The sequence below is a fragment of the Camellia sinensis genome, chromosome 11 (genome assembly GCF_055761805.1).
Source record: "Camellia sinensis isolate YWXY chromosome 11, ASM5576180v1, whole genome shotgun sequence".
NCBI lineage: Eukaryota > Viridiplantae > Streptophyta > Magnoliopsida > Ericales > Theaceae > Camellia > Camellia sinensis.
Genome location: NC_138971.1, coordinates 12,107,939 through 12,180,027, shown reverse-complemented (window position 1 = coordinate 12,180,027; position 72,089 = coordinate 12,107,939). Strand labels below are relative to the sequence as shown.

Sequence of the window (72,089 nt, the reverse complement as noted above, 5' to 3'; positions counted from 1 at the left end):
TTTAGCCTAAGACTTTTTTGTTTGTTTGGTATTCTTGATTGGATTTTTGGCTTTTTAGCTTTGGAATAGTGGATTTTTTTTTTGTCTTTTTGTGATTTTTGGCTTTCTGTGATTTTTTGAATTTTTTTTTGTCTTTTTGTGATTATTTAGCCAAATATGATAGCCAAACATCACCTAACTATCATGTTGACAATGCAGGAATGCTGATGGAATGCTCACAACAATTTAAATTTTAGTTATTTTTTTTGTTTTACTTATTCAGTGAATTTCGAACAAATGTAATAAATTCTTATTTTTATTACTTTAATTATGCAATGTCAACATTTTCATTTAAAATTACATATATTTTATGCTAACAATTTATAAATATGTTTGACATAATATAAATAGTTTTTTTTTTTTTAAAAAAAGTTTAATCCCGTGCATAGCACGGGTGATATGCTAGTATTATATAAGTAAAAGGGTTTTTTAACCACAACTCTTATGGGAGTTCTAATATTTCAAACTAAAATTTCTAATTTTTTGATTTTAAATAATTAAAAAAATCCTCTATAACTCTCATTCAAGCAAGATTTTTTTTTTTTCCCCTTTCAATATCCCTAGATTTATGACTTTCAAATGGAAAATATATCAAATATATAAAATAAAAAATAGAAAGTATACTAATTCATTCAAAAATTCAAATTTGAGGGGTACAAAATATGAAAAGTATTCTATTAATTTAAATTTAAAATTATAATGATTTATCCCATAATATATAAGTTTTAAATAATGATTTATTCTATGATTTATCTATTTATCTATATATCTATATATTATTATAATTGCAAAATACTGTTTGAGTTTTGGAACTTTAGTTCCAGTCATTGGTTTTCACGTAGTGTTTGTTTGTAACTTTTAAAAATTAATTTTACGCTCACTTTTGAAAACTCGGCCAAAGGTAGGAAAATTTAGACTAACCGGTCGTCCTACCGGTTGACCAAAACAGTGCAATTTTTTTCTTTTTTTCAATTGACACATGTTAATTTTTATATATTAAAAAAAAAGAATTTTTTAATTTTTTTTATGAGTTTTAATAGAATTTTGAGTTGTGTGTTTGGTTATGAGTTGTAAGTTTTTGTATCAAATATCATATATCACATCAAAAATTCCTCACTTAATTCAAAACTCATTCACCAAACAAATTTTTCACACTTAAATCATAATTCCAAAAGGCAGTGGCTTTGGTCCAGTCTAATATCAGACTGGACCGTGCTGTTGGGCCCGTAGGGCCCATAACGGATCCCGTTTTGATAATCCGAACCGTTCAATATGTAGAAATCGTCGAGTACTATATGCCTGTAAAAAATCACGTTGATCGGATATCGATAGCTATATGAACAAAAGAGTTTTTTATCAACCGTTAATTGTTTTACCGTCCTTTTTTTTATACAAACTGATTTGATCACATAGCTATTGATATCCAATCAACGTGATTTTTTACAACCATGTAGTACTCGACGAGTTCTACACATTGAACGGTTCGGGATTATCAAAACGGGCCCAAAATGGGCCCCATGGCCCAAACTGGACGGGTCCAGTCTTGATTTCAACTTGAGACAAGCTGGACCCATTCCAAACCTCACAAACTCAAAATACAATTCTTATTCTCAAATCATATTTAGAAAGTTCTACCAAACGCTATCATAATTCTTTTTTATTTTGTTTAATTTTTTATTAATACATGTTACAATATGAGTCTTTTATAAATTAATTTTGTATTCTGAAAATAAAATTTCAAATGGGATCAATATTTATTTCTTAAATTTTGCATCATTCATTAAATTATAAAATAAAATTTCAAATTTAAATTATTATTCAAAATATATTACTACAATTAGAATGAGATCAATATTCACATGTGTCATAATATTATTTGTCTAAATATAATTTTTTTTTAAATACATTTGCTCAAATTATTAATCGCTATCATTTTTTTTTTCTTTATTTGTTTTAAATTTTATAAAAAAAATTATATATTTCAAAACTATAAGGACTTCAACAATAATATTTTTTAATATATATATATATATATATATATTTTTGACAAAAGAACAAAACATAGTAACTTTTTTAGTACTTACCAAACATGGTGGATTTTGTTAGTTTTTTTAAAATAAAAAAAAAATTCAATTGTCAATTAAAGAAATTAAAATAAAGAATAAAGATATCTTTCGGTTAAATTGTTAAAAAGTTACTTTTGCTAAAATAAATTAGAAACAAACGTTTTTTTTTAATGTATAAAAAGTGATAGATCATTAAACTTTTTTTTTAATTTAAAAAAAAGAGAATTATAGGTGATAATTTATTATTCATCTAAAATTATTTTCTGATTGAATGAAAATACCATATTAAATTTTCTTCTTACATTTTTTTTTATTCAAATACTTTTATTTTGTAAGAAATTTGTTTTTATTCTATTTAATATTTTATTGTAATTTTTAAATTAAAAAGAATTTCTAAAAAATCATATTGAAATTATTTATGCCATTATAAAAGGTTTTTTTTTTTAATATCAACTTAGTGGTAGTTTGAGAAGTGTAAAATAAATATATATATTTTTTTACTCTTTACAAAAATATATTCAAAAAAATAAATATGTGATGTGACTCAAAAATTTTATTAGAAATTTTAAGTATATTACTTTTTCTTTTAATCATTAATATTAAATTTTTAATTAATTTTATTTATTATTTAAAAATAATTTATATATGTAATTTTGTTTTGGTTTCTCAAGTTATTTGGTATTTCTACCTAAGTCTACTCAAATTTAGGGGTCATTTGGCAATAACTTTTTTAGTTAATTTTTTTGGCTATTTTGACTTTTTTAGACCGGGACTTTTGTAGTCGTTTGGTGTTTTTGTTTGACTTTTTTAACTTTTTGGCTTTGGAATGACAAAATTGCCCTTAGTATAGAATGATGCTTTTTTGACTCTTTGTTTGTATATGAGGAAGTTTGGTACTTTTGTAATTTTTTTTGTCTTTTTGTGATTTTGTAGCTTTTTTTTTTGTCTTTTGTGATTATATAGCCTACCAAGAATGCCAAACCAAGGCTTAATTTGAATTTTTGAATTTTTACATAGATCCTCACTTAATTAAAAATTATATTGTTCAATCTTTAAAAAAATTTAAGCTCGACTAAAGTTACTCGGGTTGAGCTCACCTAAATTTACAATTGTAGCAAGGATAATTGAAAGTTACATGATTAAAATTTGTGACAAATTAAAAAATAGTAAATAAATTATGATAAAATTATGAGACTTAAATTGTAAATTTAAATCTTCTTTATTTTCATAATTTGCATACAAAAAATTAATTATTTATATTATTTTATATAAAAATATATTTTTTTTGCATGCCGGTCACCACTAGTTAAAAACAAAAACAAAAACCATAAACTCGTGTTTATATTTATTTGTAAATTGATATAAATCCCAGAAGAAAGCGGAAGGAAATGTGGAAGAACAGCTAAAGGAGTGTGACGCGGGGCGCATGGCCAGGAATTCAAACCCCAAGAGCTTCATTCTGGAAAGCAAAAACAAAAAAAACTAGTTTCTTTTTTCTTTTTTTCTTTTTCAAACAAAACGTATTTACAATTTTTGTTTTTTTAAAAATAAATAAAAACTAATTTACAATTTTTTTTAATTATAAATGAAAAACATAAACGTTTCCACACACCACCTGCTTAATATATGATCGGGCAAATTACAAACACCCTCTCGAGATTTGGTAAAAATACAGATTCTTCTCTGAGATTTGAGAAATTACAAATTACCCCTGAAGGTCAAATTTGCATAACAAATTAGGGGAGAATCTGTATGAAAATAAAAACCTCAGGGGGTAATTTGTTATGAAAATATAAACCTCAGGGAATGGGATGTAATTTTTCAAACCTCATGAGGGAATCTATATTTTTACTAAATCTCGAGGAGGGTGTTTGTAATTTGCCCTATATGTGGATATGGTTTTTAGTAATTTTTCAATTTTCTTAATAATATTTTGATTATTTTAAATTAAAAAGTCAAATTACCAAACAAAGTCTAGAGATGTGCACGACGATATAATCGGACAATTTAAAAGTAAAATTATAAATTGGGTAAATTACACTGATATCCTCTGATATTTATATTTATTACAGTTCCCCCTTCACATTTGAAAAATTACACTGATCCTCTTGTCAGTGTAATTATTTGACAGTGTTAACTTTTAAGTTAAAATGATATATTTACCCTTAACCTTTACATATACTTTAAAGGGTAAATTACATTGACACCCACTGAGATTTCAATTTAATACAAATCCCCCCTGATATTTAAAAAAAAAAACTAATTTAATAAAAATAAATATGAAGAAATATATTTAATTTGTAAAAAATTATTTATAACCACTCCAAAGATAAAAAAAATTATATAAAAATGATAATTATTTTTTATTTTTTATTTCTTAACCAAATTAATTTTTAATTTTTTAAAAAAATTTCTAAAAATCAAACTATACATAGCCTAAGAATCTTTTGATAAGTCATTTTTTACGCTGGTAACTTATTTAATCATTTGTTATGATATTTTTACTATCTGAGGCTTATTTGGTAACCATTTCGTTTTCAGTTTTCAATTTATATTTACAAAAATTTTAAAAACTGTCATAAAAATTTGTTTGATAATTTTTTTGATTTATAAATGGTTGTCTCAGTTTATAAATTTGAGAAAAAAACGTAAATTCAAAAAATGAGTTTACGTTGGTTTTTAAACAGAAATTTTAAAATTTGATTAACAAAAAAAAATTTCAACTATTTTTTTTTCAAATAATTTTTTTCCCAATTAATTTTTTTTTCAACTAATGCTAACCGAGGGGTCAATTGGTAATGGTAATTTAAACTTTGGGGAGGGGATTGTAATTTCTAAAATGTGAGGGGTGTCAATGTAATTTATCCAGTAAGAGCAAAATTGGTATTTTAAAAAATTAAATTGCTGACATCAGCAAAATCTGTTAGTTGACTTAACAGTCAACTAACCGAGGGAACAATCTGTAATGAAATTTTAAACCTCAAAGAGGGGAATGTAATTTTCAAAAAGTGAGAAAAAAATTATAATAAATATAAATCTCAAGGGGTGTCAATATAATTTATCCTTATAAATTACACTGTAAATAACGAATTAGTAAATAATCAAACGACTATTGTTAAAATCAATTGCAATGTTTAGAATGTTCAAAATTGCACTCCTGTGCTGTTTGGAACTTGACTTTTCATGAGAGGATGTTTAGAATGTTTTTTTTTTAAAGTTAAGCAGATAGTTGTGACAAAAAAATAAAATAAATAAAAATAATTCATTGATAAGTCATTGTGGTTGTTTGACAGAACTTAATTTCAACTTAAATCAACTTTTGACTTAAATTAAGCTGTTATGATGTGTTTGGTATAATTTATGGACATAGATTATGGCTTAATTTAAGCCAAATTTGGCTTAAAAGTTGAAGTTGCTCGCGAGGTGCTTAAAAAAACGACTTATGCGCGCAGCTGTTTAGGGAGGGGCAAAATGACTTAAATGCCCCTCCAAAACTTAAGTAATAACGAAAATGTCACTATATAAATCATTTCTCACTCATTCTTCCTCTCTCACACAAGCGAGAGAGGCGATTTCCGGCTCTCTCTCTCCCCCCCTCTTTGTCTCTCCCCCTTCGTGAACCCGTCTCCCTCTTGCGATCGCGATCTGCCATCTGCGCCGGTTGATCTGCACCATCTGCCCTAGCGCCGGTTGATCTGCATCGTCTCTCCCCCTTCGCGAACTCGTCTCCCTCTTCGCGATCACGATCTGCCATCGCGATCTGCACCATCGCGATCTGCCATTTGCGCCGGTTGATCTGCACCATCTGCCCTAGCGCCGGTCGATCTGCACCATCTGCCATAGCGATCTAAATGAAACCCTAGCGCCGATTCATCCCGCCGGAGCTAGGGTTTTCATTATATTTTTTTTTGGAGGTTTTTCAGTGTTTTTTTAATAAAAAAAACAAAATAATTAATGAATAAAAAATAATAATTGATGCTAATTAATTGAGACTAATTAATTTAAAATGAAAAAAATTTATATTAATTGATACTATTAATAAGAATATTGATGAATATATGTAATTGATGGAAAAATTAATAATAATTGATAATATTAATATATGTAATTTATGTAACAATTGATGAAAAAAATTAATATTGATGAATATATGTAATTTATATTAATTGATAATATTAATTGATGGAAAAATTGATAAGTTAATATAAATTGATGAATATATGTAAATTGATAAATTAATATAAATTGATACATTAATATAAAGAATAATAATGATACATTAATAATGATACATTACTATAAAGAAAAAATGAGATATTACTAAAAATAATTAAAATGAATAATAATAATAATAATAATAATAATAATAATAATAATAATAATAATAATAATAATAAAATAAAAAAAAATTGGACAAAATTGATACATTAATATAAATTGATGATAAATAACAATTGTTATATTATTAATTGTAATAAAAAAATTTAATAAAAACATAATCAGAAATGTCAAAAAAAATTAATATTGTATATTTTTGTAATGAATTAATTATTAATTGATACTAATTAATAACAATTGTTGATTATTAATATTATTTGATACTAATAAAAATTAATTATTAATATTAATTGATACTAATTAATAATTTTAGTATTAATTCAGACTAATTAAGCCATTAATTGATACTAATTAATAATTTTAGTATTAATTGATACTGATTAAGAAATTAATTGATACTAATTAATTATAATGGAAAAAAATTGTCACAATATTACTACTATTACATTTTTATCAAGTGTATCAATTTTTTTATATTAGTTGATATTAATTAATACTAATTATATTAACTTTTATTAATAAAATAATTTTTAAAAATTAATATTGAAAAAAATGACAAAATTATCATTTTTATATCATATAAGGGCAAAAAAGTCAATTATACAGAAAAACTATTTTACAGCTTATTTACCAAACACCATTCTGCAACTTAAATTTATAATCCCACAGCTACACCAAACAGGTTACCAGCTTATACTCACAGCTGTAAGTTATAATCTGTTAAGTTATAATTTATAATCACTTTCTCACAGCTTTACCAAACGGGACATAGTATAAACAACCTTCAGATAAGGTATAGCTAATTTTTTTTCAATCATAATAAGCTACAATTAATATCGTAATGAGTTATAACTATCATCACAATGAGTTATAACAACTCATAATTAACACAATAATAAATCAAATATTGAAAAAATCAAAACTGAGACATATAATTCACACATTAAAACAAAGTGTGCATTATAAAAAATTTCATATATATAATGTGCATTTTTATATTTTTCAAATTTTCGCATTTGGCAACAACATAAGTTAATAGCAAAAAAGTCAAAAATACATTATAAATTATCATATTATTATTATTTTTTTTTATATTTTTTTTCATAAAAAATTAAGAACTCAATTAAAATAGTCCAATTCTCAAATGGGGTCTTTTTTTAGCTTAAGAAAAAAAAAAAAAAAAAAAAAACTTAATGCCAAACAGGGTCTTGTGGAATTGTTTTTGAGAGGGACCGCGGAAGATGGCAAAAGAAGGAAAACGACAAGGGATCGTAAAAAGTGATAAAGTCACTGGCAGTCACGTTACTCTGGCCCCCCCCTACCTCTTATCCCCCACGTGACGTCGTGACAAATCTCCCAATTAATTAATCTATCATATTTTAAGCCTCCGTTTGGGAAGTGGGTTGGCTTTTTGGCTTTTTTGGCTATTTTAGCCTGGGCTTAAAAGCTTGGTTGCTTTTTGGTTTTTTGACTTTTTTGAATTTTTTTGTGAGAGAAGAATGTAATGATTATGGGTTGGATGTGATGTTTTGTTTGTTATGGCTAAAATAGCCTATTTTGTTTTTTGTGGTTAAAATAGCCAAAAAAACCTAAACCATGGCTTCCCAAACGAAGCCTAAGAGTCTTTGGAAAGTTAGTTTATTTTAATTTATTAAAATAATTATATTTGAAATGATTGTTAAATTTTAGGGGTAAGCATGGTTCGGATTGGATCGGATTGGGGTAAAATCAGGACCAATCCGTTATCTACGGTTCCTGAAAAATTGGAACCAATCTAATCCGTTTAAATCATGGAACCAATCCGAACCAATCCATTTAAATACGGATTGGATCGGTTTAGGACCACGGATTCACATAATTAAATAACAAAAATATATATATATATAACACTTTAATTTCATAAAAATATAAACATAGCGCTATATCAGTTCCATAATAGGAACATGTTTTTCTATAATAGTGACATATTGTTCTTGAATTTAAACAACCATAAGAAAATACAAACAAAAGTAATAAAATAAGATATTATACGGTTTTAGGTTTGAGTTTAGATTTTATATAGAATAAGAGAAGATACTATGGGGGAGGATGTATAATAAAAATATAGACTATTTGTATACGGTCCGGATCGGTTCCAATCCGGAACCGTGGGGTTCAATCCGGAACCAATCCGTGGACTACGGATTTTTAATTCTTCAATCCGGAACCGAACCGCGGATTCAAAAAACCAATCCAAACCTATCGGATTGGACTGGACTGGATCGGATTACGGATTTCACGGATTCCTTGCTCAGCCCTATTAAATTTATAAGAAAAAATATGAAATAATTATAAATTTGCTGTGATGCTTTATTTTATTAACTATTTTAAATCTATTTTATTTTTTAATACTATTTTAACTCAAAAAATCATAAAAATCTATTGCCAAACACCACCAAAGATCTGCACATAAAATTATTTCTTTATTAGTTCATATATTCTATAATTAAAAATAAGAGTTTGTTTGGCATGATCTATATTAATACATTTTTTTATCTCTTTTTTTTTTAGTCATATCATTTCTTTATTTTTTTTATATATATATTTTTTATAAAAAATTTAAAATATATATTTATTTAAATTATGTCAAATAATCCTTAAATATATAAAATATAAAAAAAGATCTATTTCAATAAAAAATATTACTAATGCCTTTTAAAAAGACTATAATAAAATAAATTTTCTTTTAAAATCATCATTCATGGAAAAATTATTTAGTGATTCTTATAATTGATGAAAATAGTAGGATCGTGTATTGGACCAATCCAAAAGTACAAATATATCAATGGCATGAATTGCGAATCAAATGTCAATAACTGATATAAAGGCAAGAAACCAATCTGATTTCCGACCTATCACACGTCATGTTTGTTTATTACTTTTTTTTATTTTTTTGGCGTGGTCCAAATCGAGTTCCATGACATATTTTTTTTAAATTATTTATTAGATTCGATTTTAATTCGGGTTTGATTTGTGAGTTATTTGTTGATTAGTTTTTTTATATTTTTTAATGTAAAGGGTGTTCAAGCTAACCAAAAAGATTTGAATACCATTATTAATTGTTGAATTAATAACTTTTAAACAACTTATTAAGGCCATGTTTGGAAATAGTGTTTTTTTTTTTTTTTTTTTTTTTTTTTTTTTTTTTTCTGTGGCTAAAATAACTAATAAAAATAAATAAAAAGTAAAACTAAAATAATTAATAAGACAAAATATAACATTTTACACATCAATCAATCATTTTTTTTTTAGAATCATCTATTCAACTACTAGTATGTTTAATTCTTTGGGACAAAATTACCCTTATTATTTGTGTTTGAAATCTGAAATTTTCATATTTGATGATGCTATAAGCTTTGAGGATGGATGAGCTAGATTGATCCACACTTCCGATAGGTTTGTGGGGCTTGTGGTTCATGGAATACACCTGCAAAAACAGTCCAAAGTGGGACAGTCCCCCGACGGACACTCCGAAGGTCAAGTTAGTTCAAGGTAATGAGGTTTTTATAAAGAGAGAGAGAGAGAGTATCCGAGAGAGATTGAAGAACTTAACCTATATCGTTCTTCTTAAGCTTTTTATCTCTTTCATTCATCATTTCCTTGTCCCTTCTCAGCTGTCCTGTCGGCCGAAAGCCTAAGGTTTAGCCGACCTTGTTCACGGTGAGCCTGTTTTTTCCGGCGTGAAGAGGTTGTCGCATTTAATGCCACAGATGTCTCATTAATGGCTAATGTATGGGCGTAATAACTTTGTAAATTTTTGTCTGCTTATATGGTTGGTTTCCTGCCTGACAAGTGACCAGATGCTATTGGTCATGGTTCAACATTAGGTTCTCAAGGGTGCTGGACTTTAGTACTTGGATCGTGAATTGAGCCATAAGTCGTGGCCAAACTCTCTTGTGGGCCCACCAATGTCAATATTTGAAAATAGATTTTAATAATTCAGGATGCTCCGCTTGGTTTTGGAGTTTTCAAAAATATCTTTTTAGTTTTCAATTCTTATTTTTTTTAATCAATTTTTTTAATATTAAATCAAAAAATTTAACTTTTTCAATACATTTAATCTAACTATATGTAAAAATACAATTTTTGTAAAAAAATTCACTCAATACAAAAAATATTTTAAAATATAAAATTTAGTATTTTTTTGTATTTATTAAATTTTTAAAAATTTATTTATAAATATTTTACTTTTTACGTACATTTAGATTAAGTAAATCTAAAAAAATACAAAAAAAAAAAGAAAAAAGAAAAAGAAGAAGAAGATTAAAATATGAATTTTTTGTTCACTAAAGACAACAAAATATGACATAAAAACCTAAAAAAAAAAATTCAAAATTTATTTTTAAAAACTCAAAACCAAACAAAGTAATATACAACTTTTTACTTAGATATTAGTTTTTCATAAAATTTGTATTTTTTGAATCGTCTCATCGATATCAATTTTTTATTATTTAAGGAGAAGTTATTAGCGGTTCTGGACATTGTGCTTAATAAAAATAATAGAGCTCACGATTTTATATTGAGTTATAAAACAATAGCATAGATATAGTATTTAATGATTAATGAGAGATATTATCAAATAGTATTCTTGGACCACTAAATATTTTTTCTCAATTAAAAGAGACATTCTAATTCGCGATCCATGGCATGTTTGTCTATTACTTTTGGCTTGGCACAATTTGGGATCCATGACATATTTTATTAGTTTTTAATATATTTTTTTATTGTAAAGGGCATTCAAACTAACTAATAAGATTTGAATAAATATAAGGGATGTTTCTTTCTAGCTTCCTTGTCATAAAGTTTTACTTCAGAGTTCAAGTTTTTAAATAATATGCTGAATTATTTTGGGCAAAATTACCATTACTATTAGGGTTTGAATTCTACAGATAAACATCACGTTGTTTTCATATTTGAAATAGATTTTAGAACTTAAAAATCCAAAATGCTCTATTTGGCTTTGGAATTTTTAAAAATGTTTTTTGAATTTTCAATCTATATTTTTAGGTTTTTAGTAATTTTTTTTAATATTTAATCAATTTTTTTTTTGTTGTTGCTTTCTATACAAATCTTGCAAAAAAATTCACTCAATACAAAAAATATTAGAAATGCAAAAATTTGGGCTATGTTTGGTATAGTTTTAAAATCATTATTTGAGTGTGAAATTGTGTTTTGAAAAATATTTTGAAATTGTTTTGGGTTTATTTTTTAAAATATTTTAAAATTTTCTTTATTTTATTTTTTTAGGGTAAATATATATATATGTATATATATATATTAATGTGCGCTGTATTTACTACATTTGTGCACTGTATTTTTTAAAATATTTTAATGTTTAAAAAAAAATTTAAAATTATTTTTTTATTGGGGAAATTACAAAAAAAATCACAAGATTTTGCATGTTTTTCAAATTAAACCATAGTTTCAATTTTGACAAATTAAACCCTGGAGTTTCTTTCGTGTTTCAATGTAAACCCTCCATCTATATCCGTTTGATTAAACTAACGGAATCTGGACAAAATCCTCAGATTCAAGCACACATGTTTAAACACTTGTATCTCCCTCGTCATAACTCTGTTTCGTCTCATTCTTGCGTTGTTGGATTCACCTCATTACCTAGTTTTCATTACATCTCTCATACGCCTTATTCCACCTCTTTTTGTGTGCCATTGGAACTCCAAAAGTTGGGAAAAAAATTCAGATTTAAACACACATGTTCAAGCGCTTGTATCTCATTCGTCGTAACTCTGTTTTGCCTCATTTTTGCGTCTTTGGATTCACGTCATGGCCTAGTTTTTGTTCCACCTCTCATAAGCCTTATTTCACCTTTTTTGCATACTGTCAGAGCTCCAAAAGTTGGCCAAAAATAAGATTTTTTTTCCCCGTCTATCTCATATCTCCATACTTCTTCCTTCATCATTCCTTTCCTCAATTATTCTCTCTTTTTCTCTTCCTTCATGGCCCTTCCCCCACTCTTATGTTTCTTTCCATTCTTGTAACTCATATACATTCATACTCGATGACACCGCCATCGTTAGAGGTTCGGTAGCCACTACGAGCTCGGTGGAAGGGCCATGAAGGAAAAGGAAAAAAAAGAATAATTATGGAAAGAAAGTAGGAAGGAAAAAGCATGGAGATAGAAAATAGAGGAGGGAAATAAAAATATTTTTGGCGAACTTTTGGAGCTTTTGACGATATACAAAAAAAAGTGGAATAAGGCGCATGAAGGGTGAAATAAAAACTAGGCCATGAGGTGAATCTAACAAAGTAGAAATGAGGCAAAACAGAGTTACGATGAGGGAGATACAAGTGCTTGAATATGCGGGTTTGAATACGAAAATTTTGTCCAAAGAAAGAAAAATCTTATTTTTGACCAACTTTCGGAGCTCCGACAGTATATAAAAAGAGGTGGAACAAGGCTTATGAGGGGTGGAATGAAAACTAGGCCATGAGTTGAATCCAAAGACACAAAAATGAGGCAAAACGGAGTTACGAAGAAGGAGATACAAGTGCTTGAACATGCGTGTTTAAATCTGAAAATTTTCTTAAGAGAGAAAAATCTTATTTTTTCCAACTTTCGAAGTTCCAATGGCACACAAAAATGGGTGGAACGAGGCGTATGAGGAATAGAATAAAAACTAGGCAATGAGGTGAATCCAACGACGCAAAAATGAGGTAAAACGGAGTTACGACGAGGGAGATACAAGTGTCTGAACATGTGTGCTTGAATCTGAAAATTTTGTCCAGATTCTGTTAGTTCAATCAAATGAATATAGACGGAGGGTTCACATTGAAACACGGAAGAAACTCTAGGGTTTAATTTGTCAAAATTAAAACTATGGGCTTTAATTTGAAAAACACGCGAAATCTTAGGGTTTTCTTTGTAATTTCCCCTTTTTTATTTTAAGTATATATTTTTATTTTAAATGTTTTATTTTTTTTATTGTAAATATTTTATTTTATTTTTTAAATATCTTAAACATTTTTTGAATATTTTTTTATTTTTTTAAATATATTTTTTTAATTTTAAAAAAATTTGGATCGCCTATATATATATATATAAATCATAATAAATTATTTGGCTAATACTAAAAAAATAACAAAATATTTTAAAAATATATATATAAAATATAAAAAATATTTTTCTTTGAAAATAAAAAAAAAATTTCTGAAGAAATATTTTTTCAAAAAGATGATGTTCAAGAACAAAGGAAAAAAGATTTTTTTTAATTTTTATTTTTAAAAAGAGTTCTGAATTTTGAAAAGAATTTTAAATTGAGTATTTGATTATGAGTTTTGGAAAGAGTTTTGATTTTTTTTTTTATTGGAATTATGATTCCAAAATTAAACCAAACGCTACCTTAGTATTTTTTGCATTTATTGAATTTTTAAAATTTTTATTTACAACTACTTTATTCTTTTAGTATGTTTAGATTATGCACCTAAAAAATATAACAGTTTGATTAAAATATAAAAAAAAAATGTTTACTAAAGACAACAAAATATGACAAATAAAAACTCAAAAATTGTTTTTGAAAACTCAAAAGCAAATAGAGTAACATACAAAAACAATTTTTTAGTTCTTCATAAAATTTGTAATTTTAAAATCCTATCATCAATATTTATCAAACAAGACCAACAAGGAATAAGAAATTCTTTTATAAAAAAAATTATGAAATTTCAGTGTGATTGTTACTACAACATAGTAAAATTTCACTACGTTCAACACTTGTTTTTTTAAAATTGAAGTCTAAAACATGCAAAAGTAAAAGCTAATTGCAAAATTTGAGTTCCTACTTTCAAATTTACCGCTAACAAATTCAATTGGATGGATCTAGGAGCATGTTTGGTACGATACAATGAAATGACGTAGGAATTGAATAAGAGTGAGAATAGAATACAAAGTTGAATAGTGGGAGAACACAATCAAAGGCTTGGGATCATTTTGAAAAGATCAAGGGTATTGATGGGAAAGATAAGGCTATGTGTAAATATTGTAAGAAAGAATATATGGCAGGCTCTAAGAGTCATGAAACAAGTAATTTATTAACTCATTTGAAAAACTGTACAAAGTATCCATGTACAAATACTCAGGGGCAACAAACATTGAGATTTATACCTAGAGAAGTTGGTGGGGAATAGAATGGAATATCCATTACCATTCTCTTGTTTGGTTATACTTATTAAACTCATGGAATGGAATAAATTTTTATTATTATTATTTTTTTGAACAAGCCATAGTAGTAAATAAATTAAAAATTTATATACATGATGATAATATTGATAGTTATGAAAGTGATGGTGTGAGTCATAATAATGGCGGCAACATCGGTGGTGGTGATAGCAATGATAGTAGAATGGTGATAGTAGATTGTTGTGGCCTTAGTGGTGGTAGTAAGGTAGTGATGTGATTGCAATGGTGGTGATGGTAGCAGCGATAGCAGCGGCGGCCAACGGTAGTGGTGGTAGCAGTAGTGGCGACATCAATAGTACGGCGGTGTGGTAGCGATCATGGAGGTGGTTATGGTGGCAATAGAATGGTGGTGGCTGCGGCGACAACGGTGACGTTGGTGGTGGCAATATGGTGATGGAATAGGTACTAAAAGAATGGAATGGTGACAGTAGTTAAATAAAAATATTTTTTTAAGTGCCAACAAAAAAAGCAATAATAAAATTTTATGGTAATTACATGATTGAATGGGTTTGTTATTCCTTATGTTGGAGGAATGAATATGTATTCCTACATTTTGTTGGAATAGCCATTCCGATAGAATCACTATTTCTACTTAAATAAGGCGTACCAAATATATATATATATATATAAAAGGAATACAAAACTATAATGAACATTCCATTTAAACCCATTATATTGTACCAAACATGCTTTCGATGGACAAATTTAAAATTTCAATGTGTTAACACATAAATTTTCAACATTCAATGTCTTAATGACATCAGTCAAATAAACCGAAAATGAATATGAAATTGAAGTAAAAAGTTTATCAAATTTTCACCATCTTTCTATTTTCGGACAGTAGTTAGTGAAATTTGACAAGTCGGTGAAATTATTGATATAATTCTTTGAAGCGATTCTCCAATTCAAATCAAACAGTCACATGAAATGAAAACCCACAAACCCACACAAACAACACTTTAAAGAGACTCACTGATGGTTGTTGCAGGTACATTAAAGCTCAATACTGATGGCTGCTCTAAGGGTGACCCTGGGCAAGCAGGTTATGGAGGTCTCCTGCGGGACGAAGCTGGCACATGGATATGGGGCTACTATGGCTATTTGGGCCACTATTCTAGTGTGGAAGCAGAATTATGGGCCATCTACCGAGGACTAACAATTCTATTCCAGAAAGGCACAATGAATGTGGTAATAGAGACTGATGCGGCCCAAGTTATTGACCTAATATAGAACGGACCAAGCCACAACTCCCCCTTCAGAGCTCTCATTGAGGATACCAAGTTCTTGTTGAAACGATGCACTTGTACCCTTGGACACACACTTAGAGAAGGCAATAGAGTTGCTGATATGCTGGCTAACCTAGGAGTGGCGCAGACTGAACATGTGGTGATGCTTGAAGATCCTCCCGAAGCTGTTAGAGCTTTAGTTGTTGAGGATATGATTGGAGTTAGTTCTGTGAGAGCTTAGCCCTTTGTTGTTCTGTTTCTTTTCCTGTGTGTCTTGTTTTCATCTGTATCCAAAAAAAAAAAAAAAAGACTCACATAAACAAATACTAGTATTGATATGCATAAATATAGCTACATTTTAAAGTAGGGTCCCAACTCTTATAAATTTGTTAGTGGGGATAATTTAAATAAGTAAGAATAAAAGAAAATAATAATAAAATTAATATTATAATGCGTACTTAATTTAAGTGGTATTAGTTTTCTTGCCTTAAAATCATAGTCATGAGTGGGTTCAAGCCTTACCCACCTATTTGTGTAATATATATATAGTTTTTAAAATACCGTTCATGTGGCATGAGAAGAGCAAATGTTTCACTTCACTTAATAATAACAAGCATAGAAGATAGATTTTGAGGGATGTATCACTATTTTTTCAATAAATATACTCATTATTATTAATTGTTTTAATAGTGTAAACTATAAAAATTTTAGAACTATTTACTAAATCAATTTCTATGATTTGATTACAATTTTATTTTATTTTATTTATTTTTTAATTATAAGCATGGGTCAATTTTTGTTTGAGTTTGAAATTTAAAATTGAACTAATGACGAATGACACCCAGACATTAGCTGTCCTAATTAATATAGATTATCTTTATATTAGGAAGAACTTTTAGGCTTAAGTGAGCATAAATGAAATTAAATTGACATAATATAAATTTAAAATCTATTTTAGTAACACTTAGTTGAGATGAATGAAATTTGACATAACAAAAAAAATTGGGTTTCTCTCATATTGAGATCTCAATATGAAAGAATTTGAGGGACTTGTATGACCTACTACGGATCTCGTTTCAATGATATGAATCATTTATTTTGTAAGGCTCTTAATATATATTATTAATGAAAAAAAATTATGGTGATTCGATAATCATAACCCTTTTATTTTGTCACATTTGTCTCTAAAAAATATATGGTTAATTTCCAAAAATTTATTTGTTGTCCATTTTTTCAGAGACAAATATGATAAAATGAAAATGTTATGATTATTGGATCGAACTAATTTTTTTCATAGATAATATACATTGATGACCCTACAAAATGAACGGTTTATATCATAGAAACGGAACCCGTAATGAGTCCTGTAAGCCCCTCAAGTTCTCTCATGTTAAGATTTCAATATGAGAAAAGCCCAACATTAAAACAATTCACTAACACTTCTTTTGGGAGTTGGTTAAAAATATTTCCACCAAGTTGGTTATTTTAAATTTTTATCTATAATATTGAGTAAATTATCAAATTTTTTGCTACAAAACTTTTAGTCGCCAGATGTTTGCTTTTCTTTTGGCTACAAAACTTTTAGTCACAAAATGTTTGATTTTCTTTTGGCTACAAAACTTTTAGTCGCCAAATGTTTTTCTTTTCTTTTGACTACAAAACTTTTAGTCGCCAAATGTTTTTCTTTTCTTTTGGCTACAAAACTTTTAGTCACCAAATATTTGATTTTTTTTTGCTACAAAACTTTTAGTCGCCCAAACTATTTTCCCAATTTCTTTTTAACTACTAATTGTTTAGTCGCCAAAAACATGATATTATGTTTTATTGCAAAATTATAATTTCTCCATAACCTGTTTATATTCCATGCAACCTGTAATACGTATATAAACAAAATGATACATATAATATCAATCATTCCACAATCTGCATTCGTATACAAAAAATAAATAACTTTAAATGTCAAAATCCATACAAACCAACTATTGTCCAAACCAAAATAATAATTTCATACAAAATATAAAATCATACAAAAATCAAAGCCCTCTGTATACAAAAAAAATACATTTACTACCATGTGAAATGACCATTTGGCATGGTATAAATTACCATCGTAATCTGTACCACGACAAAAGGTGATGTATACCAAGACAAAAGTACATCTATGTACCACGACAAAAGGTCATATATATGTATGACGACAGAATGTGATCTATGTACCATGCCAGTAATTATCTATTGGTTGCCAAAAGTTTTCTGTATCAATAATAATGAACTGCACAAAAGCCGGGAATAACAAAAGTATTATATTAGTTTTATACAAAAGTGAAATTTCTTCTCCATACACCAAAATGGATTATCCACAAGTCCACGTAACAAAGTCATCTACAAAAAACAAAAAAAAACAAGAAAAATATTAGAATTGGACCCAAAAATGCCCAAGTTCATGAATGAATTTGGCAACAAGTGACAAATAACATATCAAAGAAGCAACCTTCCATGATGAATCAATTATCAGTCTTTCTAATGTTTTTTGTTATAAGGAACATTATTAAATGCAGAACAATCATTAGTAAATCTGTCATTACTAACATAAAGCTAATGTAAGAATCTTCTATTTGTATGCAACATCTATCCAAATTCTGTGGCTAAACCAATATCAAAGCCCAATGTGAATAAAAAGTATTCTTTTTACCAATTTCCTCATTAATTGTTTGCAAAAGGCACTTGAATCATTAGATTGGATATAAAACTATCCCTACTTATTAATGTCTGTCAGTGCCATTTCATTCAGGATATTACAACATGTGAGAAAAATAATAATAAAAATAAAGTTCAATCATAAAATGAAATATGTAGACATGTATGTTGAGACACCTATAAATGGCTCATCAAAGAAAGAATACTTGATATCTCATGAAGCACATGGCCTCAGAAACACCATTCAGAGTCTGATACTTGTATTTGCTTAAATTTAATATAACACACTTGTGTACATTCAAAAAATTAATATAATATAACAAGGCGTAAAATGAGTTAATATTGGTTTCTGAATATTTTTCCCTTAATTTTCCATTACTCTGCTTCTCCAATAAATAATTGTATTCACTATACATATCTAACCACAAAAAATCTCAGAACAGATTCTCATAAAATCTTAACTAACAACACTTAGATATAGTATCATTCCAATTTGAGAAAAGACAATTAAAGTGGAAGAGGATAACAATCGTTGGATGATCTATCATGGAAACAACAATAACTACCAAAATACAGAAACAAAAATGTGCACTTCAACAAAACTCTTTTTCTTTCGGGGGCTGTTTTGAATTTTCACCCCCGAAACGCCCTTTTTCAACTAAGTTCATGGCATATTCGGCTCTAACTCTCAACCTACGGATCCGAATTACATTCCGTCAGTTGTCAAAAGTCCTATTTTTCATGGGGAAACTACCCGTGAGAGTCACACGATAGTTCGGGGGCTGTTTTGAATTTTCGCCCCTGAAATGCCCTTTTTCGACTAAGTTTAGGGCGTATTCGGCTCTAACTCCCAACCTACGAGTCCGGATTACATTTCGTCAGTTGTCAGAAGTCCTATTTGTCATGGGGGAACTTTTTGTGATAGCCATACGGTGGTTTGAGGGCTGTTTTGAATTTTTGCCCCCGAACCGCCCTTTTTTGATTAAATGTAGGGCATATTCAGCTCTAACTCCCAACCTACTCGCCTGAATTACATTCCGTCAGTTGTCACAAGTCCTATTTGTCATGGGGAAGCTGCCCGTGAAAGTCACACGGTGGTTCGGGGGCTGTTTTAAATTTTCGCCTCCGAAAAGCCCTTTTTAAGTAAGTTTAGGGCGTAATCGACTTTAACTTCCAACCTACAGGCCTGGATTACATTCCGTCAGTTGTCATATGTCCTATTTGTCATGGGAAAGCTGTCCGTGAGAGTCATACGATGGCTCGGGGGCTGTTTTAAATTTTTGCCTCTGAAACGCCCTTTTTAAATGGCTCACATTGGAAAACTATACTAATGGCTTTACTGCTACCCATCATATTATATTTCCTGTAGTGTGAGTATTGAAACAGCTCTGAAATGCATTATTGTTGGGCCTGTTACACAGTTGATTAGGTGTTTAGTGCTTTTATTATTTGTACACCTTGTGTAGAATCCATGCAGAGTGAGCATTGTGGATGGTTGTGGATGGAAGTTTATGGGTGGCTGCTCTGTTTTGCATTGTTGCTGGGATTGAATTAGCTGATCTGTTTTGCACTATTTTGGGGTTAAATGGATACTATCTTTGAGTTGTTGGGGCTGCTGCATTGGTTTTTTGTTTTTTGCCTTTTGTTTTCTATGTTGCACTTTCCTTAGTTTCTTTGAGTTGCACTATTGATGGGGTTAAATGGCATTTTATTTTTTGTTTTTTGTTTTCTATGCTGCATTGCATCCTCCTTAAGATTCTTGATGTACTTTTTTCTCTTTTTACTCTGTTTACATCAATGAATTCAATAAAGTCAAAAGTGTGACTTGCTTTATTTTTTCCAAACTTAAGAAAAGTCATTTACCCAGAACTTTAAGTACTCCCCATTGATCTATTTTTCATAGTAAAAATCCAGGACAACTTTCCATTTCAATTTAATCAGATTCCCCCAACCAATTAGCTTTCACTAAAGATAGAGATCAAGAAAAATTATTATGAAATTTATGTTGAAAAGTGATGAATGGTTAAGATTTAACTCCCTTACATAATCTAACTCCCTAACGTCACTTATTAGTTTCATATGCATCAAATTGAAATGCAGGAAGAGAGTAGCTTTTTCACCATGTAGATTTATTAGTTTCATATGCATCACACGGTGGTTTAGGGCTGTTTTGAATTTTCGCCCCCGGAACGCCTTTTTCGAGTAAGTTTAAGGCGTATTCGATTCTAACTCTCAATCTACGGGTCTGAATTACATTCTATTAGTTGTCACAAGTCCTATTTGTCATGGGGAAGCTGTCTGTGAGAGCCACACGCTAGTTCAGGGGCTGCTATGAATTTTTGCCCCCGAAAAGCTCTTTTCGAGTAAGTTTAAGGCGTATTCGGCTCTAACTCTCTACCTACGGGTCCGAATTACATTTCGTCAGTTGTCACAGGTCCTATTTGTCATGGAAAAACTATCCGGATGGTGGTTTGGGGGCTGTTTTGAATTTTCGCCCCCGAAACGCCCTTTTTCGACTAAGTTTTGGTCGTATTCGACTCTAACTCTCAATCTACGGGTCTGAATTACATTCCGTCAGTTGTCACAAGTCCTATTTGTCACGGGGAAGCTGCCCATGAGAGCCACACGGTGGTTCGGGACTATTTTGAATTTTCGCCCCCGGAACGTCCTTTTCGACTAAGTTAAAGAAAGTTGTCAATGTAAATAGATAAGTTTGAGTAAAAATGAAATGCCATGTTTATCTAGGCATACAACCGCATTCAGTTGTCTCAGATTCTTTTGACCTTATATTTACCTACGGTTCATATGTTTCTTAAAATTTACAACAATTTTTTGGATATGATGGTTCAACTAGTTAACATACCAGTCGAAACAATGACTAATGGGACTTGTTCCTTAATGGTTAATGTCAAGCCAAGTTTAAAAATTATATATATACACACGTCACAAATAGTTAACAATGGATTGTTCCGCCTAGTTGTTTATATTTCATTCATTTATCTATACTTTCTTCGAAGGATTTTCAATGTGATCCAAGTAACAACCTAACACTAACATGAGTCTCAGAGCACCTAACAGGCTAACACTAAAAACCCTGACAAATATTCAATTCAAATCCAATTTACCTCTCCTGACTATCCATTTGTCTTTCCTTTCTTTCTCATTAATTAGTTAACCAATTAATGTGTTTTTTTTTCTCCTCTTATTTATATAATGTCCATATGTGAAGTATTTTTGTATAATTTTTAGTATGATATGAATAAAATTCTTCTTACCAGTTATGACGATGACCGTCTAAACCCTCCAACACAGTTGTGAGTCGTAAAACCATAGAGTTCAGATGATTAAGTTGTTCTTGTTGCGCCTCCATTGCTTTTTTTCCTTTCTTCTACTTCTTTCTTCAACACCTCTCTCTCCCTCATCATCTCTTCACGATCTCTCTTGCACTCTTCTTTCTCCTTTATCAAATCTTCATGAAGAACCTTCATCTCAGATCACATTGCCTCCATTTGTTTGTCACGAGATTGTGCCGCACTATTAGATGGCGAATAGGGTCGTGGGCCAATCCCAAATCTACTCAAGTAATTCTCTCTCTGTCCGTGCACTTTCCATAAGAGTTCCTCCTGTGTCAATGGGATCCCCGCATTTGTGGCTGTCGCTTGTAGATTCACCATCGCATCCTATCATTACCAAAAAAAGTAAACTATTCAACAATGGCACAAACAATGACATGCAATTTTGTGCGAAGATAGGAATTAATATTAAATACAATTGGAAGAAAATTTTAATCCTTACATGTAGCTCGCCACATTTGGGATCAATCCATTTGTTTGTTTTCTTCGATTTGTGTGATTTGGAATAAAATTTCAAAAAATCCAACTCCCCATTTTCATCTACCTGTTACTTTCAAAGAACAAAATTAATTCGTCACAATAGTAATGAAAGACTTTTGGTTACATATATAAGTAATGAGAAATATGTTCCAAATACATCTAGCTCACCATGAGCGACATTGCTATAGGAAATGAACGAGATCCACTGGTATGATTGTATGGAAGCAAACTCCCGTTTGCTTTCCCAGCTTTAGAGCATTTCTAAAAACAAAGAATTATTCAAGAATTACTACATGTCAATGCATAATACACAAATAAAGCAATAAAGCCGTTTATATTTGTTTGTTACCAAATGAGATGCATCATTCCAAGCCACGTCAATCATATGTTTCCAATCATCCAAGCAAACTCCTGTAGGCAGATGACTATATGGGTCATCAACACCCTCTTCTACAAGTTTTTCGAAGTGTTGCTTCAAGGTGTATCTCCAATCCTTGTACAAGAGATACGCCTTTGTATCAACGATCTCTTGAGCTTGTTGATTAGTATGAAAATCCTCACCAATTTCAAACTTATCCTGCAAGCATAAGTGTGTGACATATTACACAAATTAAATGCAACAATTGCAACTTTACATAATGAAGACATTTAGTTTAAAGTCAAAAATTACTAGCACAGCTTGTAGAACAGCATCTTTGATACTTTGATCAATTTTCTTCCATGACTTCAGTCCCTTGAGAGGGCATAACTGCCTTATCTACAATCCCAACTCATTTGTTGCAGGGGTGGCATTCCCTCCAGTGAGTGCATTCAACATGCAATTGACATAAACATGTAGTTTCTCCCATTTTTTGCTTGCAATTTTTTTTTGCACTCATTTTCCGAGTGTCGGACCACGTACACACGTTGACGTACTTTTCCCTGGTCAAGAAAGGGCAACAAGTGTAAGTCCTTCAATTTGTAAAAAGTGCCCGAAACTTATAATCGACCGTAAATAATATTAAATTTTAAAATTTATTAGCAAATTTTCTTGGGGTTTATAATTATTTAATTTGAACTTGAATGTAATTTTTTTTGTAAATTCAAGAAATTTTTCGTTGTCTTTTTCGGTTGTTTGGATGCTTACCATACGGCCTGTATGTCCCCGAATCTATTTGCTGCAGTATTTGTTCTCCCGATAGCTCCACAGGTTTGGACCGATGCTCATTTTGACTATTGAAGAGTTTACTTCTTCGCCAAATATGGTTCTTGGGCAAGTAGCGGCAGGCACCCATATACCCTATCTTACTTCGCAGATGCTGAGATGATGTATCCATGTTACATTTAGGGCAAACCAAGTAATCTTTTGTAGTCCAACCAGACATGGTACCATATGCGGGGAAGTCATTGATGATCCACATGATTGATGCATGCATTTTAAATATTTTACTGTTTGAGGCATCATATGTTTGCACACTATGCTCCCAAAAATTCATTAACTCCTCCACTAATGGTTGCAAGTAAACATCGATATCTCTTCCAGGGGCGGATGGACCGGGAATAAACATTGACATCATCAGAAATAGCTCTTTCATACACTTCCACGAGGGAAGATTGTAAGGCATTAAGAGTACGGGCCACATGCTGTACGATTGCTCATATTTCCAAACGGATTGAAACCATCCATGGCAAGCCCTAACCTTACATGTCGGGGTTCCACAGAAAATGTAGGATGCTGCATATCAAAGTCCTTCCATGCCTGACCATTGGCTGGATGCCTTAAAATTCCATCATCCACACGCTTCTCTTTGTGCCATCTCACATCCGCGACGGTTTTTTTCGACATGTACAATCTCTTCAACCTCGGTGTCAAAGGAAAGTACCTCAATATTTTGTGAGGAATCTTTTTACCACTCTCACTGTTTAACTTGTATCTAGACTCCTTACATGTAGGGCAATTCTCCAGCTTTGCGTTGTCCTTCCAAAACAAAATACAATCATTCTTGCATGCATGAATGGCCTCGTATCCCAAAAATATTGTTTGGTCGCCAATAAGCTATATTTCTCGATTTAAAAATTTAACAGCTATATTATTTGGCAACCAAAAATTGCTTTTGTCGGCAATTGTTCAATAATTAGCGACTAAATAATAATTTAGTAGCCAATTGTGCCATTATTAGCGACTAAATTTATGTTAGTCGGTGATAAGCAATATACACCGACTAAAAAACATTAGTAGCTAAATCTTTTTATCTTTGCCGACTAATAAAATATTTGGTCACTAATTCCAACACTTTTGGTGACTAAAAATAGTTTAGTCCAAATAGTAGCCAAAAGTGTCATTTCTTGTAGTCTGGGCATATTTATGGCTAAAAAATCAACTTTAATCGTTCTCACGGGTCATTAGAAAATTAATCACTCTCACGGGTCATTAGAAAATTAAAAATAATGTGTTAAATAAGTTAACTTTTTTTAGTATTATTTTTTATTAACTTATTTTTAAATAATAAATTAATTATAACTAAGAGCTTGTTTGAAAAATAAATTTCTCGTTCGTTTGGAAATTGACTATTTTAATTTACTTTTTAACAATTTAAATTGACTTTTGACATTTTAGTTGACAACTGATACTTGTTTTTTTGACTTTTTAACTATTAAAGTCTATTGAAAAATTAAGGTGATTGTTTGACTAAAACAATAGATGAAAAAATTTAATATATTTATGAATGACTTTTTTACTTTTTAGGAAAAACACATGCAAAATATAGAATGAAGGAAAATGAATTTTTATTTTTATTTTTTCGTATTAGTTAAAAATTAATTAACTTTTTAATACTTTTAATAATTTTTTAACTAAAACATGCCATTGCCAAACCACTTCTACCTTTTAAGGAAAACTTATAAGGAAAAAAAATATTTGTATTTAAAAAAATAAAAATTTTATAGTAAAAAAGACAACTCGTAAAGAAATCTTTTGGAATTTTAAGGAAAACTTAGGCCTCATTTGGGAACAGGTTAATTTAGTAATTTTTTGACTATTGGGCTAAAATATGAGCTAAAAAAACTAGTATGTTTGGGATGACTTTTTTGTTTTTTACAAAAAAATGTGTAAAAATTAGAGAGAAAAGATAATCTTTGACTTTTTGATATGAGTTGTCGACTTTTTGACTAAATCAACTGTTTCCCAAACGAGGCCTTATAAGGAAAAAAAACATTTGAATTTAAAAAAATAAAAATTTTATAGTACAAAAGACAACTCATAAAGAAATCTTTTGGAATTTTGGGGAATTTGAGAAAAGTGTGAGTGGGTGCTTTTTTTCATAAAAATGCTTCGGACCCCACTGGGGTCGGCTCTCAGTAAGGTGGCGCGTCGTGATTGAATCAAAAAAAAAATATTTTATTTTTTAAAATTTTTTTTTTGAGTTTCAACCAGGTGAGGGTGCGACCCCACTGAGAGTCTGCAGCATAGTTGTTTTTTCATGGTGCTCCGCACAACTTTCATTTTTAAGGATTTGGTGATTCTGATATGCTCAAAAGCATTGTAGGTTGTTGTGCCGAAGTCTCTTTTTGTGGAGTATCGCTCAAGCCTTTTGATAATTTAAATAATTTATATTATAAAATTTATCAAATAAATTATTCATATAAAATATTAAATAGATTGAATATTTGCAACTTTAATAAAAAAACATGTTTAATTTTATAAAAGTTAATAGTTAGCATAATTTTTATAAACTTTTAAAAACAAATAAAACTTTAATTATGTGATTATAAATATTCAATTATTTTAATTTTTTACATAAATAATATTTTTAACAAATCTTATAATATCAACTATTTAAATTATTAAAAAAATATTCTGAAGAATCTCTCCCACGAAGGCGACAAAAGGTACAACAACACCCGCAAATTCCATTTTTAATGAAGAAGGTCTTGCGGTGATGGCGGACAAAACCATCATGATTAACGGACATGTATTTATTATTTGATGCAGTGTGGCGGCTGTGCATCACAGTTGCAAGCACAATGGCCCCATTTCTCACCTTTATAATTCGGTGGTTTTACTTCAATTTAATATATTAATTAATATATCAATATTAATTATCACATTTTTAATAAATTTTATTAATTAAGATTCAATAAATTTATGAATTCTCCTTAATTTATTAATTACATTGATAATTTAATTAACTAGAATGTTATTTTTTTCCTTTAAAAGTCTCCACTTTTAAAGTGGACTCTCACGTGGACAATTGATAAATTTTCTGTAACAATTCCACTATGTAGCTCGAAAACGAGCTCCCAAATCGCCCGAAATTGAAAAAGGTGATTTTTGAATGTTTGGCCCAGTTGCAACATTGGTCAATTGACACCATGCGTGAGAAATAAAAGAAAGGAGAGGAGATGAGAGAGAGAGAGAGAGAGAGAGAGAGAGAGAGGGGAACCAGTCGAAGAAGAATAGGTGAGAGCGACCACCACTGAGATCGACCGATGCTAACACTACCGACCTGGGTGACCACCAACGACTAGCGAAAAACTCTGCCCATCGTCAGTGCTGTTCATCGACTAGCGAAATACCATTTCGACGTCAATCTGGATTACTCACCGTCCGGCCGTCCATCAATCTTTGAATCTTGCCGTCCGTCCTAAATCTGCTGGTGCGTTTTTTTTGTTTTTTTTCTTCTTATAAATTTTTATTTTTTTGTTAAGCTTGAATGTGGGGATTAGAAGAATGGTTCTCTATGTTTGGGTCTATGTGGGTAGATAATTTCAATTAAAAAATCTATTTTGGGTCTATGTTTGTTCTTGTTGATTTTCTATGTTTTGATTGGGGATTAGAAGACCATATTAAGGAATGCAAACCATATTTGTTGTTTAGCTTGGCTCACTTATCTTGAATGGAATTTCTAAATTTTTCATCAGTTAGTTGCATGTTTCCTAGACTTCTATGCACAGCACTTTGCAATAATCAAAGTAAAATTGCATGTTTTGGGCTTAGCAACAATGCTATACAATGCTAAAATTGCTTGGCTCACTTGTCTTTTGATTTGGGCTGAGCAGAGCTGGGCTTAGCAGTTGTGGATTGAATCTTTGATTTGGATGACTTGGGCTTGGAAGAACTTGAAGTTGGGCTTCCAAGATTAATAGTAGGAAGTTGGCTTCCTTGGGTAATTGAAGCAGTTGGGATCTGCTGAGCTTTAACCATGGTAGGAGTAGGAGCATGAATGTTAATGGGAAACTCAGTTTGAACAAGTTCAACAATGCGGGGAATTTTGTAATTATCTCACCATTTAACCGAATGTATCCTTTGAATCACATCATCAGAAACGCCATAGTGCCATTTAAATATCCAAGGGATCTTGTGTTTGGATATAAAAATGAGCAATTTAGGAAATTTCTTCTGTTGTGGAGTGAATGAGAAAACAGTTGAAAAATAGTTAGCCTGTTCCAGCACAATAGTTGGGAAAATATCTGAAATTGGGCCATAATAAGTCCACCATCGTAGAAACCACGTAGGAAATTCAGATTTAAACTTTTGATCAAACTGAATGAACCAAGAGTGACTAAAGGTTTCAGTCTGATACAGAAATATTTTGAACTAGGCATCAGTATAGTCATAATAACTATACTGAAGAGAGTTATTAGGCAATTCGCGAAGCTGATAAGGAGAACCCCATTCAGCCAAGGAAACAATGTTGTGAATATAGAGGGAATGGTAAACAACTTTACTAGTGTAAATTCGATCATAAATAGGTTTAATCACAATGGATTGATGGTTGAACAAAATGTCTTTATAGAAGGTGATTGTTTTCTCTGGATGAATGGGAACAAAATGTCATCCAGGAGGAAAATAAAATTTAACCAAGTCATTAACAGACTGACTCTTTAGGTGACTGGGTTCTTTGAAGAATAGGTTAGTAGTGGTTGATTTAATATAATCAGAACGGCCAGTTTTAATCGGATTAGAAGGGTATGGAGTAACTGCTTGGCTGGATGAAACAAAGGGATCAGAAGCCAAAGCAGATGTGTAGCTTGGTTTAGGAATGTTACCAAGAACTTGGTAACGGTTAATCATTTCAATGGGATGGTAAGGGGTTACTAGCTCCAAAGGAGGAGGAACAATGTGTTGACCAGATGGGACCAGGGCTTTGGAAGGAGGCCTGGGACGAGACATCTGTTTAATAGAAACAAAGGTTAGCAACAAAGATTAACAACCACTTAGGAGATCTAAGTAAGTTTGATGATAATCCAAACAGTTGTAATAAACAACAAGTAAATGGCGACGAGCTTGGATTTGGTGGTAGTTAATATACTGAGCACGTTTAGTAGTAGGATTGGCTAATTTTAGTCGAGCAATACGGTAAGCAGTTTGGTAGATTAAGGTATTGTAATAGGTAATTTGGGTTTTATGGTAAGAGATAAAAGGAGTGGCCATCGCCCCTATCCCCCCTGTAAAAATTCGCAGGTAAGAAAATCAGGAACAGAATTTTGACAACCAGGTATATATTCAATATCAAAATAAAAAATACTTAATAGAGACTGCCAACGGGCAAAAATTTGCTTACTAGCAAGATTTTGGACATCTTTTTCTAAAACATATTTAGCAAATTTACAATCAACACGAAGTAAAAAATTTTGATTTAAAATATCATCTTGAAATTTAGTAATATATAAAACAGTAGATAAAATCTCTTTTTTAATAGTACTATAATTTAATTGTGCTTTATTCCAGACACTAGAATGATAACGAACAATTTGTTCAGATGACTGAGGAGTGACTTTCTGAAGAAGAATGCCACCATAACCAATATCAAAAGCATCAGTTTGAATAATTTTGAATGAATTTTCAGTAGGAATACCAAGACAAGGAAGAGACTTAACATATTGTTTGACTTGTTTAACAATAGCAGTATGAACCGAAGACCAAGGAGCAGGATTATCTTTCAACCGATCAAATAAGGGTTGACAAGTTTTCCTAAGGTTTTTGTAAAATTCAGCAATGTAATTGAGTGAACCTAAAAACCTTTGTAATTGGGTTTTATCTAAAATTTCATCAGGAAATTTAGATGCAAACTCAATGGAGCGACTAATAGGTAACATTGTGTTTTGATGAATATCATATCCTAAAAATCTGATTTTAGTTTCGAACAATTTAATCTTTGGAGCAGATAACCAGACCATGACTTTTAATAGTGTAAAAGAATGCAGTTAAATGTTTCCAATGTGCATTAATGGATTGGCAAAAGATTAATATGTCATCTATATAGACAATAGAAAATTGGCTAAGTGGGTTAAAAATGTCATTCATTATATTTTGAAATTCACTAGGAGCATTTTTTAATTCAAATGGCATTACATTCCATTCATAATGGCCAAAGGGTGTAGTAAAAGCAGTTTTATATCTATCTTTAGGATGAATTTGAATTTGCCAACAATCACTTTTTAAATCAAATTTACTAAAAATAATAGCTTTACTAAGTCTTTTAATCAAATATCTTTTATTAGGAATTGGATAACGGATCCATTCTATAACTTTATTTAATGGTTTATAATTAATAACTAGGCGAGGGATACCTCGTTCTAATTCAGCATTTTTATTAACATAAAAAGCAGAACAAGACTAAGGTGATTTACTTAGACTAATTATTTTATTTTTTAATAATTCATTAATTTCTTTTTTACACATTTCAAGTAATTCATGATTCATTTGAATAGGTCTAGATTTAGTAGGAATTTGTCTTTCAGTAAAATTCTTAATATATGGTAATATGACTACATGCTTTTTCCTATGCCAAAATGCAGTAGGTAATGTAGAGCAAACAGTTGTTTCTAATTTTAATTTAAAATCATGTATTTGGGAAATAATAACTGGATCAGTTAATTGTTGATCAATTTTTTTATAATTGATTTCTTCTTTGAGAAAACGTAACTGACGTGTTAATCGATTAATAGTTTGAGAAATAGAACAGTCTTTTAATTAATTTAATTCTAACATTTCAAGAGGAGACAAGAATTTAAAAGTCACAGGTTGTCCTAAAACATGAGTAGTTAGTCCTTCACTAAATGTAGTAATGGATATAATAAATATATAAATGGTGTGCCTAAAATAACTTTATCAGTCATATTTCGAACCAAAACAAATGAAGTTTTAAAACAAACATTATTTTGACAAATATGAACTTTAGGTAATTTATATTTAATATGCATTTTACTACCATTAGCAGAAGTTAACTTTTCATGACATTTTTCATAATATTTAGGCCTCGTTTGGGAACAGACTAATTTAGTAATTTTTTGACTATTTGACTAAAATATAAGCTAAAAAAAACTAGTATGTTTGGGATGACTTTTTAATTTTTTACGAAAAGATGTGCAAAAAGTAGAGAGAAAAGAGAATCTTTGACTTTTTGGTATGAGTTGTTGACTTTTTGGCTAATTTAGCCTCCGTTTGGGAAGTGGGTTGGCTTTTTGGCTTTTTGGCTTTTTTGGCTATTTTAGCCTGGGCTAAAAAGTTTGGTTTGGGAAGGGCTTTTTGGCTTTTTGGCTTTTTAGCTTTTTTTTGTGAGAGAAGAATGTAATGATTATGGGTTGGATGTGATGTTTTGTTTGTTGTGGCTAAAATAGCCTGTTTTGTCTTTTGTGGCTATTTTAGCCCCAACCCACTTGCCAAACACAGCTTTATTAGTAACTTTTTGACTTTTTGGCTAAAAAGTTCGGTTGCCAAACGAGGCCTTAGTAGGGAGCAATCCTTCTTGAATGCAATTAATATCAGCACCAGTATCAATTAAAGCAATAACATCTAATTCAAAATCATTAATCACTATTTTATAGCGATTCTGGTTTTTTTCTTTCTGTATTTGTTGTATTCTGGACTTTGGTCCCGTGGAGTTGGTGGTTGTGTACCTTGTTGTCATCCTTTAATTCCGTATGTTTGAGTTTTGGGTTGTGTTGGGCGTGTTTCGAACAGGTAGGTTGAGTTTTGGTCTCAAATGTAGTTGCCCAGGTTTTTTGGTGTTACGCTCGAGCGGAGTTTTGGTTTTTGGTTTTCCGCTCGAGCGGGCCTTCTTGCGCTCAAGCGGGGTTTACACACTCCCAGTATCTCGTGACTCTGCAAAACTTCTGCAGGTGTGTTTTTCACGCTCGAACGGGTTTTCTTACGCTCGAGCGGGTCGCGCTCGAGCGGGTAGTGCTTTGTCTGTGAAAGTTCTGGAAGGGGGAAATCTACGCTCGAGCGAACTGGCTTTCGCGCTCGAGTGGATGTATTTTATTCTTGTGTCTTGGTGCTCGAGTGGGCCTTATTGCGCTCGAGCGTGTCTAGATTTTTGTGCTTGACGCTCGAGCATTCTATTCTCCGCTCGAGCGGGTTATGCGTATAACAGAGGGTAGCTAGACACTTTTGAATCACTTTTTACACTTCCTCTCTCTCTCTTACTTTCCCAAAATCGATTTTGAGAGCTCCTTTCTCTAGAATCTCCCTTCTCTCTTAGGATTGATCTAGTTAGAGTGTTCTCCTACCCTTTGCCCTTTACAAAAAGTGTGTTGATCGTCGAGGGCTACGTTTTGATCCGAAAAGATTGAAGTTTGGAGCACTTTGAATTTCTTCATCTTCTCCGTTTGAGCTCTAACTCCGAGGTAGGGATATCCTACTCCTCCTTATGAGCTTTGTCTTTAAATTTTAGCATTTTGATATGTTGGGGATTGTTGGGTAATTTTGAGAAAGTTTGGGTCTTTGTGTAATTTTACAAAAGATGGGGTTTTATTTATATAAGCCTATATGCATGTTTAGCATGAAGAAATGAGATAAATGTTGGGTTATTGATAGAAATGGAACCTTAGGGTTGTTTTGTTAATTATGGGAAATACCCTAATTACATTGATGAATTAATTTGTGAAATTAATTTTGAGAAATGAGAAGTTGAATTGAGAATGTTGAAATTGGGAACGTATGGGATTAAAGGGTGTAGTTGGATTATTTATCACTCACCTAGTTGAAATGTTGATATTTTATCCATTTGGTGCATTTATTTTATGTTTAGAAATAATTGCTTTGGGCTATCGGAGGAGGATAGTCTTGATTGTTGTAGACAATGCATGATGATTAGGCAAACTAAAACTAATCGATTGAGTATGCTATCGAGTATAGTGGTTGGAATAATACATTAACTTTATGTATTGATTGATTATGTATATGATCTATGTTTATATACATTGTGTGTGGGAGGAGATAGGAGATGTACTCCACGGTTTAGGGGAAGATAGGGGATGGACCTCTAAACCGGACTTTGTGTGACATTGATACAGCACTACAATGTGTATCAAGTGTGGATTATGGAAGTGTTTGAATTGATTTGATATAGCACTAAAATGTATATCGTTATCAATTGTGAAGTATAGAAGTATTTCTATGTTTTATTGATACAGCACCAAAATGTGTATCCATCATGAATTTCGAAAGTGTTTTAAAGATGAGTCTTAATCTCATTAAGTTATTTGGCTAGGTTCTAAGCCTTGTTTTCAAACTCAAAGTTGAGAAAGAAATGGGAAATGAAATGTAACTTAGACTTAAATGTCATGAAACTATAACGTGTTATAAGTGGAAATATAAGTGTGGACCATCTATCGAATGCTGTTATTTTAGTCATTGTTTATAGTTGGTTTAGTATATTTTCTACTGGGCTGTGGCTCACCCTATATGGGACAACATTTTCAGGTACAGGTAGCATGCCACCTCCAAGGACATAGCTTAGGAGGCTTGAACTGTGGGTTGTTTGTGTTTTTTATTGCATTACATGTATATCAAGCCAAGGGCTTTCTGTGTATAGAGTTAGTACTCTCTTTTTGTAACCAAGTGTTGACTTGGAAAGTTGTAAGCCCATAGGGCATTTACTTTTGATGTCAACATGTAATACATCTTGTAAAGACTACTCTGATGGAATATATTTATGCTTTATTCACTTATGTTTAAGCATGCTATTGTTGGATGATTTATGAGTTTATTTTGAGGGCGTTACAACTTGGTATCAAAGCGTATCGGGTTCGAATACTTTGGGTACGTGGGAAGTGATTAGTATCACAATGGGTTTGTCTCGCTTGTTAGAGACCTATGTGTGACATTATGTGTTTATTTGATAACATGTTTATGTGACTATGTGGGTATGGGATTTAGTTTCTAGGATGTTGATTGGATCCTTGGGTTTTTGTGAGTCTTGTTGGAAAAGCACTTGATCAATGCTATTTCTAACCGAAACTCTAGTAACGCCTCGGGACTATCATTATCCGAAAATGAAATTCATCAGTGCTTATGTGTTTATGTGCTTACGTGGAGTGAATTACAGTTGTCCATGTATTAGGACGCGAGTGTTTAGTTTTGGCACATTTATGAATGTGCTAATGTTCTTCGTTACCTTTATTAGGATGTCAGGATGAGGAAGAGGTGGTAGACGTGGCAGGCGTGGTAGACAGGAGATGCCTTTACCGGATGATATTTCGGCATAGTAGGAGGGGGTTGGCCAGGCCAATGTGGCCGAGCCAGCAGGTCAGCAGGCTATCGGCGACTTGCCCCGTGGGATAGCTGATGCTTTGAGGGAGTCTATGGATATTCTCAGAGCTGAGAATCCAGTCCAGGCTTAAGTGCAGGCCCCGGTTGTTGAGGCAGGGCCTTCCTTCTTGAAGAGGGAGTTCTTCCGGTCTAATCCAGACGAGTTTATTGGGGATCCAAAGGAGCCACTTAAGGCTGACGAGTAGTTGGAGCAGTTGAGTAAGACGTTCAAGATGCTTGGCATCGAGAACGGGGCGTTGAAAGTGACCTTGGCATCCTTCCAGCTTAAAGGGGGTGCGAGTCAGTGGTGGAAATACATGAGGGGCCGTATTGCTGGCACGTGGAAGGCTTTTGTGGAGGCTTTTCAGGAGAAGTATTTATCTCCAGCAGTTAGGGAGAAGCTGAGAGACCAGTTCTGCCAGCTTTTGCAATTGAGTTCTTCAGTGGTCGAGTATGAGGCTGCTTTTACTAGCTTGTCCAGGTTCGTACCTGAACTTGTGGCGTCCGAGGAACGCCGCTGTATCGAGTTTGAGAAAAGGTTGAGGCGCGGCCTCAAGATAAGAGTTGGGGGTTCTATGATCCGAGACTATGGGCGCTTGGTTGATGCTGCAGCCCATATGGAGATCATGATGCAGGAGGAGGAAGGACAGAGAGGCTCCAAGAGGAGCCAGGATGGTCAAGGTGATGGCAGGAGATAGAGGGGTGCTAACCCTCAGCAGTCTCAGGGTGGTGTTGCTAGATCAACCTTTTCAGTGCCAAGTGCAGGCTCGGGGAGAGGCAATCAGGGAGATTTCACCTGTTACAAGTGTGGTAAGCTGGGCCACAAGGCTTCGGTTTGCCCACAGAGGGGAGGAGGCCAGAGAGCTGCTTCATCTTCAGTTAGACCGTCGAGCCAGAGTCAGGGCATGGGCCAGCCCTTGTCTTGTTATCAGTGTGGTCAGCCTGGGCACCTGAAGAGGTTTTGCCCACAGTTGAGTGCTACTTCGGGCGCGTCTGGTTCTAGGCAGACGCAGGGTTGTCAGCCAGCTCAGTCTGTGCATGCCTCGAGGGCCAATCCGGGAGCCTCGTCGTCCCAGTCTGTGCAGCAGTCGTATGCTCCGAAGGGTGAGCAGGTGGATCAGGGGCCTACTGGGCGCGTGTATGCTATTACCGCGCAGGTTCTTGTACCTGCTCCATCAGTTGTGAGAGGTACCTTCTTGTTTTGTAACTCGGTTGCTAGTGTATTGATTGATACGGGTGCATCTCATTCTTTTGTATCTGCTGCATTTGCATCTGTTTTGGGATTGGAGTTGGCACAGTTAGCATCTCCTATTTGTGTAGTGTCACTTATTGGGGGTGAGTTGATTTTGAAACAAGGATGTAGGGGTTGTGATATAGAAGTCGCCGACCGCCGGCTTTCGTTTCTTTTTGTAGTTATGCCCATGTCGGGATTTGATGTTATTTTGGATATGGACTGGCTATCGTCATACCGGGCAGTTATTGATTGCTATCGCCAGAGGGTCACAGTATGTACCTTGAGCGGGGAGTGTTTCCATTTCTTGGGGGACCGGGTTGGTAGTGTTTTGCCACCGGTGTATGATCCGCAAGGGCAGAATGAGTTTAGTGGTCTTCTTGCTAGCTTTATGAGTAGTGAGTGTGATGAGACCCAGATTGTATTGTCGAGAGTGGTTTGTGAGTATTCGGATATTTTTCCCGAGAATCTCGTTAGTTTGCCACCTCACCGAGAGATCGAGTTCTCTATTGATTTAGTGCCGGCACGGCGCCGATTTCTGTGGCACCTTATCGTTTTGCCCCAGCCGAGTTGAGTGAGTTGAAGATTCAGCTCCAGGAATTGCTAGATAAGGGCTTCATCCGTCCTAGTGTTTCGCCGTGGGGAGCACTGACCCTCTTTGCTAAAAAGAAATATGGTGCCTTGAGACTTTGTATCGACTACCGGAAGTTGAATCGGGCTACGGTCAAGAATAAGTACCCTATGCCCCGCATTGATGATTTGTTTGACCAGTTGAAGGGTTCCCGTTGTTTCTCTAAAATAGACTTGAGATCAGGTTACCACCAATTGAGGATCAGGGAGGAGGATATTCCCAAGACGGCATTCCGTACGCGGTATGGCCATTATGAGTTTCTGGTGATGCCCTTTGGGCTCACCAATGCACCGGCAGTGTTTATGGATTTGATGAACCGGATATTTCAGGAATTCTTAGATCGTTTTGTAGTCGTCTTTGTGGATGACATTCTGATTTATTCACCTTCTGAGGAGGAGCACGAGGAACACTTGAGAGTGGTGCTTGAGTTACTTAGAGCCCATAGGCTGTATGCCAAGTTTGGAAAGTATGAGTTCTGGCTGGGGGAAGTCAAGTTCTCAGGCCATGTGGTTTCCGGGGAAGGGGTGTTTATTGATACATTCAAGATAGAGGCAGTGCAAGATTGGGCACAGCCTAAGAGTGTTTTTGAGATCCGCAGTTTTTTGGGATTAGCTGGGTATTATCGTTGGTTTGTGAAGGATTTCTCCAGGCTAGCTTCGCCATTGACTAGATTGACTCGGAAGGGAATCAAATTTGTGTGGTGTAGGACTTGTGAAAAGTCATTTCAAGAGCTGAAAGTTAGATTGACCACCGCTTCGGTCTTGATTATTCCGGAGAGAGGGTTGGGTTATGCGGTTTATTGTGATGCCTCACGAGAGGGTTTGGGTTGTGTGTTAATGCAAGAGGGGAAAGTGGTGGCCTAAGGCTCACGTCAGTTGAAAATACACGAGAAGAATTACCCTACACATGACTTAGAACTAGCAGCTGTGATCTTTGCCTTGAAAATCTGGAGGCACTACCTTTATGGGGAGAGGTTCGAGGTGTTCTCGAATCATAAGAGTTTGAAGTATCTGTTTACACAGAGAGACTTGAACTTGAGGCAGAGGAGGTGAATGGAGTTTATTAAGGATTACAACTTCGAGTTGCACTATCATCCGGGGAAAACCAATGTTGTGGCCGATGCCCTTAGCAGGAAATCCATTAGTGATGTAGCTTGTATAGCCATTTGGGAGTGGAAGATGTTAGGTGCGCTTGGTGAGTTTGATTTGCTTTTGGGCGAATCCGTTGAGGCTGCGGCCTTGTTTTCTGTTGTTGCGCAGCCTACACTTGTGACTCGAGTGTTAGAGGCACAGAGAGGTGACCTTGAGGTAGAGTCCTTCCAAGAGAAGATCTCCAGTGGGAAAGTTAAGAAGGGTTTGACGGTGTATCCCGACCTGAGCGTGAGATACCGAGACCATTTGTTTGTGCCGGAGTCTTACCGAGATGAGGTACTCCGAGAGTTTCATCATTCACGCCTTGCGGTGCATCCAGGAGGCACTAAGATGTATCGGGATTTAGGTCGCCAGTTTTGGTGGCGGGGTATGAAAAGAGATGTGGCAATTTTCGTGTCTAAGTGCCTTACTTGTCAGCAAGTGAAGGCCGAACATCAGAGGCCAACGGGTTTGTTACAACCCGTGCCTATTGCCGAGTGGAAGTGGGAGTATGTCACTATGGACTTCGTTGTAGGTCTTCCGAGGACTCAGTGGGGTAGTGATGCTATTTGGGTGGTTGTAGACCGGTTGACTAAGTCGGCGCACTTCATTCCTATGCACATAAGAGATTCGGTAGATCATCTTGCTGACTTGTATATTCGGGACATAGTGAGGTTCCACGGAGTCCCAGCGACGATTGTCTCAGATAGAGATCCTCATTTTACTGTTAGGTTGTGGCAGAGCTTGCAGAGTGCCTTGGGCACTAGATTGACCTTTAGCACGGCTTATCATCCTCAGACTGACGGGCAGTCCGAGCGTACTATTCAGATCCTTGAGGATATGCTTCGAGGTTGTGTTCTTGACTTTAGTGGGTCTTGGGAGAGGCACTTACCCTTGGTGGAGTTTGCTTACAATAACAGTTTCCAGTCTAGTATCGGTATGGCACCGTTTGAGGCCTTGTATGACCGACCGTGTAGGTCTCCAGTTTGTTAGGCCGATGTGGGTGATGCACCTTTGTTGGGCCCGGAGTTGGTGAGAGAAACGACGGAGAAAGTCGCGCTTATCCGTAGGAGGCTTGTTACAGCCCAGAGTCGTCAAAAGAGTTATGCCGACCGTAGGAGGAGGCCTTTAGCTTTTGAGACGGGTGAACATGTCTTTCTGAAAATATCACCTAGGCGAGGTTTGATGAGGTTTGGGAAGAGTGGGAAGTTATCCCCTCGGTTTATCAGTCCCTTTGAGATCCTTGAGAGGATTGGGGAGGTTGCTTATCGTTTGGCGTTGCCGCCGCAGTTATCCGGAGTGCATGACGTGTTTCATGTGAGTATGCTTTAGAAGTATGAGCCGGATCCATCGCATGTATTGGATTGGACCGACTTAGAGGTAGATGACGATGCCTCGTATAAGGAGAGATCGATACGGGTCTTGGATAGGCGGGATCAAGTCTTGCGAGGCAAGATCATTCCCTTGGTAAAGATTTTGTGAAAGCATCACGGAGTGGAGGAAGCCACTTGGGAACGTGAGGCGAATGTCCGTGAGAATTATCTGGACTTGTTTGTTGATGTGTAATCATGTATTGAGATTTTGTAATATTGTTGAACTTTAAGAGCATTATATATGGCTTAAGTTGTAAAACATGGTATATGTTTTGGTTTATGGAATTATGTTTTGGAACTTGCCTTAAAATGGAAGTTTAATGTAAACATTGCATATGTTGAATGTATTGTAGAAATCGGAATATATCATGAATATTGAATATGATATAGAATTGTGGAGTGTGGTATCGAAATTTGTGAAATTTCAGGGAATGCATATCTATAATGCATGTTGTGGAAAATGTTGTAAATTGCCTCTTGAAAAGAGATGAGATGACCGGTAATGGGTCGAGTTGTTAAATTTCACATTGTAATAATGTTGGGAATTGAGAAAATCTTGTTTTTTGAAAAACTTGTGTTTAATTTCGGGGACGAAATTCTTTAAGGGGGGAAGGTTATAACGATTCTGGTTTTCCCTTTCTGTATTTGTTGTATTCCGAACTTTGGTCCCGTGGAGTTGGTGGTTGTGTACCTTGTTGTCATCCTTTAATTCCGTATGTTTGAGTTTTGGGATGTGTTGGGCGTGTTTCGAACAGGTAGGTTGAGTTTTGGTCTCAAATGTAGTTGCCCAGGTTTTTTGGTGTTACGCTCGAGCGGGACATTCTACGCTCGAGTGGAGTTTTGGTTTTTGGTTTTCTGCTCGAGCGAGCCTTCTTGCGCTCGAGCGGGGTTTACACACTCCCAGTATCTCGTGCCTCTGCAAAACTTCTGCAGATGTGTTTTTCACGCTCGAGCGGGTTTCCTTACGCTCGAACGGGTCGCGCTCGAGCAGGTATCATGGCGCTCGAGCGGGTAGTGCTTTGTCTGTGAAAGTTTTGGGAAGGGGAAATCTACGCTCGAGCGGACTGGCTTTCGCGTTCAAGCGGATGTATTTTATTCTTGTGTCTTGGCGCTCGAGTGGGCCTTCTTGCGCTCGAGCGTGTCCAGATTTTTGTGCTTGACGCTCGAGCGTTCTATTCTCCGCTTGAGCGGGTTATGCGTATAACAGAGGGCAACTGGGCACTTTTGAATCACTTTTTACACTTCCTCTCTCTCTCTTACTTTCCCAAAATCGATTTTGAGAGCTCCTCTCTCTAGAATCTCCCTTCTCTCTTAGGATTGATCTAGTTAGAGTGTTCTCCTACCCTTTGCCCTTTACAAAAAGTGTGTTGATCGTCGAGGGCTACGTTTTGATCCGAAAAGATTGAAGTTTGGAGCACTTTGAATTTTTTCATCTTCTCCGTTTGAACTCTAACTCCGAGGTAGGGATATCCTACTCCTCCTTATGAGCTTTGTCTTTAAATTTTAGCATTTTGATATGTTGGGGATTGTTGGGTAATTTTGAGAAAGTTTGGGTCTTTGTGTAATTTTACAAAAGATGGGGTTTTATTTATATAAGCCTATATGCATGTTTAGCATGGAGAAATGAGATAAATGTTGGGTTATTGATAGAAATGGAACCTTAGGGTTTTTTTGTTAATTATGGGAAATGCCCTAATTATATTGATGAATTAATTTGTGAAATTAATTTTGAGAAATGAGAAATTGAATTGAGAATGTTGAAATTGGGAACGTATGGGATTAAAGGGTGTAGTTGGATCATTTATCACTCACCTAGTTGAAATGTTGATATTTTATCCATTTGGTGCATTTATTTTATGTTTAGAAATAACTGTTTTGGACTATCGGAAGAGGATAGTCTTGATTGTTGTAGACGATGCATGATGATTAGGCAAACTAAAACTAATCGATTGAGTATGCTATCGAGTATAGCGGTTGGAATAATACATTAACTTTATATATTAATTGATTATGTATATGATCTATGTTTATATACATTGTGTGTGGGAGGAGATAGGAGATGTACTCCACGGTTTAGGGGAAGATAGGGGATGGACCTCTAAACCGGATTTTGTGTGACATTGATACAGCACTACAATGTGTATCAAGTGTGGATTATGGAAGTGTTTGAATTGATTTGATATAGCACTAAAATGTATATCGTTATCAATTGTGAAGTATAGAAGTATTTCTATGTTTTATTGATACAGCACCAAAATGTGTATCCATCATGAATTTCGAAAGTGTTTTAAAGATGAGTCTTAATCTCATTAAGTTATTTGGCTAGGTTCTAAGCCTTGTTTTCAAACTCAAAGTTGAGAAAGAAATGGGAAATGAAATGTAACTTAGACTTAAATGTCATGAAACTATAACGTGTTATAAGTGGAAATATAAGTGTGGACCATCTATCGAATGCTGTTATTTTAGTCATTGTTTATAGTTGGTTTAGTATATTTTCTACTGGGCTGTGACTCACCCTATATGGGACAACATTTTCAGGTACAGGTAGCATGCCACCTCCAAGGACATAGCTTGGGAGGCTTGAACTGTGGGTTGTTTGTGTTTTTTATTGCATTACATGTATATCAAGCCAAGGGCTTTCTGTGTATAGAGTTAGTACTCTCTTTTTGTAACCAAGTGTTGACTTGGAAAGTTGTAAGCCCATAGGGCATTTACTTTTGATGTCAACATGTTATACATCTTGTAAAGACTACTCTGATGGAATATATTTATGCTTTGTTCACTTATGTTTAAGCATGCTATTGTTGGATGATTTATGAGTATATTTTGACGGCGTTACAATTTTAACTTTGGAATACCATTTTTGAATATGAATTTTATTAGTAAGATTTAATCCGTTATCTTCAAGATTAGAATGGCGTGATCAATTATCAAACAAAAGATTTTCAGGATTAGTATGATCAGAATCATGATCAGATTCATGAGGAGATTCATTATTATTGTCTTGGAAATTTTCTGAACTTTTATTAAGTTTTAATGTAATAATTTCATCTTCTAATGATTTATCTTTAGTTTGTAAATCTTTAATTGTTTGTTTGATTTGATTAATTTCATGTTGTAGATCTTGTAAAGTAACTTCTTTTTGTTTATTTTTAAATCTTTCTAAATTTTTGGATAAACTAATAATTGGTTTATCAAACTTCGGTTTTGTATCTTTATTAGTTAATAAGGATTTTAATTTATTAGTATATTTTTGTTTTAATTCAGGATCTTCTAGATGACTAATTAATTCAATAAGAGCAGTTTCTTCTTGATTTTGTTTAGTAAAAACTGTGAGTTGTTTAATTGGTTTGCAACAAACATCATTACATCCTAGTTTGACATTATTATCAGAATCTTCAATTGGTTAATGGTAATCAGATGAAGTGTTAGGATTATCAGAAGAGGAATTACTAACAGATTGATTTAATTGAAAGATTTCATATAATTGATTTTTTGATGCAACGTCGATATGTAATTGATTAATTTTATCTTTTAGTTTTTGTTTTTCTTTACATTTATTAGAATAATGACATTTTTTACCACAGTTATAACAAATAACATCTTTATTAGATTTAGATTTTGGATGAGATTTCTTATAATATTTCTTCTTGGGTTTAGTATAGAATTTATCAATTGATTTAGAAAGAGAATAATTCTTTTTGTATTTATTAGAATATTTTTAAGATGATCTAGATTTAGTGTAATTATGTTTTTTACGTCGAGAGGGTGCTACAGGAGGCAAACCATATTGTTCACAGAAATTACCTAATTCGCATTTAGCCTTATGTTTATCTTTAGCAGCTTTTTGACTAAGTTTAAGATCGATACACATTCGTAATCCTTCTTTTTGAATGGTACTAATTATATCACCATAAGTTAAATTATCATATTCAATAACACCAGTAGGTTGACTAAGAACATCTCTAATTTTGTGAGCAAAAAAACTAGGTAAACCATTAATGAATTTTTCTTTCTAAAAAGATTTAGTACAGTCTTCTCTTAACATAACTCTAGAGGTAAATACATCCTTATACCATCTAAAATCACTTAATGTTGGGCAAGTAAAGTTACTAAGTTGATCGTGTATGAGAGAATATATATTTGTAGGAGTTCCTATGAAATGTCGAACTATAGTATAGATTAATGTGTTAATACTATCAGGGTGATAATAACCAATAGTTTCATAAAAAATAGGTAAATCATTTTCATCTTTTTGATTAACATGTATAATAGATTCTCTTTGATCTTCAGTAAAGTATTTTTTCCACCAAGATTTGAGCATACCAGTAAAACCAGAAGTGATTAAAGAAACAATTTCAGGTTAAGAGTAATCAGGATAATTACTAAGATAACTATTGGAGACCATAGATAAATGATTTAATTTGGTAAGTATTTGATCTTCACTAAGGCCATCAATATTTCATTCTTATAATTTTTTAGCTGATACAGAAAATTGATTATTAAGATTAGTTTCTTCATATTGGAGATCAGGTAGAGTAGGATGTGAATACCAATTTTTAGTAGTTTGAGGATTAACTTTAGGATAATGGATTTTATTAAGATTAGAGGATTGAAATTGTTGAGCTAATTGATTTATTTCATGGTCAGTGGAATCAGATTCAGTTTGATTAGAAATAGTGTCTTTAGTAGTAGGTTGTTGATTTAAAACAATAAGACCTTTGTCTTTAAAAAGAGACGTTGCGTCAGTGGTAGATAATTTGTGGAATAATTGTTCAATTGCCTTGACAGTAGAATTATCATTGGTAACTAAGCTAGTTCTTTTAGAACGATTACTAGGTAGATTAAGCAAAGGTTGATCTAAGGAGGATTGTTTAGTAGAGGTAGTATTGACTGAATAGTCAACTAAATTAGTTTCTATCTTATCTAATTGTTTACCAATGGTCTGTAGACATTGATTAGTATAATTATTTTGTTCAATAACTTTTTTAATGTCAGGGTCAGTGCCAGGCAACTTAAAAGGAGAGGTTGGGACTGAAGATCCTTGATGTTCAATATTTATATTGGCTAAGGGAGGATGACTAGAGCTAACGGTTGTATTAGGAGAAGTTTTGTATTTATGTTTTGTGATTGTATTTACTTTTTTGTAATAATTTTCAAAGTATTCAAAGAAATGAATTTCTAAGCTATATTCAATCATAAAATCATACCATTTTCGAGTTATTCTGGATTGTTGATTAGAATCATATTTTTCACGATAAGCATGCCTTTTAGTTCTATTTTCTTTGGACCGAAAATCAATTAGTAATTTATCAAGATTAGGAGCAAAGGGTTTACTGATTGTCATTAATTGAGGATTGACTGGAGGTGTAACCTCAAAATCAGTTTGAGTGGAAGAGTTGTGAGACTCAGTATCTTCTTCTTGGAGATGTGTGTGAGTAGAATAAACAGGTTTACTAATTTGAGAGGTTGTAGAAGTATCTATGCCTTTCATTTTACTATGGGAAGTTTGACCATAATGAATTTGACTATTTTTTTCTAAATAAAGATGTATTAAATATTTCGTCTTCAGTTTCAACATCAGTAGGTACACTAGAAGTACTATGGCGAGAAAATTGAGATCAATTAAATTTAATCTTAACAGATCCATCAGTTAATTGTTGAATATCTTGAATATCTTGACAAGTAGATTGTTGTTGGTCATGTTTGTAATTTTCATTAACAGTAATCCATTGTTCAGGGAGAGTAATATTTTTTCATTCAATCATTTGAGGAATATTAATATGTGTATCATTACTACTACTTTGAATTAATAAAGTTTTATCCTTTGGACTTTTATGTAAAGCTTGAACATTTAAATTGGTTTTAATACATTTATAATGAACACGATAGATTCAAGCAATATTATGGACTTTTTCTTTCATATTGGTAAATGAACCATATAATTGAATATTTAATGTTAAAGCATCTAATATATGTGGATCACGAAGGCTAAGTGTAAATTCAGGAAAACAATTAAAATGAACGGGTCCTTTGTGGAGACCAGTTTCCATCATACCCATTAAACTATCATTATAATCAAGAAAACGAGCATCTCTTAAGCATAATAACACATAAGTATTTTTACCTTGTGGAGTTAATGATTTTATTCCAACTTGAATTAATCCTAAATGAATAAAATTATGACCAGTTTGTAAATGACCATCTCTTAAATCAAGAAAACGAGCATCTCTTAAGCATAATAACACAGAAGTATTTTTACCTCGTGGAGTTAATGGTTTATTCCAACTTGAATTTTAGTCGAGCAATACGGTAAGCAGTTTGGTGGATTAAGGTATTGTAATAGGTAATTTGGGTTTTATGGTAAGAGATAAAAGGAGTGGCCATCCCCCCTATCCCCCCTGTAAAAATTCGCAGGTAAGAAAATCAGGAATAGAATTTTGACAACCAAGTATATATTCAATATCAAAATCAAAAATACTTAATAGAGACTGCCAACGGGCAAAAATTTGCTTACTAACAAGATTTTGGACATCTTTTTCTAAAACATATTTAGCAGATTTACAATCAACATGAAGTAAAAATTTTTGATTTAAAATATCATCTTGAAATTTAGTAATACATAAAACAGTAGATAAAATCTCTTTTTTAATAGTACTATAATTTAATTGTGTTTAATTCCAGACACCAGAATGATAACGAACAATTTGTTCAGATGACTGAGGAGTGACTTTCTGAAGAAGAATGTCACTGTAGACGTCCCCGAACGCCCCGGGAGGATGAGTCCCGTTCTGTTCATTTGGGGTTACTACAGTTCGGACTCGACTTATGTCACGGTTCTTAATCTGAACCAAAGAGTCCAAATCTGGCAAATCGTTTTGAGAAACTGATTTTTGAAAAAGTAGTGCCAAACATGGACTGCTTTGCCAGATACAGAGTCGCCACCTAAATATTTTTAAAATGGGAAAATTTAGGAAACCCTGACTCGGTGCCGAAGGCCACATGTCCGTCATCACCGGAGTTGTCTCGGCTCGGGAGCTTGGGTACGATCGGGGAAGGTCAGCTATGAGCACCCCCTTTCGCCCGGTCCGAAGACCGGCCTCTACTAACCGTGATATCCGATTTTGAAAACGTTATGTGTTCTTATCCCGGTTATTAGCCTAGAATTACTATGTTATGCGCACAGCAAACAAGTATAGACTAGATTGCCTAATTTGGGAATAAACATTGCATATCCGTTTGTTTTGAAAATGCTTTGGATTTGCTACTCGCAAGTAGGCTAAAACACGGATTTCAATGAGTTCTTCCAACTCAAACAATCCAACCTTCACCCACAGGCATCCAAGCAGTTTATAACACATAAGTATCTAGCCACATGTTAAGCATGCTGACATGGCAACATTCACACTCATGCGATATGCTAAAGCGGAAATACTTACATCGTACTCCGTGCCAAAACAAAGAACTCGTTAGCAAACATGCATGATCCAAGTCCATGTTAAGTGCCTAATGCATCGCATACAAAGTGTTGCTAGAATAGGCTCGGCTATCCTAAACATGGCATGCGAGAAATGCACAACTATCACATATTTAGTTTAGAATTTGAAGTACAAATGCAGTTAGCATGATGTACCGAGCCTAATGTATGCAATACAAATGTATGGATGTACGCATGCATAGCATAAGGTATGCTAAATTAAACGTGCCCTAATACTAACCATCAAAGCAGGTAAGTAAAAGGGAAGAAAGAAGTGGGGATTGGAAGACATACACACCACCCACGCACACTTATTACAGATTTGCCTTCGCTCGGAGGGACCAAATAAATATTACAAATTAATTAACTACGCAAGCTAATTAATATTACAAATTAATTAATTTAATTAACAATTTAAATAAATTAATTAAAACAGGAAAATCGCCTCGGGAAACGCGCCGCCATGCATAGGCTGCCTCTGTTTTCCCCGCTTTGCTCCTCTGAAAACTGCCAAAGTCTCAGGGATGCATTCCTGGACACTGGGGAGTGCCACCGGCTGAGTGGAATTACCACCGGCACTGGTGTGTGGCCATCGGCACAAAATGGAGTTGTCGGCAGAGGAAAGATTGCCGGCCGGCACCTTACACTGCCGGTCGGCAAAGAAAGCCTGCAGAACCTGCAACTCACAGCAACAGAGGGCAAAACAAAGCATGGCAGAACAATTCAAGGCATGTATGCACCAACCATGTCCCTTATCATGATAATAACTCAAATGGGCATGTGCCTCGATTCTCGGACCACCAATCACGCATTTCCATGCATGATGGCCCAAAGAACCAAGTATGCAACTTTGATTTCAAATGCATGCAAACCAAATCAAACCAAAGTCCTAATCCCTATCACCAAATCAAGGGACAAGGAATGCATGCAAAATGCAATGCAACCTAAGCATACAAGCTAAGGATGCAACATGGCATGGGGCAAGCTTATGCAAGCATACAAGCATACATATGGCAATGCAAATAGATGGAAAGATGGACTTATGCATGAATTAGGCAGCTCCAAATAGGCCTAAAACAGTAGCCATTAATGCCCAAAATGGATGCTAAGCACACATGCACACATACACATGTTAAGACCCAACACTTAGGCACAAAGCAAGCAACATTCAAGCACACTTGAAAGAGACATTCATGGACTAAAAGCATGCAACATAAGCTCTGAAAATCATGCTAATACATGGTACCAAACCAAGCAATAAGTCAAGCTAAACATGCAACAAATAGTCTAAGTGTTCAAAGCAAATCCAAGGAGCATTGAAATACACTTACAAGACTAAACATGATATGAGCTTATCAACCAAAAACAGAGTTTTGGGGCATCAATACAAAGCCTAAGGACCACTTAGATGGCATCTAATGACCCAAAAACAAAGGCATGCATAAACACCAAAGCATAGAGCATTGCTACACAAGCTTCCAAAGCATTAAAGAGGCATGCAAGGCAATCAAACAAGCATGAAAATGGGACTGAAATAACATGTGGAGGGACCCCAAATCACCAATTCGATGCAAAGATGTCACGCTACACATGCACATACTCAAGGCCAACAAGCCCAAATACAAAGGAGCTATATGATGCATGCCAAATTCGACCCAAGCAACCTAGGACAGACCTAAAACATGGCAAAATAAGCACATAATCTTCACAAGACTAAGCCTAAAACATGCTCCCACAAAGGCTAACAACCTAAGGCACATTAAGGCATAAACATGGCATTACAAGGCAACTATGCTAAGCATGCATGGAGTACCAAAACCAACTTAAAGTCATGTTATATTAAGGATATATAAGCATGAAAAATAGCCCAAACATGCTCAACACACACTCAAGCATAATGCTCTCTCAAGAGGCCAAAATATGCCCTTTTCAAGGACAACAAGGAGAGGGGGTGGCCCCCTCCTTCTTGGAACTTCAAGGCATCATCTTCACCACTGAAATCCCTCAAGATTTCAGTGGTGAAGAGACCCCAACACCAAAATCCCGGAGCTAACACAAAATGGCTCAAAATGAGGCCTTTCAAGGCCTAAGGGTGGTCAACTACCCTCAAACAACAAAACACTCTTAATAAACAATAAAGAGGGCCTAAAAACAGAACTTTTTTATGTTATACAATAAGCACAAAAATAGCTCTAAGATAGGTAGAAAATCAATGCAAAAATGGGGAAAAATGGGACTAGATTCTCACCCTTGATGACCCCTTCACAAATAGTGTTTCAATGGCCTCCTTTAGCTTGAATCCAACACCAACACCTCAAAACCAGTCCTTTAGAACCTCAAGAGCCAAAGGAAGGTGAAACACTAGGTGCTTGTGTGCAATAGTAAGACACAAAACACCTAGTGCACAAATGAGAGGGAAAGAGAGATAGAAAGTGTATCTAACTCAAACCCTAGAACAAGAGCTCAACAATGGCTGTTTTTGCTCTCCAAAATCTCAACTCTCCAACCTCTCTAGCCCTCTTTTTGTTACAAGAGAGAGCCTCTCTCTATATGTCTTGTAAAGCTTACAAGACAAGCTTTACAAGGGGGAGATCTCTCCATACACGTGTATGGAGGGGAGCAAAAGCAAGACAGCTGTCTAAAAATATCTGCAAAAGCAGATGAACAGCAATCGGCCGGCCAAAAATGCCATCTTGGCCAAAAAGAGTGCCGGTCGGCACTAAATAGTGCTGACCGGCAACAAATAGTGCCGGCCAGCAATATACATTGCCGGTGGTAGCAAAAACCAGTCGGTGGCCTCTAGCCACTGCCGGTGGTGGGTGGGGATGGTCTACAAGCCCTACCCTGCCTCTCCAAGGCAAAACACAAGTGTTCGGTGTGAAACCGGACACTAAACGGTGGAGTTCGGGGATCCTGAGGCAAGGCGCGCGAGCCAAGACCTCCGGGAACTCCAAACGAACACAAACATGGAAGATCACCGTGTGTTCAAACGGTGACGTCCAAGTCTTGAGGACGGTCAAAAATGGGGTGTCTACAGTCACCATAACCAATATCAGAAGCATCAGTTTGAATAATTTTGAATGAATTTTCAGTAGGAATACCAAGACCAATGAGGAGGATTATCTTTCAACCGATCAAATAAGGGTTGACAAGTTTTCCTAAGGTCTTTGTAAAATTCAGCAATGTAATTGAGTGAACCTAAAAACCTTTATAATTGGGTTTTATCTAAAATTTCATTAGGAAATTTAGACGCAAACTCAATGGAGCGACTAATAGGTAAAATTGTGTTTTAATGAATATCATATCCTAAAAATCTGATTTTAGTTTGGAATAATTTAATCTTTGGAGCAAATATAACCAGACCGTGACTTTTAATAGTGTAAAAGAATGCAGTTAAATGTTTCCAATGTGCATTAATGGATTGGCAAAAGATTAATATGTCATCTATATAGACAATAGAAAAATGGCTAAATGGGTTAAAAATATCATTCATTATATTTTGGAATTCACTAAGAGCATTTTTTAATCCAAATGGCATTACATTCCATTCATAATGGCCAAAGGGTGTAGTAAAAATAGTATTTTGTAATTAGAGTTGGCTTCAAAACTAAAAAGTTCTGTGTGAGAACTGAGTGAGAACCAACACCTAGTCAACTAGTCAATCTGCTTTTGTTTAAACATGTATTTTGGAGCAATCTACTACAACTGCAACATTTGTTAAACTATTGTAAGTTATTATTGTATTAAAATATTTTGTTTTAAATACTTTATTTTGTGCTATTTCAATTCTCTGTATTCTTCATCTTTGCTTCCGTTCCTCTTTTTGGAGTAACTGCTTGGCTGGATGAAGCAAAGGGATCAGAAGCCAAAGCAGATGTGTAGCTTGGTTTAGGAATGTTACCAAGAACTTGGTAACGGTTAATCATTTCAATGGGATGGTAAGGGGTTACTAGCTCTAAAGGAGGAGGAACAATGTGTTGACCAGATAGGACCAGGGCTTTGGAAGGAGGCCTGGGACGAGACATCTGTTTAATAGAAACAAAGGTTAACAACAAAGATTAACAACCACTTAGGAGATCTAAGTAAGTTTGATGATAATCCAAACAGTTGTAATAAACAGCAAGTAAATGACGACGAGCTTGGATTTGGTGGTAGTTAATATACTGAGCACGTTTATTATTATTATTATTATTATTATTATTATTATTATTATTATTATTTATTTACTCTTACTTTTGTATTTATTTACTATTTTTAACTCTAATTTGGTCCAACTAATATTATAATTTCATATTTGTGTTAATTTGGCCCCAAATAATAATCCCTAATTAATCTCATATTTGATAACCCAATGCCGAATTAGATTTATATATTTATTATTATTTATTTATTTAATAATATATCATCACATACAACCATAATTATATTTAACTATAATTATTTATGTGGTATTTAATTAAACGTTCAGGGTGTCACGTTTCTTCCCTCCTAAATAGAAGTTTGTCCCCAAACTTGACGTACCTTAATTTTCGAAGAGGTGTGGATACTTGGCTCACATTTGACTTTTCGTTTCCCACGTAGCTTCTTCGATACGATGATTTCACCATACGACCTTTACCAACGGTATAGTCTTGTTTCGGAAAACTTGAACACGACGATCGAGAATCTGCACTGGTTGCTCTTCATAAGAGAGATCCTCCTGAACTTCCAGATCCTCGTAATCAACAACGTACTCTAGATCTCGAAGGTACCGCCGAAGCATTGAAACGTGAAACACATTTTGGACATTAGATAGTTCAGGTGGTAGTACAAGGCAATAGGCTACAGGACTAATCCTTTCCAGTATCTCGAAAGGCCCGATGTAACATAGGTTTAGCTTTCCTCGCTTTCCAAATCGGATCACTCCTTTTGTTGGTGAGATCTTGAGAAACACATGATCCCCTACTTGAAATTCCAAGTCCCGTCTCCGAGTATCTGTATAACTTTTCTGGCGGCTCTACGCAGTGCGAATTCGCTGTTGGATGAGTTGGATTTTCTCACTTGTGACTTGCACGATCTCGGGGCCTAACAATTTCTTGTCCCCGACTTCCGTCCAACACAGAGGTGATCGACATCTCCTTCCATATAGAGCTTCGTATGATGCCATTCCAATGCTTGCTTGGTAGCTGTTTTTATAAAAGGAAGGTGCTCATCCCAGTTACCTTTGAGGTCCAACACGCATACACGTAACATGTCTTCCCACATCTGAATTATTCTTTCGGATTGCCCATCGGTTTGTGGATGATAAGCCATGCTAAACTTCAGTGTAGTTCCCAAAGCTTCTTGTAATTTGTTCCAGAAGTAAGACACGAAGCGGGGGTCTCAGTTAGATACGACCGAAACTGGGGTACCATGCAAATGAATAATTTCCTTGATATATAAAGCGGCAAACTTAAGGAAGTACATGATTTTGATTGACAGAAAATACGCTTACTTCGTCAATCGGTCTATTATAACCCATATTGCATCATTCTTCGAAAATGACTGAGGTAGCCCAACCACGAAGTCCATAGTGATGTGTTCCCATTTCCATTCAGGAATAGGGAGTGGTTGTAACAGTCCGGCAGGTCTCTGATGTTCTACTTTAACACGCTGACAATGCAGACATTTGGAGACATGGCTTGCTATGCCTTATTTCATTCCTGTCCACCAGTAGTGTTCCTTCAGATCATGGTACATCTTGGTGTTGCCAGGGTGGACTGCAAATCTCGAGCTATGAGCTTCCACCAATATCTTCTTCTTGAGTTTCGGAATGTCAAGTACGCAAAGTCGATTCTAAAATTTTAGTATCCCAAATGAGGATCAGGCGTACTCCTTTGCTCATCGTACTATTTCTTCAAAAGTTTATCTTCCTATTAGCGCACTTTAATTTCTTCAATTAATGTAGGTTCCACGGTTATGTTGATGAGTAGTCCATTGAGCTTGCTGGAAACGAGAGTACATGCCAAACTTTTAGTCGTCTTTCAGCTCAGTGCGTCTGCCACCATGTTAGCTTTGTCTGGATGGTGATGGATTGCTGCATCATAGTCTTTCATAAATTCTAGTCACCGTCGTTGCCTCATATTCAGTTCCTTTTGTGTGAACAGATATTTAAGGCTCTTGTGGTTAGTGTAAATCTCGCAGGTTGCACCGTAGAGATAATGATGCCAGGTTTTGAGGGCAAAGATTATAACAGCCAATTCCAAATCATGAGTCGGGTACTTCTTCTCGTGAGTCTTTAATTGTCGCGATGCATAAGCAATTTCTTTTCCATTTTGCATGAGAGTGTAACCCAAACCATTGTATGGGGCATCACTATAGATTATGAACCCATCTGCTCCTGTAGGGAGTGCTAGTATAGGGGCAGACACATGTCGACCTTTTAATTCTTGAAAGCAACGCTCTTGTTTATCAGTCCATTCGAATAGTGTATTCTTCTGAGTCAGCTGGGTTAAGGGTGATGCTAACTTTGAGAAATCTTGCACGAAGCGTCGATAATAGCCAGCTAGACCCAAGAAACTTCGGATTTCTGACACATTAGTAGGTTATGGCCAGTTCACGATTGCTGCAACTTTTTGAGGGTCAACCGAGATGCTATCTTTGTTAATGACGTGACCGAGAAAGTGTACACTAATGATCTAAAATTCACATTTCTTCAATTTAGCATAAAGTTTGTGATCCCGTAGTGTTTGTAGAACCATTCGTAAGTGCTGCTCATGGGCCTCTGGTGACTTAGAGTATATGAGGATGTTGTCAATGAAGACGATGACAAACTCGTCAAGATAGGGCTTGAACACTCGGTTCATGAGGTCCATGAAGGCTGCTGGGGCATTTGTGACGCCAAAAGGCATGACAAGAAACTCGTAATGCCCGTAACGGGTTCTGAAGGCAGTCCTTTCGATACTTTCCGTTTTAATTTTTAGCTGATGGTAGCCAGAACACAAGTCGATTTTAGAGAATACTTGGGCGCCTTGAAGTTGATCGAACAAGTCATCGATTTGCGGTAGAGGATACCGATTCTTGATGATGACCTTGTTCAGCTCCTGGTAATTGATGCATAATCTCATCGTGCCATCCTTTTTGTTCACGAACAATACTGGAGCTCCCCAGGGTAAGGTACTAGGTCGAATAAAACCTTTGTCCAGGAGTTCCTAGAGTTGAGTTTTCAGCTCTTTCAATTCTGTCATCGGCATGCGATAAGGAGCTTTTGATATTGGTTGTGTGCCCGGTTGGGTTTCAATGGTGAACTCGATTTCCCAATCAACCGAAATACCAGGTATATCTTCAAGAAAAACATTCAGAAATTCTTAAACGACGGGGATTGCATCAACGGTGGGGGCCTCTTTTTGTGTATCGATCACATAACAAATATAACTACCACATCCCTTTCTTAGAATTCGTTGGGCTGTCATGGAGGATATAATATAGGGAGGGTTAAAAACTCCGGTCCTATCAAAGACAAGTTCGGGTTGGTTTGGTAACCTGAGGAATACCTTTTTGGCTTTACAATTGATAGAGGCATGGTTAGCAACCAGCCAATCCATACCTAAGATCACATCAAAGTTCCCAATGCAGAGAGGAATCAAGTCTACATATAAGGTTTTGCCTTTTAAGAATATAGCACAAGATCTGTACACATCGGTACTGCAAGCAGACTTACCAGAAGGAAAAGACACAGACAATATATATCCTAATGGTTCAGGTGTTGATTCCAACTTGGCAGCAAAGTGTGGTGCAACAAAAGAATGAGTTGACCTAGAGTCAATGAGGACATGATCTAAATGACCATGGATAGAAAGTATACCTGACATAACGTTTTCGGTAACTTCTAATTTTTCAGGTACTAAGGCGAAAGCCCGTCCTTGATGTTTTTGGTCCTTCCTTTCTCCTCCAGGTCCTGCGGGTTTCCTGACTGGGCCAGAGGGGCTAGCTATAGGATTAGTCAGCTTTGGACAATGCCTTAGCAAATGGCCAACTTGACCACATTTAAAACATGCTCCCGTGTCTCGATGGCATTGTCCCCAATGAGCCTTCCCACAAGTGGGACAAATTGGAACAGTGTCACCTCGGGGGTTTGTAGAACCTTGATGGCCTGAGCTGGTTATGCCCATATTCACCTTTTTAGGAGGCACAACATCAGGTCTTTTGTTATCTCTTTCCTAGAATCGCTTTTTGTGGCTTGCTTCCCCAGAACGCGAGGCTTTAATCCATTTGTCTACAATGTACGCCCGGTCTACCACTTCTGCATAGGTTGGCAGTTTCAAAACCTCAAGCCTGTCTTTAATTTCAGCATCCAATCCTGCTTTAAATTTTCTTGCTTTTCGAGTTTCAGTGGGGATGACGCATGTTGCAACCTAGCGAGTTGTGTGAACTTGCTCTCGTATTCGGCCACCGTCATGGTTCCTTGCTTTAAATGTATGAATTCGGATGCCTTCTGTTCCCGCAATGAATCTGGGAAGTATTTTTCCTAGAATACCTCCAGGAATCTTGCCCAAGTCGTAATTTCTTCTTTGGCCAGAGTGAGAAGCCACTATTCCTGTGCATTGTCTTTGAAAGTGAAAGTGACGAAAGTTACCTTTTGTCTTTCGGTGCAGGGTAGGGCGCGAAAAATCTTTTCCATCTCTTTAACCCAAGCATCTGCTATCATTGGGTCTGGGCCACCGGTAAATGCGGTGGGTTTCAGATCCTGGAATTGTTTGATGATAACCAGCTCTTCTCGCCGTTCCGACATCCCATTGTTGATGTTAGTCTGCAAGGCTTGTAAAAAACTAGTAACCGCTCTTTCCATTATTCTTTCCATCTATTCAGTGCCACTGACTGATGACTCACTTTCGTTACCATTATTGACCATTCTACAAAGTAATAAACGAGGCATTACATTCACAACGCAGCATATATGTAAGTATGTGTAACGCAATCTATATCTATATAAAATGCCAACTTTACTATTTCTATAATTAATATTACATCTTTGTTCCAAACATCAAAAATTGTGTTAGTGTCTCATTCTTGTGGTAAACAAAAACAAAAAGACAACAAAAGGGATCAAAACACATCATGGTCAGCATATAAAAAGGTTTTCTCCTATCAAATCTAAAGTGGTGGATCAAATGGGCCAAACAACCATAGGAAATAGTACTACATAAAAAGCTCAAATTCCCACCCCAACTGGACTACACCAAAGCACATTCACGTTGTCTGGACTATGAAAATGGGGACGGACTGTATGTATCCCAAAAATACTCGGTCGACAATCCAGCCGAGTGTCTCAATATATGACAAGTCATTATTAAAGTCAACATTTTGAATATTAATGATCTCCAGTGGGTTAGGAACTGTGGTGAAAATATAGTTCTCACGGTACACGTTCCCCCTTCTGGCCACAAAATTTGGGGGTAGAGGGCCTATAATATAGTGCGGGCAGTCATGTCCCGAGGCAACGCCAAGGACACGAGATGGTCCAAGAAAACGTCTACATGTATCGACAAGGCTGTGCCTCCATAGTAAATGTGGGACATCAGTAGGGTCAGCCTGGATATAAATTGGCCGACCCATCAACTGGGCAAGGCCTAGGTGCAGTCCTCTGATTCTGTCCTCTGAATCTCCCCAACCCTCAAGTAAGGCGGGGCCGGGGTGCTCGGCTAAAATCTCATTTAAATTGATGGCCCCGAGCTCATCCCAAAACGCATCATCAAGATTAATCTCTGACATTCCTACATCACCAGAATAAACGTGAGATTTTACAAAATGACTAACGTTGCAGGTAAATATTTATTTTATTATGTTTATTTAGCTATATAGTTTTATTTATAGATTTATTTATAACTTTTCGAACTTCTTGATCCAATTAAAATAGCATTTTTTTTTTTGGTTTGAACCGTTGCTCTGATACCACCTTTGTCACGACCCAACCCCAGGGGCTTAGGGTTGGAATCGCAACTTACTAACTTATTCTATTTGTAGCAAATTAAACTGCGCAAGCGGAAATAAAAATAATTAAACAAGAAATTACTCTATTTTACCATTTTAATAAGAGAAAATACATTTATAGGGCATTTATTATTTTATTATTCAGTGACCGGTCCCAAGTAGAACAAAAGGGAGCAAAAATATAAAATAAAATAAAAAATAGTTCAACATCGATCCACGTATGGGTTTCGTTACGTGAGGTTATGAGTTTTCCCTATATCTTGTCACCTGAAATGGTAACAGCTATAAGCACACAGCAGAGTGAGAAATATTATGGCAAGAGTACAGGGAATACAAAATAACCATGGATAGTTAGTTAAGCCAAAATATTTACATAACTCAATTTGGTAAATAAATCATTTAAGTGGTAGAAATTGAAATACAAAAATTATGAAAATAAATAACTATAACCACGGAACCAAACAAAACAGAACAGAGGTCACAGAAATGACAATCAGAACAGAGGTCAATGGATCTATGACAAACAGACGACCACAAAATGGCTAAACAGAGGCCAATGGTTATTTAAGTCCCCCAATGCATGGGACTCCCGTGGTGGTACTTACAAAACATAATTATTTGTAAGGTTATAGTCAAATATTCTTTGAAATTTAAACAAACATATCTATGGGTTTCATTTAAACAAATATAGTTTAGATATTAATCCACGTAACTAAAATATTTCTAAAACATAACTTAAATTAATATACTTATAAAATATAACTCGTATAAAATAAATTATGGTAAATCAAAACATACGTAAAAATTATTATGGTAACTCAAGATATAATATAACTCACATTAATATTGACCCTTAATCTTACTCCAGTATCACAATCTTCTTACTATAAGTTTGTTACTTTCAGTACTTACATGCCTCTGTCTCGTTTTTTTCCTTTTTCCTGACTTTATTTTCTACAGATTGATCCATTCGGAAAGATCACTAGCAAGCCAACACGTGACTGATTCCGAATCATCTCACAGATTGTTTAATAGCTCCCCTAATTTGCTCATAGATTTTAGTTATTTTAATAAATATTTAAGATAATTATATTTTGGCCCAGATTCCTAATATAACTATATAAACAAACTAATCCCTAATTGAATTATACTTTATCATACATCCACAAAAAATTAATTATTTATTTTACTATCACACCCACTATTATTATTATTATTATTATTATTATTATTATTAACTCTTACTTTTGTATTTATTTATTTATTATCTTTAACTCTAATTTGGCCCAACTAGTATTATAATTTCATATTTGTGTTAATTTGACTCCAAATAATAATCCCTAATTAATCCCATATTTGATAACCCAATGCCGAATTAGATTTATATATTTATTTTTATTTATTTATTTAATAATATATCATCACATACAACCATAATTACATTTAACTATAATTATTTATATGGTATTTAATTAAACATTCAGAGTATCACAGGTAAGAGCGACTTTACAACAGGATGAAAGATATAAGTTAACTACAGTTGTGCTTGAACATGCGCATGATTTGATTCCTAGTGACTCACGACATTTTCCAATGAATAAGAGGATTTATACTCCTGTGAAGAGAAGATTAGAAATAAACGATAAAGAAGGAATAAGGGTGTCTAGGAATTTTCATTCTATAGTTGTTGAAGCGGGGGGATATGAGGCATTAACATTTGATGAACGAGATGCAAGGAACCACATTGAAAATGCTAGAAGATTGAGGCTTGGGGTAGGAGACGCCGAATCAGTTGCATTTTATTTTCATAGGATGCAATAAGAAAATTCAAACTTCTATTCTGCAATTGACTTTGATGTAGATGGTCGCATACGAAACTTATTTTGGGTGGGTGCAAGGAGTAGGGCGGCTTATAAAGCATTTGGAGATGTTGTCTCATTTGACACCACTTATCTCACAAACTAGTATGATATGTCGTTTACTCCGTTTGTAGGAGTTAATCACCATGGACAATCAATCTTGTTTGGTTATGGGCTATTATGTAATAAGAACACGGAGACATTTGTTTGGCTATTCAAAGAATGGTTAAAATGCATGTCAGCCACTTCTCCAAAAGCTATTATAACTGACCAGTGCAGAGCCATGCAAAATGCCATAGAAATTGTCTTCTTACAGGCTTGACATCGTTGGTGTTTATGGCATATAATAAAGAAAATTCCCGAGAAATTGAGAGGATATTCCCAATATGAAGCCATGAAATTCACTTTACAAAATGCAGTGTATGATTCTTTCACAAAAGATGAATTTGATGAGGAATGGCAAACGATGATTGAAAAGTTTAGCCTCCATGACAACGAGTGGTTGGGTGTATTATATGGTGAGCGATATAGGTGGATTCCTGCCTATGTGAAAGATATATTTTGGGCTGGCATGTCAACTACACAACGAAGTAAGAGCATGAATACATTTTTTGATGGCTATATAAACTCAAAGACTACTTTAAAGCAATTTGTTGAACAGTATGACAATACATTGAGAAGTAAGGTGGAGAAGGAGACCAAAGCAGACTTCAAATCTCGAAACAAATTGTATGATTGCTTAACGGTGTATGAGTTTGAGAAGCAATTTCGTGCAGCCTACACAAATGCGAAATTTAAAGAAGTTCAAGTAAAATTGAAGCGATTATTGTATTGTCATGTGACTCTTGTGAAGGAAGAGGGATCCATTTGTATTTATCATGTCAAGGAGGCTGTGCTTGTGGGTAAGAAAATGAAGAAAGTTGAATTTCTTGTTTACTTTAATTCAACTAAATTTGAAATGCAATGTGTGTGTCGGTGGTTTGAGTTTAGGGGGATCATGTGTGCCCATTCCCTTAGTGTGCTCATTGAGAGGTGTATATATGAGGTTCCAGATAAGTACATTATGCCGAGATGGAGAAAATATTTGGAAAGAGGGTACACAAGTATTCCAACGACATACATAAAATCTGGGGCTGCCCTCAATGCAAAGGTACATGATAACTACCACAAGACATTGGATGAAATTATAGAAATTGTTTCCAATGATGTTGGTAAACACAAAGTCATTCAACTTGGGTTGAGAGAAATCAAAAAAAAAAGTTAGAAAAGATGAATCTGGTTGAACAAGTAATGTGCCACCTTCTAGTATTATTGTCCCACCTTCTAGTTTTAGCAGCACTCGCAAGGTGCTTAGTCCTTTGGTTGCTCGCCGAAGAGGCCGTCCATGTACGAAATAGAAGGTGAGCAAGGTGGACAAAATAGTGAATCAGTTGAAGGGAAAGAATAAAAAGGCACCAAAAGTCCAAGTATATTTTTTATTTTCTGCTTGTATGTAAATTTTAGAATTTATATTGTCAAACTTATTCACCAATGTGTGTTACTATAGGGTCGTAAGATGGGTCAAGGTGAACCTCGTAAGTTGAATTTTGGTTGTACGGACGGCATGGAAGACAATACGTACGATCGGGTATGTGTTTCATGGTCCACTACTATTTTTTGTACGGTATTTATTTCAATGTTTGAATTTATTAATGAAATTTTGTTATTATGTATCATAAGGTGCCGCAAGCTCAATCCTACTATTTTCCTCGTATAGATGAGACACAAGAGAGTATATATGTACCGGTATGTATTGATAATATCACACCTCAATAGTTTTGCTTCTTCTGATTTGTAAATATGTTTGTGAGAACAATTTTTAATATTAGTTACTTTGGCATTGAATAGGCACAAGATAGTGCATTGCAAATGGTGGACAAAATTGAAAGAGCATCTTCGAGTGAATCAGGAATGGCGAATATAGATGGTTTAACTTTTATGGACTTGAATATAGATGTGGATCCAAACGCTCCATTTTTTTTTTTTTAGTTTCATACTATGGTATTTATCACTTTGGTTTGTAAACTTGGGATAGTTACTTTTGTGGACTTGAATATAGATGCGGATCCAATCGCCCCATTTTTTTTTTCGTTCTATGGTATTTATAATTTTGGTTTGTAAACTTGGGATAGTTTTATTTGTAAACATTGATTTCCTTATCATTAGATTGAAGAGAATGAAGCATTTATTGGAGATTTTTTCTTCTATAATTTGGGTAGGTTTCTAAACAGGTTGTGGTTATTTTGGTTATTTTAGACATCAACTCATGTTTTGGTAACATGTCATGTGGGTTTGAACACGCTTTGTTTCTTGCCAACAGGTTCTGTTTTGGTAACAGGTTTGTTCTGTTTCTTGCCAAGCTCATGTTTTGAACCTGTTATAATGCATATATTGGTAACAGGTTTTGTTTTGGATACATTAGAAATAATTCTGAACATGTTTTGATCAATATATGCATTCTAACTGAATATGATTCTGAACAGCTTATGTTTTGAACAGATTCTGTTTTGATGAATTTCTGCTGTGAATAGGTTCTGTTTTGATTACTAGGGAATCTGTCAAGTTATGTTTGGAACAGGTTATATTTTGAACAGGTTCGGTAAATACTGAATCAATATATGCATTGTAACTGAACAGATTCTGTTTTGATGAATTCCTGCTTTGAACAAGTTCTGGTTTTTTGGTTTTTGAAAGGAAAAATCTATCTAGAATGTAATAAATGTGTGTTCACCATTAAGTTAACAATATTCCTTTATGGTCATCTTGATTTGGTAATGATGCCCAAAGCACCTCATTAGGAGCGCATGCATTTGTGTAATGTTTATTTCCAAGTTCCAACTATTTTTGCCACTTTTGTCAAAACGCTCATATAGACCAATGTGATTGTACTACCATAATTTTGTACAATAAGAAGTTGAATCAGAGTTGTTGCATTAAAAAACAAGCTGGAAAACCCATGAAAATTGGAAAACCTTTAGTAAACATGAGTCGGCTGCATGTTATACCCCATAAATCCTAGATAAACTTGATTTAGAAAATGACAAAAAATAAAACATTCTGTTATGTTATCTGCAAGAAAAAACTAAATAAGTTTCCAATTACATGACCGGAGAAGGCAATATCAACACAATATTGATACAGAAGTGCTTCTATTTCCTGTCTTATGCATTCAAATTCCAAATAGTGTGTTTTATAGCTGTTATACCAAGGAGAATGCAATGAAAACATAACAGGTTCATTATCCATCTGTTATACCAAAACATAACAGGTTCATTAACCATATGCAATGAAAACAAAACAAAACAGCTGTTATACCAACAATTGAAAACATAACATGCTCCTGAAATACAATGAAAACATAACAGGTTCATTATCCATCTCATTTAATTGAAAACATAACAGGTTCATTATCCATCTCATTCAACAACAGGTTTTTCATTAACAACAATCCATCAAGTCCATTCCATCCATAAGTACATCCATCAAATTCCCTAAAAGCTATTAACTCAGTAATTTACATTATAAAATAGAAAACAATACAAAATACAATGACATAAAGCATCACATTCAATTTCTTCTCTATCCTTCGAAGCCTTCTACCATGCTCCTGAAATTCATTATCCATCTCATAAACCCTTGTGCCTAGATCGTTAAATTCTTCGCTTCTTATAGATTTACGAGGTGCAGCATTGGAGATCACGTCGTCGTCATTATTATCTGCGAACTTGAAGTAATTGCAGTGTTCTTTACTAATCTGCAATGCATGACAATCAGTTAATCAAATCAGGCTAATAAATTTCCAAACAAATTTACAAACAAATTTTCGTACTGCTTACATATTTCGATGGACAAACAAAGTACAAACGCCCTTTATTTCCATTCTCATCGGTTCGGACAATGTACATGGCAGTTGTTCTCCTATAATCACACAATCTTGGTTTCAATCTTATGTTGCTATTGTTATTAGAGGAACAAGACATTTTTTAATCTGCATACAAAATAGAAAACAGAGACATGATACATACATAGCTATTATTGCTACTGTTGATACATACATAGCAACTGTTTTATAAACGTTATTAAAACCCCATCCTTTTTTAATTACTAAATATGCAGTCGACTTCATAAGCATACCCATATCCAGATAAAGCCACTGTATATATCTTAAACTGTGAGAAGCAACAACATCAAATGGTTAAAAACATGAGCATCTAGAGGAATATCATTGTATTATAAAAAACTAACTCTTAATAAAATCAAATAAAAAGGAAGCACTAACCGTAATGCTTACGAGCATGTATTCCTAATGTTCCATGTCATGTTCTAACGAACGTTGGTGAAGATTCAGTATACCTTATTTGACTAAATTGATGTCGGGCGAGGCTCAATAATATCATCATCACAATGACAAACATCATAAAACAGCAGAAACACCTCTTGCAATTATTCTTTGTGCATTAAAACAAATGGAGATAAGACATACACAAGACACTTCTCAATATCATCAATCTTCTCAAATAATCAAAACCAATTGTCATTTCATTCATTTGTCAACCAGGACTAGGAGTAGAATAGTGAATTACTCAGAGCAAACAACATAGACAATTATGACGAATGTCAAATATCTTCCTCAAATCATGCTAGATGATCTTCATACACTATCATTCGATGTCATAGACAAACCAGTTTTTTTTTTTTTTTCACAATTCATTTATGTATAGCAAGTTGAGTTTTCTGATCAAATTTCTGTTTAGCAGGTTGAAAGTTTGAAAACAAATTTTTTTGCAGCAAGTGTAGTAAGGGAAAAATAAAATATTTGAACTAACTATCAAGTATTCCACAAATGGCATAGAAAACCCAAAAAAAACTAACCCAACACACTAAAAATACAATCGGACATTCTCAAATCTTAGAAACACAAACACAACCATCATCAAAAGCAGAGAGAAAGGGGGAGAGGCAAAAGCAAACCTCCAATGACCCATTATTGAACTTGACACCTTAACTGTTATGTTCAAACCTCAAATTAAGACATCAAAATCTCATCAATCCTATTAATTCATGTCTGAATCAATCAACAGATATCCCATAATGCCCAAACAATCAACATAATGGCCTATCAAAATCAACATAACAATCAAAAATTGAAAGCAAAACCCATAATGCCCAAACCCTAACAAACAATCATAACCCTAACTAGGGCTGAGTAAGTGATCCGTGAAATCCGTAATCCGATCCAGTCTAGTCCAATCCGATAGGTTTGGATTGGTTTTTTGAATCCGCGGCTCGGTTCCGAATTGAAGAATTAAAAATCCGTAGTTTACGGATTGGTTCCGGATTGAACCCCACGGTTCCGGATTGGAACCGATCCGAACCGTATACAAATAGTCTATATTTTTATTATACATCCTCCCCCATAGTATCTTCTCTTAATGCTATATAAAATCTAAACTCAAACCTAAAACCGTATAATATCTTCTTTTATTACTCTTGTTTGTTGGTTTTTAGTTTTAAGTTGTAATGGTTTAAATACTTATAGTGAAACCAATTTTCTTATGGTTGTTTAAATTTTAGAACAGTATGTCGCTATTATAGAAAAATATGTTGCTATTGTGGAACTAATATAGCGCTATGTTTATATTTTTATAAAATTAAAGTGTTATAAATATATTTTTGTTATTTAATTATGTGAATCCGTGGTCCTAAACCGATCCAATCCGTATTTAAATGGATTGGTTCGGATTGGTTCCATGATTTAAACGGATTGGATTGGTTCCAATTTTTTAGGAACCGTAGATAACGGATTGTTCCTGGTTTTATCCCAATCCGGTCCAATCCGAACCATGCTCACCCCTAACCCTAACAATCATTAATTGATAAGGCCGAAAAACATGTTCTACAAATTGAAGACAAAACCAAAACCCTAACACAAATTGCAAGAAAAATCCAAACATAGAAACACAAACCCTAGTTTTTTTTGCGATTATGGGTTTACCTTTTGTTGTGGTACCTTTTTTCTACTAGTCGACACCGCCGTATGCGAGTCCACACCCATAACTAAAGATCTGTTACGCGAGTCCACACTCGTAGCTGAAGATCTGTTCTACACGTTCACATAGATGTATGGGGGTACGGTGTTGATAAGAGGATTTAGAAGAGATTAAGGGCTCGAGGAGAGAGTGAGTAGAGAGAGATAAGAGGATTTGGAAGAGATTAAGGGCTCGAATGCTTTTGGAGTGAGTCGATGATATTTTGGAGTCGAGTCTGAGAAGAGAGTGAGTAGACAGAGATGGTTTTGGAGTCTGAGGAGAGAGAATAGACTTTACTTTTTTTCGGGCCATTCAAGCTCAAAAATTTCGAGCTGCAGATTATTTTTGTTTCTTTAAAAGCCTTCTCTTTAAGTCTTTTAAAGATAGATTTATTGTTTAATAGGTTCTATGATAATTAATTGTATTTTTTATCAAACACTATCAAAAAAGTCACTAATTGTTAATTTTCAATAACCGTTTAAAATTGTCATAAAAAATGTCACTAATTATAAGTTTTAGCAACAGTTTAAAAAAATTGTCACAAAAAACTGCTAATTTTTTATTTTTAGTAATAGTTTAAAAAATTCGTCATAAAAAATATTACTAATTGTAAATTTTAGTGACAATTTATATAAAAAAAAATATATTAATTATCAATTTTTAGCGACACATATAAACAATTGTTACAAAAAATTATTTTTTGTGACAATTTTATTAAAACTTTATAAAAATTAAGTCCAACTATTAAGATCTATTCATAATTTATCTTAAAAATAATATAGATGAGTAGTGGTTCGGATAAAAAAAACTATCATAAGTGGGGTGTTTTGAAAAGTTAGTTAAAAGTTAACCTTTTGACTTTTTTAACTTAATTTGTCTCTTTACGAGTAAGTTACGTGAGAGGTAATATCACCTAAAATGAGTTAAAAGTTAAAAATTAACTTTTAACCAGTTTTCCAAAAGAAACATAGAGTGTTGGAAGGGGTACATGAAAAAAAAAATAACAATAATATAGGTAAGGGAGGATTTTGTTTATCTTTATTTTATATTTGTAATGGAGGATTTTCATTATATATTTAATGGTTATAAAATAAAAATGCAAATTTATGATTAATTTAAATTAAAAAATATTATTAATTTAAATTAAAAAATATTATTATACCCACTGTTAAATGATATAATGAATATTTTCATTACAAATATATAATAAGGAGGATCACAATCTGGCAAAACTAATATGAAAGAGTGAAAAGTGGACGGTGGTCCAACGTCGAAGCTTTGTTTCTTTTTTATTTTAAGAAAAATACAATAAATTTAAAAGTTGCGCCATTTTATTTGAACAAAAACATATCTCAGTACGTTTAATTCAAATTTTAAAATTTTAATTTTTTTTATATCTTATTGTAAATTTATTAATAAGGATAATATATATTAAATTTTGAAAATAAAATATTATTTTTTCTTATGGTACACCTTAATTAATTATACACATATTTTTTCTATTCAAATCTCTTCATCTTTTTTCCCATGTTTCAATTATTTCATCTTCTTATTCTTCTTCCTCATCTCAAAACTCTAATCCACCCCCACAAAAACTCAATATTATCATCAACATCATTATTTTTAATTATATTATTATTTGCAAATATAATAAAGTTTGAACAAAATCAAACAATAGACGAGAGTAATAATCAAAATAGTTTTTTGAAACAATCCATAAAACAGGAGGTAAGTATTCATATAAATATTAAAATACAATTATTGATTTATGTGTTTTTTCACATAAAAGCAAATAATTAGCATGTTTTCATCATTATTGTTCAGATTTTCAGAATTAAACAAATTCACTTTGTTCAGCAATGCGCATCCTCTGAACAAATTCACTTTATTCGGTTCTGGTCCAAATGTGAAGTTCACCCTCTTATTCTCCTTCGCCGTACTCCTTCACTGTTTTCCTTCGCTGGTGTCGGGCTCCTTAGTCGGGTTCCCTATGCGAAGATTTTCCAAATGATTTTTTAAAAGTAATTTGAATTTTTAAATTTGTTTTATTTGGGTATATCTCAAAAGAGTAATTAAAAAAAAAATAGAATGTACTAAAAATAAATTATAATCCTAAATAATTTAATAAGATATACTGAAAATTTAGGCTTATTTAAATGGATAATGATATATGCACCAATTAGTGTACCAATTAATGATATGGCATAATTTAAGAGGTTTTTAGTATTTGTAATTTGTATAATGAGTAGAGTCAATAATAATATCATAACTAGTGTTGATACACTAATTGATAAATGTAACACCACCGTATTTAAATATGTTTTTTTTTTGTATAATAAGAGTTTCCCTTAAAAGCTCAAGGGACACAGCCCAGAAATAAAGGGGTTTTGCTAAATTTTTATCTGATGGGCTGGCTCAAAATAGCAACCCATAATTTTTTGGGTCGGGTCTTGGACTGGAAGCATGACCATTACTAGCCTAATTGGGCTTTTGATATTTTTTTAAATATAAATATACATTTATATTTATGCAATAGATATTAATCATGCATATATAAATATATATATAGAGAGAGAAGTTGGCTTTCTGTCCAGATTTGGACTAGAGGTGCTATTTGACCCCATCGGGTTTTATTTCAATAATTTAAACTATTTACTTTGTTGGATCTTTCATGTATATTATCTAAAAAAAAATTAAATCTATTCTATTATTATAGTCTATTCAATTTATCCCATTTATCTCAAAAATAAAATAGGCGATAATTTTTTATTTTTGTTTGCGTGACAAACGCAAAAAATTGAATAGATAATTCGAATAATCGAAACAGAACCCGTAATGAACCCGCGAGTTCGAACAACACTCTCTAATCCATATATATGTAGGTTCTTCCAAATAAGTATTTTTGAGACACAAGACAAAAGGCAAAACAATTCAATATACTTTTAATACTTCTACTTATTTTTAATATAATCACAATGTTAAACAATGTTGTAGGGGTATTTTTTAGCCTTTGTCATATATAAATATATTTTTTTTATAATTAAGTGTAAAAAAGGTGTATTTACTAATTTAAAAAATAAATAAATAATGGGCCAAATGATTAATGATTTATATGATTTTTCATATGGATAAATTATGTGAAACTTTAATTCTAAACTGAGTTGAACAGTGTTTAAATAGTTTGATTCATATTAGTTTCATGATTTAAACGGATTAATTTAGTTCCAATTCTCATAAAACCATCTATAACGAATTTGTTCTGATTTTGGGAGGCTTTAAATGCATCCCAATAATTAAGTTTGACACACCATTACTTTAAGCACCCCAATAATAAATTTGAAATTTTATTTATTTGTTTGGGCATCCCAAATAATACATATCCTAAACTGTAAAACTCTTAAAATCCTACACAAATCTACTTTGTATATCCCATTACCCATATATAGGGGAACAAAATTTAGAGGGTAATTTATGTGTAAATTGGGCCGAACTGGGTAATGGGTCATTCTATGGACCCCAGTAAGAAGGGCTGAGGAAAATGGCCTAGAAGTTAGCCCGATCCAAGAAAGCTCTGCAGTTAGCTCGGTCACCACACTTAGAACAGTAACAGTTAGCTCGGTCATACCATATTGAGCCGAAGTATGTTGAGCTTTCCTCAGAACCTTGCTATTGGCTAGCTCGGTCCAAGCTTGATGTGATTAGTGCGGTCTCAGACAACCTAGTTGGAATATGTCAAATCGAGGTACACGCAGTGAAAGGAAGAACTGAGCTAGTGGGAGCTCGGTCTGGTTTGCGGCTTTAGCATGGCCATGTTATCTCAGTCTTATTGACATCCAACCGTGGTAGAACCATCTCACTTGGTTTAAGCAGTGAGGGGGGTGTTGAAAAATAAGCATTATCTTTCAGGAATGTGATTCCTATGAGGACTCTACATGGAGGAGTAAGAGTCCTACTTGGATTGTGCCATACGGAACCTATAAAAGCTCACAACATCACCTATGAAGAGGTAACACAACCTTGATTCTCGAATACATAGAGCTTTTGTCTATTAGTCTATTTTGCTGACTTAGGCATCGGAGAGGTATCCGGCACACACCCGCCGGCTAGCTTACGTTTGTGTTTTCAAGGAGTAAAGCGACGACGTTCGGAGGAGCGCGGATTTGATCAACAGGATTATACGAGAAGATTATTTCTTGTTCGTACAATTGGCGTCGTCTGTGGGAATCACAGAAAGAACAAAACCTCTTGATCAAAGTTTTCCTCGCGAGATTAGACGCAATGGCACACAATGAAGATTTGTCGCAGTCCGCCATCGACGAACAAAACCCAGAGGGAGGTGGGAGGCGCGAAGGTTTGCCTTCCATCCCTCCCATAGCAGATTTAGAACCCCAGCGACAGAACCCCCGGAGGAATGCAAGGCGGAGGCAGGGTAACAGCTCCCGTCGCTCATCAAGTCCTGATAGGCAGAGGCGGATGATCGACCCTCAAGTTTTGGAGGATCGGGTAAAAAAGCAGGACGAGGTAATCAGGAAGATGGCGGCGGACATGGAATTGATGAAGCGCCAGATAAAAGGGAAGGGGGTGGCGGCAGGAGTGGGGCGCAAGAGTAATACGCCTCCTCGCCACTCAGAAGATCGTGGTAGACATACTACGCCATCGCAAACAGAGAGTAAAAGCCTCAGGATAGGCGACACTCAATCAAAGACTTCCAAAACTCGTTACTCCATATCTGAGAGAACGAGATCATTGAGGTCTTACACTGAGGGAAGTACCTATCGGCCCTCACATACGCACCAGACATCATCCAGGAAAACGGAGTTGCCTAGATCATCTAACTTACAGACTGTGCTTGAAGAAAGGGCACGACGGGAGGAGGATGCCAGGGCACGCGACCCGCACAGAATTTCAGCCCTTCAGCGGTTGGCTCCTCGAATGCACGGAAGCATTGAGGTAGGAATGCCAATACCGAACCTTGCCTACGAACCAACAGATAAAGCATTGGCAAGGATACATAGCTCGCCGTTCGTTCCGGCAATCAATAATACACCCTTACCTTCAGGCTTCATCCAGCCTAAATTTACGACTTACGAAGGGAAGACAGACCCCTACTTGCACCTAAGCCACTTTCGCCAGGTCATGGCAGTATACCGGCGCAACGAGGCTTTGATGTGCATCCTATTCCCATCCAGCCTTGGCGACCTAAGTTTAACTTGGTTCGAAAGGCTACCAGAAGGCAACATAGCCTCCTGGGCACAATTGGCGGAGGCGTTCGTAATAAGGTTCAGAACGAACACCAAGACGCCAGTAGAAATCGATCAGCTACTCTCCATTGACGTGGGCGACAAGGAGACGTTGAGATCCTACAACAGTCGTTATTGGAAGACCTTCAACCAGATAGTAGATTGCCCCACAAATCTCGCAATCGCACAATACAAAAGAGGTCTTCCAGTCGGAAACAGGCTGAGGGACTCAATTACCATGACGCTCCCCCTCACAATGGAAGCCTTAATGGAGAGGGTACACCAGCACATTCGGGTGGAGGAGGATGGCGCCCGTGCTAAAACAAAATCTGGTACAACCGCAATACCAGATAAAAAGACTTTAGCAAAAGTCAACGCGGTAGAACGTCCAAGCAAAAACGAGCGTGGCAGGCGGGACAACGGAGAGGACCACGATAAAAGGTGGTTGAGAGTCCACACTGCCATTACCACGGTGTTCAAAAAACCGATCTATCGGATTCTCAGCGAGATACGCGACGAACCTTTCGTCAGATGGCCAGCTAAATTGGGAGAAGCACAAAAGGACTATGATGAAAGATCCGGGTGCACCTTCCATAAGGAAAATGGCACCGCACTGAGAATTGCACGCCGTTGAGACAGCATCTGGAAGATTTAGTGGCAGCTGGGCATCTGGCCTAGTACATAGAAGGAGGGACACAGCCAGGCCCCAAAACCACGATCACCCAAATAGAACACCGATCGACACCCCATCTCAAGGCATGATAAATGTAACACATGAGGTATTCGAACCTGAGCGAGTATGTGAGCTTAGAGGAATGATCAAGAAGGCTGAGCACTTAAGGGAGGTATTAAGTGTGCAACCCACCATTAAAAAGGGGAGAACAGAGGCCACGAACGTCATGTCTTTTTCAGACAAAGACTTGGCAAGGATATATTTCCCTCACAATGATGCACTGGTCGTCACTCTCCGCATCAAGGATTACAACGTCAAGCGAATTTTGATTGACCAAGGGAGCTCATGTGAGATAATGTACTACGAAACTTTGAAACAGTTGAAACTGGAGGACAAAGACTTGACACCTACCGTATCTCCCCTGATCGGATTCAACTCAATGCTAGAGTGGCCAGTTGGCAAGATTATCCTCCCAGTCAGAGTAGAAAGCATGACGAAACAAGTGGAATTCTAGATATTGAAAGTCCCTTCCACTTACAGCATAATCTTGGGGAGGACATGGCTGCATGCCATGCAATCGGTAGCGTCAACCTACCATCAAGTAATGCGGTTTCCCAACGAAGTCGAAGTAATTGAAGAGGTCTTTGGAGATCAAATTATGTCCAAGCAATGCTTCGTCACAGTAAATGGCAGCCGAGCTGCCAAAGGGTTTGTTCAGATGGTGGAAGAACCAGAGAGCAATGAATTGTTTGCGGATGTTGGCAAAGCCGCTGAACAGAAGGCAGTGAAAGACTTGGTACAGGTAAGAATAGATGAAAAGGACTCGAAAAAGTTTTTTTTGCTTGGCTCATCTATGTCCATCACCGAGAGAATAGAGATCATGGAATTCTTGACCTCTAACATCGAAGTGTTTGCCTGGACGCCATATGACATGCCTGGCATTGACCCAAACTTCATCTGTCACCAATTGAATGTCTACTCAACTGCAAGACCAATCATACAGCGCACTCGCAGATCAGTACTCCACCACGCCGAGATAGTGGCAGAAGAAGTGGGAAACCTTCTAGAGGTAGGAGCTATCAAAGAGGTGCACTATCCTAAGTGGATATCCAACACAGTAGTGGTGCCAAAGAAGAATGGGAAATGGCGTGTCTGTGTGGACTACAAAACAGTTAACAAGGCATGCCCAAAGGACAGCTTTCCTTTACTGCAGATTGACCAACTGGTAGATCTGACGGCAGGACACAACCGTCTTAGCTTTCTTATGCGTACAAAGGTTACCATCAGATCGCTATGTATGAGCCAGACCAGGAGGTCACATCTTTTACGACGCCAAGAGGACTGTATTATTACAAGGTCATGCCCTTTGGCCTAAAAAACGCAGAAGCAACATTTCAGCAGATGATCGCCAAGATGTTCGAACCATTGTTAGGCAGAACAATGGAGGCTTACATCGATGATATGGTAGCCAAAAGCAAGGATGAGAATGACCATCTCAGGGACTTAGGTGAGATGTTTCAGATCCTAAAGAAGCACAAATTGCGCCTTAATGCATCTAAATGCGCGTTTGGTGTAGGATCAGGCAAATTCCTGAGCTTCCTGGTGACCAACCGAGGAATAGAAGCAGACCCTTCTCAGATCAAAACAATTCAGGATCTAGAGAGGCCCAACTCAGTAAAAGAAGTATAGCATCTCACCGGTATGGCAATCGCGCTAAACCGGTTCATAAGTTGGTCGTCAGACAGATGTCGACCATTTTTTCAAGCATTAAAGGCCAAGTTTGAGTGGGATGAAGAATGCGACCGCGCCCTAGAAAGTTTGAAAGAATACATGCCTTCTCCACCGCTGTTAGTGACCCCAATACTTGGAGAAGAACTATTTTTGTACCTGGCAGTCTCACAACACGCAATTAGCACAGTGTTAGTCCAAGCAGAAGGAATCCAACATCTGCCCATCTTTTATGTTAGCAAGACAATGCTGGGCGCAGAAACCATATACTTACCACTGGAAAAACTGGCCTTAGCCTTGATGATGGCCTCAAGGAAGTTGTCGCACTACTTTTACGCCCACACCATAATCGCTCTCACAGCTTTTCCATTAAAAGCTTTGTTTGAGAGAGCGAACTTGTCTGGACGAATCTTGAAGTGGGCAGTAGAGTTGGGACAGTTTGACATCAAATTTCAACCCAGAACCGCGATAAAAGCCCAAGCTTTGGCAGACTTTGTTGTAGAATTCACACCAGGAAGTCATCACATCTGCCCAGTTGACTTAACGGGTACAGCCGAAATAGGGATGGAAAGTGGCGCCGGAATAGCGCAACCCCTGATACAGGATACCCAACCACATCCCAAGGCAGACTAGAGTGAACAAAAGGAGGGAGAAACAAACCATGCTGCACCAAGCAAAGACCCATCGGCAAACGACGACTTGGTACAATCAGATAGTAAGGGGCAAACAGTAAGTGTCGACTGTGAAGAAAACACCAGCAACACTCAGGATCCCAAGGTATCAT

The 72,089-nt window shown here is 34.8% G+C and overlaps 1 protein-coding gene across 1 annotated transcript; it reads right to left on the bottom strand.

The window, feature by feature from the left end:
• Nucleotides 1-52,958: 52,958 nt before the first annotated feature.
• LOC145802154 (uncharacterized) lies at nucleotides 52,959-53,918 on the bottom strand. Its single transcript, XM_082894820.1, has 2 exons — nucleotides 53,354-53,918; nucleotides 52,959-53,089 (listed from the first exon to the last, which is right to left on the bottom strand). The coding sequence occupies exons 1-2, from the start codon at nucleotides 53,916-53,918 to the stop codon at nucleotides 52,959-52,961; spliced, it is 696 nt and encodes a 231-aa protein (XP_082750946.1).
• Between the last annotated feature and the right edge of the window lie 18,171 nt (nucleotides 53,919-72,089).

Bases quoted from the DNA above. Each gene is read 5' to 3' on its own strand.
- LOC145802154 (XM_082894820.1), bottom strand. From the start codon at position 53,918: ATGGGCATAACCAGCTCAGGCCATCAAGGTTCTACAAACCCCCGAGGT. The intron at 53,090-53,353 runs GTATGGATTGGC...TTTTTCTTGAAG, and splicing joins GAACTTTGATGTGATCTTAG to ATATACCTGGTATTTCGGTT.